This window comes from Bidens hawaiensis, unplaced genomic scaffold, assembly GCF_021521415.1.
Source record: "Bidens hawaiensis isolate Kalapana, Puna unplaced genomic scaffold, B.hawaiensis_p1.1 tig00028552_1, whole genome shotgun sequence".
NCBI lineage: Eukaryota > Viridiplantae > Streptophyta > Magnoliopsida > Asterales > Asteraceae > Bidens > Bidens hawaiensis.
In genome coordinates, this window is record NW_027494679.1 from 1 (window position 1) to 72089 (window position 72089).

A 72089-nucleotide genomic window follows, 5' to 3' on the forward strand; every position below is an offset into this window, starting at 1 on the left:
AACGTAAAAGCCAACAAAAAATGAAACCAACAAAACAACCCATCTAAGATATACTTTTACAATATTCAGATCAAGTTGAGAGGTTTTAACCAGCATTCTACACGAATGAAGCAATAACAATTGTAAAGTTAAACACCACTAGTTGTAATAATTGAGACTTGTACAACTCGTACTTTGCTTAGGATATCTATGATCCTCGTCTACTACTTGATCATGTACTATAATTCAACATATAATTACACAAATATACGAGTTTAATTCATTAACTTATATTTATTTAAAAGACATTATCACTTTTACGGGATGGTCATGCAAGTTTTTCCAAAAAGTTTCTTTTACATATAAATATGGGTTTGAAACCTAACAGGACAATTTTGTTTGTTAGTACTAGGATGAAGAGTGATTGTTGTTAAAATTATAAAAATATATTTATTAAAATAATTATAAACAATTGTTTCTAAAAAGTCAAAACAGCTTTACTTAACAGAAAGATCGGAGTCGTCCATGTGCGTAAGCACATATTATGTTTAATCACTTGGGTTTAGAAAGTCGAGAGGAGGTTGAGAAACCCAACCGAATCGAATCAAACTAAACTAAACCGAATCGAACTGAACCGTTTGCTTGCTTATTCACCAATAATAATATTCAAAATAAAAAAAGAAAGAGAAGAAGAGGTGGAAGCATCGTCACTTGTTTCTACAATCCCAAGTCAGATTCCTCTTCTCCTCTATTATTATTATTCAAACCCTATCTATCATCTTCATCATTATTATTCATCAACATCTTCAGCCTCATGCTTCTTCTTCAATTATAATAATAAGGTAATCAATTAATCAATCAATTATCTCTTGCTTTTGCTTTTGATTGATATTATCATTCTTACTTACTAATTGCTTCTTCGTTCCATTCCCATGCCCCCAATGACTTTATCATGCTTGCTTATTTTCTTGTTTGACTTTTTTTTTCATTCTTATTAAATTAAATTAATTCGATTGAGGATTAAATTAATATTTGCTGTTCATTAATCTCATCTGTTACTGTTACTGTTACTGTTGCTAGTCTGTTAGGCCAATTGATTAATTGACTGATTCTGATTATCAATCTGTATCTGTATGCATCAGATCAGATCTAACAATGGACGCTAGAAACAATAACCATTTGACTTCTAGCACCTCTAATGAAATGAACCCTCGCCTTTATGACTCCCGCCAACCCTCGGTTTTCGATTACGATTCCGTCATCAGAAAACAAGTGCAGCAAACGCTCCCACCCTCGTTGACCCAAGTCAATTTCATCCCGCAACCAGCGAAATCTCAGTTATGGGATCCCAAAACCATGCTCGGTAACCTCTCCGTCATGGAAGATAAGATTCATCAGCTTCGGGAACTCGTGCACTTGATACTAGCCAAATCGTCAGTCGATCAACGTCAACCGGATCAGCTTCTGATTCAGCAGCAGCAGCTCGTGACCGCGGATCTCACTTCCATTATTATTCAGCTCATATCGACCGCAGGTAGTCTTCTTCCTTCGGTCAACCATTTTCCGAATGCAAATCCGTCTGTCGGTAATGGAGTCAAAGTGTCCGATAATAACTGTAATGGTAATGCTAATGATAATCATAATTATCATAGTGATAGTAATACGCTTAGGAATATGGTAAGCAAAGTTGAAGAGCATCCAACGGAAACCGATCATGTGGATCATATGGATGTTCACGAAGACCATGATGATGACGTGGAAGAAGGCGAGCATCTTCCTCCGGGATCTTATGAAATTCTGCAGCTTGAAAAGGAAGAGATTCTGGCCCCGCACACGCATTTTTGCGTAATATGCGGAAAGGGTTTCAAGCGTGACGCCAATCTAAGAATGCATATGAGAGGTCATGGTGATGAGTATAAAACGCCTGCAGCGTTAGCAAAACCGCATAAGGAAACGGGGTCGGAAGCAAAGCTTGTTAAAAGATACTCGTGCCCGTTTGTTGGTTGTAAGAGGAATAAGGATCATAAGAAGTTTCAGCCTTTGAAGACGATATTGTGTGTGAAGAATCATTATAAACGAAGTCATTGCGATAAAAGCTTCACGTGTAGTCGTTGCAACACGAAGAAGTTCTCGGTTATTGCGGATCTTAAAACGCACGAGAAGCATTGTGGACGAGACAGGTGGCTTTGTTCGTGTGGTACAACTTTTTCAAGAAAAGATAAGCTTTTTGGACATATTTCTCTTTTCCAAGGACACACACCTGCAATTCCTTTGGATGAACCTAAAGTTGGTTTATTACATGATCAAGATGATAATAATAATAATAGTAATAATACTAATACTAATAATAATACTATTAATAATATTGAAGGGTCTAAAGAGGTTGGATTCTTTGATTTCAATTTCAACTCCAATGGTTCAAGTGGATCCGGGGTTGTTGGAGAGCCAAGTGGATCCGGGCTTGTTGGGGAGCCGAGTGCTTGTTTTTCACCGTTCCAAGACTTTTCTAGAAATATGTTTGACGAGTCGGACAGTTTGTCATTTCTGTTATCAGGGTCGTGTAATTACATGTGGAAGAACGGAGGGGAGTCGAGTTCCAAAGATCAATAACGACGAAAATTTCTATTTTTTATGTTTCTACATTGCATTTTAGGTAGTCAGTAATAGCTTTGTATTTCAATAAATTGATGTTTTTATTTTTATTTATATTATAGCTACTTTGATTTTATGGTATTTTCGTATCAGTTTGTGTTTTGGTATTTTCAGTAATCGTACACTGTCAGTTTATACGCTGTAATCGGGTCGGGCTTTGTGGGTCACAAGTCTAAACGGGCAATTTTGGTACACCTCGAAACAGATCTGGTTATCTAATCGATTATCGTTTCCTTTGCAGCACTACCTGTGAGGGTAACAAGCAACCAGGGTTATGTGTTCTCTTCTGTTTATTTTGATGTACATATGTTGGTTTTAAAGATCTTTTACATAGAAATTTGTCTTAAAACAATCTTCTATATGTTATAGCTGATTTTTATGTAGTACATTTAGATGCCTACTATTGTTTCTTTGGTTTTATCACTTTATGTGCTGCTGAAAATTAATTTTTGAAATTAATTTTTCCCAAATCAACAAAATGAAAAGCTTTTTGAATTGATTTCCAAGAAGGCTATTATTATTATTATTATTATATTGTGGGGAATGTTAACGTACAAATGAAATTAACGTGCTAAACGTAAGAATCAAGTAGAGTAATTATATATACAAGTAGAGTAATTATGTGATTACATCATAGAGTTTTTACATAATTACTCTACTTGTATATATAATTACTATACTTGATTCTTACGTTTAACACGTTAATTTTATTTGTATTTGATCCAAACCTATTATATTATTATGCAACTTCTTAGGGTCTCCTCCAAATTGTTTTGTCTACTCTAGATGCGTCTATCATGGCATCACATGTTACTATGTTAGTTGACTTTTCCTTCTTTTAAAGATTCCTTAATATTATATTAAGGGTATGTACGGTTTAATTTGGGTTGGTTTTGGACTAAAATCAAACTAAAAAAATGATTTTAAATATTTGAAAACCCCTTCGGTTTTTGGTTATTAGGTTTTCAATTTGGTTTCTATTTTGCTATTTGAGCTTGAAAATTGTTAATTAATAAGTAAATGATTGTTATACATTTAAGCTAAAATATTTGAGTTACATATTTATTAAATGTTTTATATTATTTGAAATAAAGAAGGACAAAATGTAAATCTTTAAATTTGGTTTTGTTTGTTTTTATTGCATGAAAAACAAAAACCAAACCGTAAGTTCGATTTTTGCAAAACCATAACACAATAATTGTCGTTTTCAAAGTTCTAGTAATTTTTTAATATTCTAATTTATTATATTTAAAAGATCTTAAAGTAACCGAAAGATTATCCTTCCGTCAATAAGAAGTTAAAGGTTGTATAAAAGTCCGTTGGAAATTTCCGTCTACATGGGCATTATACCGACAGAGTTCTGTTGGTGTTGATTTTCACCGGCGAGATTGCTAAGGAATAATACGTCGGTGAAAGTCCAGCTTTCTTACAGTAATAAGTATGAAAAATGATTTTATTTATTATTTCACTTAATAACAATACGACAATCTTGAGTGTTGTATCACGTCTAAAATGTATTTAAACACGTAGTGGCTGACTAAGAGATGTGTCGAGCCTTGGCCGCCTCTTAGGGTCCAATGTCGTAGAAGGCCTTGAATTTTGAATTTATACATGCATGCTCAAACACATACATACATATAAAATCTTTTAAAACAATGACATATATATATATATTCTAAACTCACTACTTAAAAAAACAACTTATAAACATGCATATCCCAATTGTCCAAAATACAAATGTAATCCTATGTAGCCCATTAAACATTTAAACATAAACACACATGTTAATGGAATATGGGGTAATTGAGTATTTCAATTGGGTTTAGCCTACAATTTAATTGTGTTTTGTTTGTTGTTATCATAGTTATCATCGATCTTTGAAATTTCTTTTTTACATAATCGGGCTTTTTTTAGTACCCGAACTTTCGTAGACAGGCCTGCGTAGTTGACTATGTTGTCTAATGTTTGATCTTAAAGGATCATATGTCTTTGTCATAAGTTTATTCTTAAGCATATAGATCCAACAATCTTTTGGTTATATATAATTCAACATATGAATGCAGATAGTGATGAACGTCTAGCAACATATCACTGCCCCAATAACAAAAGACTTGTAAGTCATCTATTATTCCGATACGCTACATGCACTTTCATTAAAGCGATAGACGCTTATCTATAAGTTATCTTTTATGTAATATATATCTCGATAAACATGAGACATGATTTGACCCAATGATCCTATTTGGAAAAGGATTTCAAACCCATATTAACATTTAACAATTACTAAAAACAAGATTGGTACTACTAAATACCCAAGTAGATTTTAAACTTGGACTGTTCAATACAATCATACAAAGTAACATAATAATCTATAGCTATAAAACACATTTATAGAAATAACAACACCAACTAATAATATCTCTGTCCATTGACATTTTGATGTCAATTCAATGAAAATGACATTTAACACCAACAACCTAGTACTTGATCATAAACTTATTTTATTACGTAGCTTATATATTCCCAAGATTATAAATCAGAAATGTATCCAAAAAGGTGGCTGATCTGATCACAAGAATCGAGTTGGTTGTTTTGCACTATCAATGGCGTGACGGGTTTGTCTAAGTCAGGGTCGATTAGTTTTGCAATGCTATTCCAATCATCGTCGTTCTGGTTAAAATCATATTCATGATCTTCAACACGTGTTGAGCCTCTTGAAGCGATATTTGATTGTTCGAGTAACAAGTGGTTTGCGGGATCGACAAAGGGATCATGTTGATGTGAATCCGTCGATGGATTCGAATGGAATGATTGTGAAGGGGCAAATCGCCTAAAATTATTGGTTTGTAGGATATTGTTGTTCCATGCTTCATACCTTTGCTTTTGAATTGTATTTGGTTTCTTGAATGCCTTACAAACCACCCAGCCTTCTTCCTGCAACAACACAACACAAAACAAAATTAATTTCGTATTTTGAATATGAATTGGAGAAATTATTCACATTAAACGTACACGTACATATATCATTCATGCATACACTCTAAAGTCTAAACAACACATTCATGCATACACTCTAAAGTCTATTCAACACGTGACATTTATAATATGTATTTCATTTGTTTATATTGTATTTTTTGGCTTCATGGGACCCAATATAAAACCTTAAATCAAGCACACGTATAGTCTCACACTCTCATGCTTTATATTACAACAAATAAGGTGAGAGTTGTAGTGTTAACTAAATTCATTTTTAATAATGTGAGTCAGATTTTTTTAAAACGACAACTTGACACTAACTTATTCTACTTTTAAATTGAAACATTGTGTCTACAACCGGACTTGAACTCTCATCACTCATTTAGAGAAAAATAAATACTTATCTAACACTTTGATACCATTAAGGGAAAAAAGCATTTGGTATGTATTAATTAGAGCTTTATTTATACTAGATGGACAAATATCCATATTTTTCTTAATATATTGTAAAAAGATGTCTACTTCTAAAAGTGATTATTACCTAGCTAGTAATTACTAAATTGTGTTAATTGCATACTTTTTAATCTATGAAGACATGTGTACTGTTTCACAAGTATGCTAAATAACGAACTTTCAAGGTTAACCTCTATTAGTGGAAAAGTAGTGGGACTTGACGACTTTAAAGTAAGTGCATGCTATGCTATCAATTAAGAATATTGACACTTAAGGAAGCTTTCACATTTAAAGCATAAGCTAACGTGATCGACTCAACAGCCATCCACATCCACTAAACATAATGGAATACTTTGAAAAATGGCATCATGTTTATATAAGCATTTACAAATTGGTTATAAACATGCATGCACTTATCATGATCAAGAAAATAATCATGTACTTATAATAATTTATTTAAATTTGATCAGGATAGGAATTAACGTGCCTGAGGAGGGGAATGTTGAGACGATTGGAGGCGATATTCATGCATGATCCAATCACTTTTCCGACCATTTGGTGCACGCCCAATGTAGAAAACAAGTGTTTTCCTCATGCCGATGATCCTGTCTTTCGATACAACAGCTTTGTCTCTTCCTGTCGCCTTCCAAAAGCCTGCGGATGTTGCCCTATTTGTCCTTGTCCCTGTCGGGTACTTTCTATCTTTGTGACTGAAGAAAAACCACTCGTTTTCTTCCTCGTATCCCAGTTTGCACCTTCCTGCTCCCATGATATAAACAGATTAAATGAATATGTAGCATTCATTTGGTAACACTTCTATGCTTCTATATACATATGTTTTATTTTTGTTCATATCATTTTAATTTAATAAATTGTGTATTTTTTTGTATGTTTTATTAAATCATTACGGCAAAACTGTTTTCTTAAAACATCAAGTTCACAACTGAATAACTGATCACAACAAATAGAAATTAATCATGTTTATAATGTCTAAAATCATTTAAAGGAAGTCACTTTATGCGCATTACATAGGTGCACGGCCGATCCGAAAAGACGAACAAAATTTTGGGCTAAAGGCGAACTTTTTTTGGGACCTTAAGTAAAAGAAATATTTTGTTGGGTTTAAACAATTTAATTATAAATGAGCTTATTTGATTATGATTTAAGTTATGTAAAAAACTTTTGTATAAAAATAAGCTTAAAATTGTCTCAAATAAGACTAGAACCGACAACCTTATGATAGATATTATACCCCTTTACCATTAGACCAAGCTAGTGGTTATGTAATTAAGTTGAAACATTAATTATACACATGTTTTTGATAAAAATACATATAATTTTTTTTTTTGAAAACAAAAAATTTCGAGCCTAGCGGGTGGTCGGGTCTGTGGCCGTCGACTACCCTGCCATGCCTCAAAGACGGCCCTGCATAGGTGATAAGTTCCTTTGGCAAGTTGAAATTATTGAATCCGTACATATTCAATTACTTGTTTAATTATTTATTCATGTTAAAAACATCAACTTAATTATGCACATGTTTAAAACCATTAAACCGTGGTGTAACGTATTTATTTAAATGAGACAAGTATATGACCGGTCAAATCAGGTCGCGGTGTATTGTAATTAGGTTAAATAAGTTTGTTTAGGTGTTTTATGATTTAAAATGTAATTTTGTCCCAATTCAAACATGACCGATCAGTTAGACTACACGTAGTGATTTAATTAAAATGTTAAAAACATTTATTTCTAAAAAAACACTAAATATAAAGCCAAAACAGTTAAAAATAATGTTTTTTCTAAAGTGTGAATGAAGAATGCTAGGTACCTTGAATATCCCATGGCTCCATTCGGTAAAGATCAAGATCAACAATAACATGAAGATCGATATGCAGGGATTCAACTTTCCGTTTTAGATAATACCCAACAAGTTCTTCGTCAGTCGGATGAAATCTGAATCCAGGAGGAACACATGATGACTCCAACTCCATCTCTTTATTATGTATATATCCTCTTTAATTCTGTACAAATTACAAAATACAAAAAAGTTAACCAACTCATCTTCCCTACATGAAGAATATATGACTAAAATCGTCAACTACAAATAACTTAGTAGCCACCTCCACCTTGGTTGTTGCTCATTACATAGGTCACACCCCACACACACATATATATTTGTATATATGTTATTCAAACGTAAGTTTATTTATATATGTATTTTCTGATAAAATGAACTAAGACATTATAAGGTTTACTTGGGACAAAAGTAATGATTATTTAAGTAATATACTTCTTTTCTTTTAATACATCATTGATTATGTAATGCAAAACACAAGTAGAAAACTTGTTAGTTGTTACTAAGAAATCATCTAAAAGAAAACATATGTCATCAATCGAAACCAACTCTGGACCCGGAAAATATGTCACAATAGTTTTTTTAGTTGACTATCACTATACATTCACAAGGGTCCGTTTTGAGAGTTTTACATTGCAATTGCACTAAAAGGAAAAATTTATAGGGAAAGACCGACCGCATTCCATAAGAGTAGGTCCATCCCTGGTTGAAACATTCAATATGATCGACTACTACATAATAGTAATTTAGTGACACAGATGTTATAAGTCCTAACTTTACGTCTTTGAGAAAAATGATTAAAATATGAAACAAATAAAGAAAAAGATATAAGTGTAGTACTTGAGAAGGAGAAAAGGCGGTGTTAACTTATAAAAAAACATAAGACAAAGGTAATATTAGATAAGCCGAAAACATTGACTTTATGTTTGTTTATATATACAAGGTAAAGCATGTTGTGTGTTGTTTTCTTCGAGTGCATGTCACTCCATGTTTCCTCATCATAAGGTCATGGATGGTCTCACTTCACCCACTACCCCCCCCCCCCCCCCAATTATATATGCTCTATTTATCAAACACCTTCATTATATCAACATATATAAATATAGGCTTTTCTATATATATTATTCAGTTCCAACTTAACTAATCATGTCTCTAATTAGTTGTTTATTTAAGACCAAGGAAGTAATATAAGGCTGCGAGACACCTACAAAAGTACAATGTTTTAGTTACTTGACATTAGTAAAACATTATCATTTATTTAAAAACCTACCCGTAACGTTTTTTGATTTGCCATATTTCTTTTATAAACGACTTCGAGTCATAATTTGATGGTTCCCGAGGATGCACAACGCCGTTGAATTCTTTTGGTGATTCTGCCATCTAAGATAGCATATCCCACCCAAGCATGCCGCGTATCCACAAACAAGCATGTGGCATGCAAGGTGGCTACTAAGAAAAGGCATGTTCCGCTATCTGAGTATATAGCGGATTCCACCCACGCTTGCCACGCGTCCAACTCCAATCATCAAGTCCCTATTTCGCCATCTAAGATAGCAGAATCACCATTACTTCCCATGCACCACACGTACAAACCCGCAAACAATGAAATTCTTCCTATCTCCACTACACCATCAAAAAAGCTCCAAAAGTCTAGATTATCTAAAGGTAGCTTGTAGACACTTAATTAAAATAATCATAAACTTATTATACGAACGTAGATTTTCTTGTCATATGCTTATATATGTGTCATCCTCAAGCGGTACAAAATGCTTGTTTCTAATGAGAGTACTCGAGGATAAATACATGACACACGGGCAGACACTTGCACATGATACATAAATCGACATGATATTGTGATAAATTATCAAAGAGAAGATGAATTGAATAATCTTTTGTAATATATAATGGCATTTTCTAGTTCATGTAATTTCTATCTATGAATAATTAGCAACCACTATTTCAATAACTATGCAAGTTTGATGCAGAAGATATTAGGAATATAGGAACCGGAAAAGAACAAAAACCCGAAGGCATTTTATATAATCATAACAAGTAAAAAGCAAGTAGAAACTTACGAATAAAATCTTAGAATTGTCTTGTTGTTGCTGGCTGTACCCAAAATGGAGATCGTTAGCTAAATGGTTTTAAAGGTGAAAGAATGAAGAATAAGAGTATTTATACATAAGAAAGTAAGAAGAGATTGCGCGTGGGTGCGTGGGTGGCTATATGTTTTGTTTTGTGGATTTGGAATGAAAGGTTTGTTTTGGACGGCGCCACACCAAATATCACGCCACCTTCCACCGTTATTTTTTGCTTTAAGAATTCATTCAGTCAATCCATCCTACATATAAATATTTCACCCAATATATCTACATATATATAGATAGCTCGGATAAAAATTCTTATAAGAAGCAAACGTATAGGGAGTAATATGCAACCATATTAATCAGATCTCAATTCACTAATGAAACTATAGCTAGCTAGCATGGTAAAAATTATGTATATAGTTAAAAGATGGTATACTTGCAACAATTTTTAAACTCAAAACCTCTTCTTGAGAATAACTAAATTATAAAAAAACCCCTTTTATATCCACATGTGAATACTTGTTCCCTAAGCCAGTGTAGGCCTCGACAGCTGCTTAGGGGCTGCTATCACGGAGCCGGAACTTTAACTTATATATGTGTGTGTATAAAAAATTTATAACAATAACAAATAAATAAACACACTTGTATATAGTTTTTGTGCCTAGTTCTTTTTATAAATACAATGATAACAAAGTAACAGGGTAAGAATGCCCAATAGTGATAGTCCTATAGTCATTTTGTTTAGCCACTTGCCCACTATATATATCGTTTTTTTAACCCGTATATGTTTCGTTCAATACCAATTTTTTATTGTTTTAAACCGTAGTAGTTTGAGAGCGAACTTGGAAATTTGAACGTCAAGTTGACTCTCCTCTTTTAAAATATTGGGTTTTGCGGTTCAAAAAGGGCTTGCAGCGCAGCATGTTACTCGTTTGTCTTTTGTCTTAATTTAAATGTTATACCAAAATAAGTAAAAATAACATATTTGTGGAAAAATAATAAGAGCCTATTTTTCGGTATTTGCTTGGGACACCGATATTTCATAGACGAGTCTAGCTAAGTGTAAGGCAGACTCTATTCTATAATATTAGAGGGGATTGGGGATATATACACCACCAAAAAGGATTTGTACACCGCTAACACCTTTTGATTTTATAAACTTTGTTTTAAGAAAAAGGATAATTTTGTTTATTCTTTTGTACTTTACATAATACTTAAAAGAGGGTAGTCTTTTGTTGGAAATGAGTTCATATGTTAATACATTTTGGGATTTGTACATCCGATTTGAGTTATCCCAATATCAATGGAGTGTTCTTGCTTACATGCTTATTTGTGCTCTAAAGTTTCCAACTAATAGTTTACACAAGTATTATGACAACTTGACAAGTATGTATACCTAACTTTTTAAGTACCTTATCATTGCTCTGTCTTTGTTAGGGTGGTGGGAGTGGTCTCAAACTCACCCAACGTTCCAAACCACTTTTCATTCACTATTTTTTCATTCACGTCAGCGTCATATCATTTCATCCCACAATCATCGTAATCCATCTCAAAACACTTGTAACCAACCAAATCTATTTTCTAAATTAACAAAACTAAAATAAAAGGAAAGAAGACAGAATGGGATGGATATCGGCAAGTACTAAGCCCATTGGGAGGTTTTTGTTCGGTACCAAAGGGGACAAGCCGGTGTTCTCAAACCTTACTGATTCGGTCCCGAGAATTTAATGCTTTTGTAGAAGACGATTTGTTATTTTTGAACCATATGTAGTGTTATGAACACTACTTAAGTTTATTTTACTATCCCTACTTCGGATAACATGTTTTCGATCCGGAGCGGGGTTATGCTCATGTTGGTTAACCCTTCACGATCATTTCAAAGATATTTTGAGGCTGATTATTATATATTAATTTAGATGATAGAATCTAGCCGGTTAGTGGTTAGTGATGAAAGTTATTGTTCATAGATAAGAAAAAAAATAACCTGTAGTCTAGTGCGAATTAAGGAAACAGGTTTTCATCTTTGGGGCGGTTTGTGGGGTCGGTGGTGAAGGTTGTTGTGCCTTCTCAAGCCCACACAATCTATTCTTATTTCAATTCTCATCATTTTGCTTTCATTAACAAAATACATATAGATATGCATATCATTACATGATTTTATATAATAAAGCTAGATAATATTATAAGTGACACTAGGTTAGAAACCCCTATATTACACAATTGAATTCATTAAAAGAATATAATTGATAATTCACTTATATTTTTTTGTGTTGCTAGATTACATATTAAATTACATCTGAAAATGAAAAATAAGTTATAATTCACAAATATCCAATTGGTGTTGACTTTAATACTGACCTTTTGCAAGTTTAGATGATAGACTTGCTTCACATGTAAAAAGAACATAAATAGTTGGAGTGATCGATCGCTATTACTTTGAGGTTGTATTTATACAAGAAAAGAAACGCACTCACACTGATATAAATCTCGAAATCACGGTCGTGGATTTCAGTTTGTTTGCTCATCTTCGGTCGAAATGAAGGAGAAATGTTTCAGTGTTTTATTATATTTCATCTTTTAATAAAAAAGATAAGTACAAATCTTCTAAAATCACTCTTGATTCTTGTTCTAAAATTTCTTATCAATTAATTACTATACTAGTATACAATAGGCATATCAAGTGGAAGAAAAGGAAACAATATTAGACACAATTTTTTTAGGATTTAAGGGTTTACCAAATTATTGATTTCAGGTGTAAAACATGAATCTAGGTAAGGATGACACGTGACGCAAATTATGTCATAATAACTAATAAGTATTGTCCCTGGCGTTTGCTCAGATGCCCGTTTCAACGCAAAAGAAATTTTTCTCCTTTTTCACATCCCACAACTTAGGTGTTGTTTGTTTTTTTAGAGGTAAAATGTCTGCAGTCTGCGAACCACATTTGAAAACATCTGTAGCAGAAGAGGTTGGGTTTGAGAGAAGAGATTAGGGTTTGAGAGAGAAGTGTGATGAATATGTGTTAGAAGAGGTTAGAAGTGGTTGGACCGTGTCTGCACCAGGAAGTTGGCGCGCAGACGTTTTTTAATGAAATGTCTTCGGAAAAACAAATACTCTGCAGAGGACAATGTCTGCGCGGCGCAGACTGAAGAGGCCAGGAAGCTCTTTTGGAAAAAAACAAATACCACCTTAACCATGTAACTAATTTCGTTAATATTCACCCATTTCCCAACTCACATGAGGGTATTTTTGTAAATTTGTAATTATATTTTTATGGTTTTTTATTAATGTTAGTCTCATGTTTAAGGGAAAAAAACCCTAATCACATATCTATCACGCTAGTTCATGTCTATAGTGTAGTCCTAATTAATGCTGCCAATCAGGTCTAAATTGCAACAAAATGCTGCCATAGTGCATTATAGAACATGAAAGACAATGGAATGGATGTTGGCATTCCAGAAACTTAGGTCTCTAAAGTGTACTAATTATTAGATACATGGAAGAAAGTGTATGTCAATACAATTGGTCCCGTAAACGAAAGGGATCGATACGTGGACACCTTCAAACAGCCCAACTAAACTTACACCTCTCAAACATCACAAGCAGATTAGAAGAGGAAAACTGTTGAAGAACTAAGTCAACCAAATGTGAACGGCAAATTATCTAGGACTGGAAGCACGATCACATGTAACAAAGTAACAATTGCAAGGAAAACGGTCACAACAAGCTGTCTTGCAAGAGATAACCACCTTCAACAAGCTAAAATTGATGCTTCATGAACTAGTCTCGTCCTTCCGTTTTATATGTTTCATGTTTCATGTTTTTTGGATAAAGCTCCATGTTTTGGCTATAATATGCTTGTTGTTATTTACTGCATTCTGGATGCATGCATATCTGCAGCAATTTGGAGTGTGTATTATTAGTTTCAACCTGGACAACAACTAACAAGCAATATAAACATCAATTTGCTGCAGTTTAGATTATATTTGGCAGCATAAGGGGCTGCACTATGGCATTAGACATTAGTAATATGCTAAATTATTTGTTTAGTTTAATGAATCCCTATTTTGGAAATAGTATGGTATACTTGATTAAAATAGTGCTGAATGCCATAATAAAATATTATAAATGCAGCAATAAACTTAAGGGATACACATTCTGTAAGTAGCTTGTAGACAACTGGAAACCTCATGTTTGATGATGACCCCTTTCCGCACACCATCCTTTCCTTTCATGAGGAAAAAACCATGATGAAACCATGTTTAAAAGAATCTCACGTTAGATTAAATATTTTATTTTTGTTTATATTTTATCAAACTTATATAAACTATTTTTAAAGTAAAAACTCACTTAAACTTTCAAGACTACTTTATTAATAAAAACCTTTTGTTTTAACGACTAAATATTACACTCTATTAATCACTTTATCACCCCACCAAAGTGGAAATGATTATTAATATGAACTTAGTTTTAAAATTACGTGTCTTAAATAAAACAATTATTAAAACCTAACTATTTAGTAATTGTTATTTTACATATAAAGTTCCATATAGCATCAACGCCCCCACCGCAACGTATGACTTTATACATCGGTTTGGTTTTTTATATAAAAACCTAAATATTGTAAGCGCCCCTAACAAGAAGTGTATGTTTGCATTACATGAATCATTACACAACTTTAAAACATTCTTTCGCTCTCCTGTTTTTTTAATCATATTTAATCTCAGCCATAAATTCTTTACTCATTTAATTGACTGTGTGGTTCATATTGGTATTTAAAGTTCTTACAACTTACTAACTTCTCAAAATAACCTTCACTTATACTATAATATCATAAACATATATTTATAAGAAAATAAAAAGTTCTTATATATAGGGGAGGTTAGGGAAGGATGTCGATTTCAAAGGTGCATCTAATGGTTGAATGTTGTCATGTTGGTGCATTACCAATGCTTAGTTTCTTTATGCCTATTTTAATGCATGTAAGAATGTGTTAATCACAAGCGGACATTGCGTGAATATCATTGGCGGCTTGGCACAACCGCATAAGGTACCAGGAGTGACTAAAAGCTCCGATGGCAAGGAAACACGTAGGCAGAGCACAAAAGAGAGTAGATGTGGAGGGGTTTTTTGTTCGGAGGCCGAAAGAAATTAATCAAAAGAGATATATAAAAACATGTTGTTCTTAGTTTATAATAAAAAAATTCTTCGCTTACATTTTGTAATCAAAGTTGACAAAAGAAACCCCTCTCATTTTAACACACTATAATTTTTTTAAAAACTCAGAGTTTTAAAAGAGATACTAATAAAATTTCATTTTAAGACTCGAACATCTGACTTTCTCATTAAAAATATTTTTTAGAAAAACCTTCATGACTACCCTATCAAATTGATGATAGTAAGTTGACAACATACTTTAATTCATTGATGGTTTTAATTTAACTACATTCAATTTCTTTTAGGACAATTGAATGAGATACATAAATATATGTATATCCTTTTACTTGATCGTGATTCCTACGTTAATTGATTAATATATTTGCAACTAACAAATTGAAAGCCAACAAATGTTAATCTAAATATCTTAATTCTTAATTTGCAATAGTGTAGCCGTATAGGAGTAACTAAACAATTTAGTAAATCTAAATTAAATTCTAAATATAAACGTAATAAGAGACTTGACTCTTAATTCAAAATATAAAGGTTCATATAACTTTTGTTCTCTCTTAATATTCTATATATTATTAGCAATAAAGCTAACGAGTTAAGGTCCGGTTTTAAGCGTGACATTAGTTGGGAATGATGATAAAGATTTCGTTGATTTTTTTTAATGGTAACTTTCATTAACACAACAAAAGAGCCGCTAATAAACAACTAACAAGTGAATATTTCGTTAGTTAGAAATGCTCCCAAACAACAAGTGAAAGATGGGGTTATTTAAATTTAATAACCATTAATTAAAATAGTAGTAAACGAGAGTGCATACTCTACATCTTTTAACTTATATCAACTATATGCTTGTTTTTCTTAAGGAAGTTCCAACTAACCAAAATAACATATATAATAACCTTAAAATCAATTTAGTGCTCTATTATTTTAGTAATATCCATGCTACTCAAAAGTTTTATCTATTATACGCTAAGACCATCTTCTATGGTGGGGGCCTTCGAAGCCCCTCCACAATGTCATGTCAGCGCCACGTAAACACCGAGGGCTTAGAAACCCTTTCCAATAATGCCCCGTTATGGTAAAGGCGCCCATTATATACATATATACATATTATGTATGTGTGTTTGAGAGACGGAGAGAGAGGGCCCCACCATCCAAGCCCCATACGCGCCCAGCTTTACAACCACCTTGATCACCGGCACCCCACTACCAAGGGCGCCCCTTGGGGGTGTTGAGTGCCCATGGACGCCCGCCACATCATCCGTTGGAGTCCCATAGTGGATGGTCTAAGTTATAAATCAGTGTAGTACATTGGGTTGTGTATAAAAAAATACAGAAGTTAAGAAAATTTAATAATAAGTAAATACATATCATATTTAAATATATTACAATTGCAATTCACATTAATTTTAGATTTACAATTTACAAAAGCATAACTACAATATACAACATATACATATTACATTTACAAATTTTTTACAAAAGAACATATTGTGACCAATAACTTAACAGGCCCAACCCGGCTACATTGCCACAGCTGCAACTAATTTGTATAAGTCCGTAAATTCACCACATGAACCAACATTTGATGAATTACTTCTATAAATATTACTAAGCTAGGATTCTTCAAAAAACTTAGGGCTCGAAGTTCACTTGAAGCTCTCTCGAATTGGCTCGGTCTATAACTGAGCCGAGCCCGAGTCATTGGCTCTTAGTTAGACTCGATTTGACTATAATTATTTTACTTTTACACTATGGTGTGTGTATATATAAATGTTTCTTTCAACTATTAAATATTAACTTAAAATGTATTTCTAAAATTTCCTAAAAAAAGCTGAGCCAAACCAACCAGCTCGGTTTAAAACCTAACAAAACTCGAGCTCAAATTTTCAGCTCGATTTCAAAACCGAGCCAAACCCAAGCTTGACTATATATTGCACTTGCCGACACGTACATCCATGTTGGTGAAATACCCCTAGAATAAAGAAAGTCACATAATTAAAATTAACACAAAGGAACTAATAATGTATATATGTGTGAACCCTTCGGTGGGCAAAAGTAAAATTGCACTAATTTTGACGTTATTTTACTAATCACGTGAAAATAACGTTAAAAGTGGCGGAAGGTTAATCAGGCATCATGTGGTGGCGTTGATAGCCGAAAGACAAGGGCACATGCACCAATCAGCCGGTGTCCCGATGATTGAGTCTTATGTGTCTTATGTCCAAGGCTTGATTCAAAACTACTATCAAGCCGGGGGTCTCACCGGAAGCAGCCTCTCTATCCCTCTATGGGATAGAGGTAAGGCTGTCTACATCTTACCCTCCTCAAACCCTACCATAGTATTGCTATTGGTGAGATATACTGATGATGATGATGACGACGACGACGACAAAGGAACTAAGAACACCCAAAGTGACTCTCAAAAGATCTTTTGTACTTTCCCATTTCGATTGAAGATCACAAGTCACTAAACATGTGCAGCTTCTGAAGCTCAATCTCCACCTCTTCTTATTATTAATTTTATTATTTCCTCCTGCTAATTAACACTTAACATTGATTCTTTTTGTATTATCTCATCTGGGTTTCGGGTTTTAAGTTACAATTTTGCAAACCCATCGTCAAACTGCTTGTTACTGGTAAGTAAATTGCTACTTTGTGTATAATTTGTATGTAATATGTGTGTAATTGAGCTATAGGTACGGGGTATATATTAAGATTTTAAAAACTTGTTGTAGGACTTGTAGAAATTAATCTAGTACAAGATCCCACAAATGCACGGTTACAGTCGGTTAGGTCGGGGGAGCGGGAGCGTCTCACCGTCTCCGTCGCCGCCTTCCTCGCCTAGATACCGCAGGCATAAAGGGGGCAGTTTTCGGGGCGGTAGCGGAGGTGGTGGTGGGGTGGAGGTGAAGCTGCAAAGCTTTGTGGAGCGGTGGGTTTATGTTGTGATATCGGCGGTGTATCGGCGGAGAGGGGTTTTGTTATTTGCGCCGCTTCTTTATGTGTCGGCGATGCTGTTGTATATGGGTACGGTGGGGTTTGATGTCGGTTTGAGAAGTAAAAGTACTGGTAAAGCGGCGCCTTTAGGGTCGACGTATCGAAGTCTGCAGGTTTTCAACATTTGTGGCCGTATATAGAGGCGGAAAATAATCGAAGCAATGACTTGGTAATGTGCTATCTATGTAATGCTTTTTTTGTTTTTAACATGTTTAGGCTTCTTTAATTACCATGGATACGTTTTATCTCGTTCACTTTGTTCTGTTAGGAAGATCCTGGTGTTAGATTTTAGGTTGTTAAATTAGGGCACTTTGAAAACGTATTATATTTACTCGTGAGGAACCAGCTAGGTGCAATGTGTATGAGTTTCCTTTCATGTTATTCATTTAATTGCCTTATGTTTTTCACATGGAAAGTGTGACCCACATGCCTGATTATTCATTAAGCACGTGTGAGTGTTAGATTCGAGGTGTTTTTAAGTTGAACACGATAATGTGGTTTGAAAGCTTATGATATAGATTAATCCAACTATGGGCTGTTAATCGAAGCAACATCTTTTATGATAATTTAAAAAATTGTCATCAACTTCATTTTTAGTTGAATCTTGTTTAGTGGTTATTACTTATTAAGATGCCATTAAATTATGCTTTTATAGTTTTATGGCCTAAAGTTGTAATTTTTTTCACAGATGATGAATGTATGGAACATGAAATCACGTCAATCTTGGAAACCTTGTATTAATCTTCAGAATTCTCAAGCAGGTTTGTAGTTTTCAGTTAACTTGATCTAGGCAAATGTATTTTCAAGCCATTTGATTCTAATCCTTTCTAAAAATGTGTCCGTCTGTTACGATTGCAGAACTACCAAAATCAAATGGTTTCCTCATAATTGAAGCAAACGGCGGGCTGAACCAACAAAGATTATCGGTACTTGTTTTTATAAATCCTTAAAGTTTAAATTTAAATAGGCAGTATATTGTTTGTATTACATCTAAATGACACATTTATGGATGCATTGTCCGTAAAAGAGTAATTATATTCATGTCGTGACTAGAAAGTAGATTTAAATTGAGTTTTATTTAGCAGCTTTGTAATGATATATAAGATTATCGAACTTATGTAGTTAGTATAACAGATATGTGATGCAGTGGCAGTGGCTGGCTTACTGAATGCCACGCTCGTGATTCCAATCTTTCATTTGAACAGTGTGTGGCGCGATTCAAGGTACCTTTTTATTTTACATTTTTTGTCCATCTTTCTTGTTTTTCTTTTGGTACTCCCTCAAAATTGATAGTAAAAGTTACGGGCTGTTTAAATGTTCTTGCAAGTTGCATTAATCAGTTTAAAGTGCATGGTAACGATTTTCTAGGGTCAATATAGTCATATCTAGAGAAGTAGGCAAGCATTAAATGCATATATCTGTCCTTACGCATGTGACGCCTCATATTTTATAAGAATTGGAATAATATGCATCCAAAAGGACTATGGAAAATGATATAAGTACCCCCTCTGTTAAAAAAAGAATACCTTAAGAGCTGAACAAATTATTAAATCCTCCTATTATTACAAATTAATACAAGTTTTCTCTTACGACCAATTCTTATTCACCTGCAAGTGGTCACTCGTGACATTTCTACACGTACAAGCTCATTTCATGAAGTTTAGATATGTTTGTGTTAGAAGGTTAAATACGTATTTTACATTATAAGTTCCAAACTGGAATAGTGTGTCGGTTATAAGTACCAAATTGGAATTTTAAAAACCAAGGACTAAACAAAAGGAAAATACAATGTAGTTCCCATATGATTATTTGACCAAAAGAAAACAACTCCTTATTAATTTTAATAATTACCCGAAGCTCCTTTGACTATTCGGTTGACTCTTATCAGACGGATCTATGTGATAAATTATCCGTTTAAAGTTAAATTAGTATCTAGCTTTTATTATAGCACCAGTGTCACTTTCTTTTGTGTGTGCTGTAAACAATACATTACTCACAAAATTAGAACTTAGAAGCACAACAAAAGGTGGCCATTCGACTCTTTATTCATGACTTTAGGTTACGTTTTAACCAAACGGGTCAAAGCATCAAATTTTGCCATCTTGATATGTATGTAAGTTTGTAAACATCGGTTGTATATTGCACAGCAAGTTTGGGGATATATTTGATGAGGGGTTCTTCATATACGCATTGAGACATCATGTAAACGTGGTTAGAGAATTACCCGAAGATATATTGGAACGTTTTGACCACAACATAAGCAATATTGTCAATTTGAGAGTCAAAGGTTGGTCAAGTCCAACTTACTACCTTCAGAAGGTCCTGCCAAAGCTTCAGGAGTTGGGGTATGTAAATTTGGCACATTGGTATTAGAGGCAACGTATTATTATGATAATATATTTTCTCTAATAGCTAGAGATTAATACGCAAAGAAAAAATGTAATATTAAGTAAGTCCCTTTGGTTATTGATTATGCAGGGCAGTACGTATTGCTCCATTCTCTAATAGATTGGCTCATGCTGTTCCTTCAGAAATCCAAGGCCTTAGATGTTTATCAAATTTCGGGGCGCTTCGGTTTTCAGAACCTATACGCACACTAGCCGCCAAAATGGTTGATAAGATGATCCGGAATGCTTCTAGCAGCGGTGGCAAATATATTTCCGTCCATCTCCGTTTTGAAGAGGTACACCTCTTTACTTGTAGCCGGATATGTTTTATTTGTAACTGATAATTTTGTTTTAGCACATTACTGAAAGTTGAAATGTTTGTTTTGAAGGACATGGTTGCATTTTCATGTTGTATATATGATGGGGGTGAGGAAGAACAACGGGAAATGGATATTGCTCGTGAAAGAAGTTGGAGAGGAAAGTTCCGGAAGAAGAACCGAGTAATAAGACCAGGTGCAATTAGGATGGATGGAAAATGCCCCTTAACTCCCCTAGAGGTAGTCAAACAAGTTCTATATATATTTGACAAATTCTTATTATTTAAAAAATTAAATCCACCAAAAACGACATGTTTTTTTTTCTTTATTTAAACTTTATGTTAGGTTTATTGGATTTTAATAATCCAAACTTTGGCCTATTGGCCGATATTAATCTCAATTTAAGAAATCCCCTAGAATAATCCCAGCTTTCACTCTGTTGGCCTCCACTGAGCCTTTTCTTAACAGGAACTAACCCAGTTAGTTTTAGCGCAAAATGTCATTTCTACAAATTTAGGGGGATAAACGAAAAATATAAATTAACTTAAAAACTCAACGAAATGGGCGCAACTACCACCGCGGTCGCCGCCACCGACACCGTGACCCTCGACACTGCCACCACCACCACCACGACCGCCGTCGTCGACATCGTCACCACCACCATTGCGGCCTCCGCCACCGGTGGTGGCGGTGGAGGCAATGGCGGAGGTCGCGGTGGTAATGGCGGTGTCGACGGCGGCGGCGGCGGCGGCGGTGGTGGTGGTGGCGGTGGCGGTGTCGAGGGTCGTGGTGTCGGTGGCGGCGACCGTGGTGTGGTGGCGCCTGTGTCATTGAGTTATTAAGTTAATTTACATTTTTTGTTTGTCCCCCTCAATTTGTAGAAATGACATATTTTGCCCTAAAACTAACTGGGTTAGTTCCTGTTAAGAAAAGGCTCAGTGGAGGCCAATAGAGTGAAAGTTGGGATTATTCTAGGAAATTTCTTAAGTTGGGATTAATTTCGGCCAATAGACCAAAGTTTGGATTATTGAAATCCAATAAATCTTTATGTTATCGTTATTCTGAATGTAGGTTGGAATGATGCTTAGGGGCATGAGTTTTGATAACAACACGTTGGTATACGTGGCAGCGGGGAAAATATACAAGGCTGAAAAGTTCATGGCACCGCTAAAACAGATGTTTCCACGCTTAGAAACCAAGGATACATTAGCTTCGCCTGAGGAGCTTGCTCCATTTATGGTATCATTATTATTTCTCTATTAACTTAATTTCCGTTATTAATATTTTCGGTTTTGATCGAGTGCAGGGGTACTCATCACAACTGGCTGCTCTTGATTACACAATATGTCTGTACAGCGAGGTTTTTGTTACTACACAGGGCGGAAACTTCCCTCACTTTTTAATCGGTCATAGGCGCTTCTCCTATGAAGGACATGCCAAAACAATAATACCCGACAAGAGAAAGTTAGCTCAATTGTTTGACAGTCCTAAAATCAAGTAACCATTTTTCTTATGTTTTATGAAAACATGCCAACTGTATATTTAATTATGTTACATAAGATATTTAACGAGGATGCTGTTTCAGATGGGAGAGCTTTCAGAGGCAGTTGCGAGAAATGCTTCATCATAGCGATGTAAAGGGAAGTGAAGTGAGGAAGCCGAGTGCGTCCCTTTTTACGTATCCGATGCCAGATTGCATGTGTAAACAAGCACCTGCTAAAAACTCAACAAGATAGTATGTATACATTACATATATATGCATATGATGGCCTAGAGGCTTTCACTAGAGTGAAAATTCTTTTTACACGTGTAGTTAGTCATTTTATGATTATTGATTTGTATTTAGATGAGGTTTATATGCTTACTGAAGTGTATATACTTGGAGGCACTTAAATTCAAATTATTTAACTTGTTCTTTTCTTGATTTTATGCTGTCAGTTGGAAAAAAAAAAGAAAATAAGAATTGTAATGGTAAATCTTGTCATCTTATAAATGTTTGTGAGGTCCAAAAGGAATAGTTATATGGCCACATCCACAAACTTAAGTCATGTCATGGCCTTGTTATAACTTATTTGTATTTGATCATAACACTATATACGTGTTCGAATTATTTATTGTATTTATACGACAATCACACTCTAAGCTCTTTTATAAGAGCGCAATTATCGATAACATTTATTAATTATTATTCATGCATCATTAGCACCGGATATTATAAAAGGTGGATTCTATATAGAAAACAAAAGTTGTGTACTTGTTATATACTCTAGAAAAAAAGTTGCTTTACATGTGAAACAAATAAGTTAAAATATTCTCACGACCCGACCCAAAATGATCCAATCCCGTATAGAGTAAACCCGAACGTTAAATTTGTCAAAAGTTCACATCAATCCGTCATGTAATGACATTAGTTGGATACGTGTTTAAATAATAAACAAAGTGTTCGGTTATGGTTTTGGTTATTGCCATTAACCAAACTGAACTAAATCGTGCACACCTCTAGTTTAACTAGATCGGACCGGTCGAAATTTGGTGGTGTATGTAAACGAGCCGAACTTGAGCTCGACTAGGCTTGAGCTTGGCTTGTTTGGATTTATTAGAGCTTGAGCTTGGTTTGTTTCAAGCTTGAGCTTAGCTCGTGAGCTGTTACTTCAAATTCGAGCTCGGCTTGTTTGTTATTTATCTATTAAATCATATACTTTCTAAAATCTTTTCATCATTTTGAGAAAAACTTTAAACGAGCATAAGCTCGGCTCAAGTTCTTGTAGTACCTAATATGAGCTAAAGCGTGGCTTGAGCTCGACTGTCCCATGGGAAATCAATACTTAAAAATCTAAAAGAGATACAACTTAAAAATACACAAAACTCGTTAAGGCTCGACAAAGCCAAACGAACTTTTTATGCAAGGCTCGAACTCGGACTCACATTGAGGCACTGGCAGGACAAGCCTACCTACCTAACTAACGCCATTCAACCCACCCCGCCTCCATTGAGATAATCAATTAACAGTTGCTTGCTTCATTACCAGAGTTATTATTTTTTTTCAATCAGTTTGAGTGATTTGGATCTTCCATCATGCCTACCGTGAGTGTGGGAAGAGACCTTCTGTTCCAAGCCCTAGGCCGCACCTACAGTCAGTATTCCAATCTCAACAACTTGCTATAATATGTTCATTTTAATTCATTTCCAGCGCTTTCATCATCTTAATGTTCTTATGTAATTTTTGTCTGTCTGTCTGTCAGCACAAGATGAGTTCGATGAACTGTGCTTCGAATTCGGAATCGAGCTAGACGATGTGGTAAGTATTCTATCTGCATACATATACTAACCCTAACCTACTGCTTGCTTGCTTGCTAGTAACATGTGCATGATTTATTATTAATATTTAATTTCATGTACCAGACAACTGAGAAAGCTATTATTAGAAAGGAGAAGCATCTGAAAGAAGAAGACGATGAAATCGGTGGTGATGAAGACATTATCTACAAGATTGATGTCCCTGCCAATCGGTAACCCTATTTTATTATTATAAGTTACAGATTTACCATGCTTATTTGAGCATTTTTAGTGAGCAACAACCGAAATTAACCGATAATCGAATTAACCAAACCCAACCGAACCATTCATGCTTTCATTTATTTCTTGGTTATATACTCCCGTTTCATGTATTTATATCTAAATTTCATGTATTTATACCTTCATTTCATGTATTTATGATTCCATTTCATGTATTGATAAGTAAAAGTTTTCCAAGTTTGATTTGGTTATTAACCAAACCGAAAACAAAAAAATAACCTAATAAACCGAATTGGTTAACAGAAAACCAATTGGTTATTTTTGATAAGGCTAAAAACGGAACCGAACAGTGCACACTACTCACCCCTAGCTTGCCAAATGCCGGTTCCGACTGGAAAAAAGTACCGGTACTCTCTTTTTCTATGTTTTCGGTATCGGTACCCTATTTTTAGGTATTTTCAATGGTACCGGTATCGAACTGAAAAAATTGGTATGATATTTGGTATATGGTTTCAGTACCAATTTCATCCCTATTTAAAATGCAGATATGATTTGCTTTGTCTTGAGGGACTTGTTCAGTCACTGCGCATATTTTGTGGTGTTGATTCTGTACCTAATTACAAACTTGCTGGTATTGCTAAGGAATCTATGCTTAAAATGCATGTAAAGCCTGAGGTATGCATCTCATAAACAGACACCGGTGTGTTATGTTTTCAGTTTCATGTATTTGGTTGTAGTTTTTATCTTTATTTAATATGTTACAGACAGCTGTGATACGTCCGTTTGTTGTTTGTGCTGTTTTGAGAGGGATAACTTTTGATGAGGCGAGATATAACAGCTTTATTGACCTCCAAGATAAGCTTCATCAGAATATATGCAGGTAATATATAAATCTTACTTCTGTTGCCCTCTGCAAGATACATACATATGTGTGTATATATGGATTTTTCTGATACTTTGTTGTGTTGCAACCCTATCTTTTTCAGGCGAAGAACTCTGGTTGCTATTGGAACACATGATTTGGACACAATAGAGGGGCCATTTACATATGAGGTTTGTAATTTTGTTGAATGGAATTGGATTGTTGGTGTTGTGATTGTTACAAGTTTAAAAATGGCATACCAGTAACATTATTAATTTTTTGTTTTATTTTTTCTCAATATGTGCAGGCTTTGCCACCATCAGAGATAGAGTTTAAGCCACTAAAACAGGTAAAAAGGAACATTATTTAACTTGATTTGTGTATATATGCATACATAATATAAAGTTACTCATATCTACATTCGTTTGCCAGTATGTCTAGACAAAACTCTTATTTAACATTGGGAAGTTACAACTTTTATTATCAGATGCCATTATTGGTTACTTTGCTTATTTCCAGTTGGTTTTGTAGTAAGAAATTTGCTTATGCAGTGGCCATGACTTCTTTTACAGGTGGAAACTTTCAGAGCTGATAAGCTGATGGAGTTTTACAAGGTATATATATATGTATATGTATATGTATATGTATTTTAAAGTGTATGTGTATACGTATAAATCTGTGGAATTCTTCTTGGCTGTTGACAGATGATATTTTTCTTTCTTTCATTTTAATGCCTTTTTTTTCTTACAAAATGGCAGTCCGATTTGAAATTGAAGAAATACTTGCACATAATTGAAGATTCGCCTGTTTTCCCTGTTATTTATGACCGAAACAGGTATTCACCTTTATTTATTTAGTAGTTATGGTTATTTACATTAAAGTTTTATGTTTTTAGTATCTATAAATTTGTTGTCACTACAAGAATTGTAAATGATCAAGCATTTGTAACAAAATAAGTCACTTTGATTTGCAACATATATTATAAGGTTTAACATGACAATATAACCTAATTTTTTTTGGGTATTTTTACAGAACCGTATTGTCTCTTCCTCCAATAATTAATGGAGCACACTCAGCTATTTCTTTGAAGACTAAGAATGTATTCATTGAATGCACAGCCACTGATTTGACCAAGGCCAAGATTGTCTTGAACACAATGGTAAAGTTTTGAAGAATTCGTTTGCGTATTTTGCTCAATAAAGGCAGTTAAACCACAAGAAAGATAAGAATTTAATTTTTATACTGCAGGTTACAATGTTTTCCATGTACTGCGAACGGAAGTTTGAGGTTGAACCAGTTGAAGTAACATATTCTGATGGGAAATCCTATATTTGCCCTGAATTATCGCCCTATGACATGAAGGTGTCTTTATCATACATAAACCGTATAGCTGGAGTTTCATTAGAGGCAAACAAGGTTGCCGGGCTGTTGAACAAAATGCAGTTACATGTGAAACAATCAGTGTTAGAGGATAAGGAATGTACTTTCACTGTGTCTGTTCCACCAACCAGAAGTGATGTTCTTCATGCATGTGATGTTGCAGAGGTATCTATTATTATTATTTTCATATCCATTTGTAGCAGTGACTTGGTTTTAATTTACTGACATGAAATTTCTGCTTAATTGTAAAAAATCATGAAGGACGTGGCGATTGCTTATGGTTTCAATAAAATAGAGAAGCATATACCTGCATCTTTGAAGCCTTTGCCTCTGAATCAGTTCAGTGATCTTATTAGAACAGAGGTGCATATTTTGTTAGATCAATGTTGGTATATGTATCATTTTATGTGAGTTATCTGTATGTGTTTTTTCTGTTTAGATCGCGTTGTGTGGTTATACAGAAGTGCTGACATGGATTCTATGCTCTTACAAAGAGAATTTCCCTATGCTGAACGGTATAGATGACAAATCAACTGCAGTTATCATTGGAAATCCTCGCTCTGCAGATTTTGAGGTTTTACTTCCACTTCTATTCTATCTGTTTAGCAATATATAACTATCATTTTGTGATTCATCAGATATCTTGTAATATTGACATTACATAACCCCTCCCATACATACAGATATATTTTTCATTTTTAGTTATGACTAGGTAAAAAAGGTTGGGTAAAATATGCCATAAAATTAATTGGACATGTCTTTAAAAAACACATGATTATTGAGCAAAGTATAAATTATGTAGACATAAGGGCAAATTAAATACAATTTGGGTTACTTAAATTGTTCAAGGGATATTTAAAGGGAAGATCTTATAGTTTTGCTAACTTTAATGGTAACAGTTAATATTAAATCCTTAGCTATTTACTTGATAATCATAAGTTATGTGAAGTTCTATTTTGTTTTGATATTAAGAGTTTTCAAAGTTTTATGATGAATTTGATGCCTTTTAAGATGAGAATGAACTTTCGAAGGTTTTTAATTTTTGCAACTTTTTAATTATGTGTTATACACTTATACTAGTTAAAACATGAATGCTAAATCTGAGCTTTCACAAATGTTAAGTAGTGACATATTTGAAAAAAATTTAAAAATAATTTTAATTTAAATCAACCAACGTGAGCTTTTACAACTGCTAAATTTATAACAAAGTTTCAGTGAAGCATTATGAACACTTCACTAGCATTGAAATCAAGAAGCATCAAATAATGGAACTTTCTCATGCTTAAAAAACACATTTGATACAATTTAATAAAGAAAACCCGCTTTTTGTTAGAATTTTGACATGATGCATTATTTTTAGGATCCGCCTTTACCATCAGTTTCATAGCTGTTTGATCATAATTAACCTAATCAGATATTGTTCATGACCGGACATATTCTATTCGAATAATTTATCTTAATAGTTTGTAGTTTCATGACTGGATTTTGAATCAGGAAATTACTATTAAGATTAAGTGAGATATAAAAGTGCTATACAATCTTTGAATAACATGAGAAGTAAGATATCATTTGACCAAGTTGGTGAATCATGGACAGATAGCCTTAAAGTTCTTCAAATTTTATAAAAAAAACTAAGTCTACTCATGAAGGATTTTATCAAACACGTGATTACCAAAATTAAGCATCCATTAGTTTAACTACTCAAATTTAAACATTCAAATTCTCTACAGACAGAATGGACACCTTATAACCATTAATTTACACTGCGTTATATAATGCAACATGTGCAATTTTTGAATGATGCAGGTGGTAAGGAGCAGTCTGATGGCTGGGATACTAAAAACCGCAGCACATAATAAAGATCATCCCAAACCTATCAAGATATTTGAAGTTGGAGATGTAACAGTATTGGATGAATCTAAAGATGTTGGGGCCACAAATCACCGCCAACTGGCAGCTCTTTATTGTGGCGCGACTTCTGGTTTTGAGGTATAAACTTATGCTTTCAGATATTTGTTAATGTTTCCTCTTTGTTTTATCTGCATGTTTGAATACTTAATTTAGGTAGTGAAATTTAAAGTTTCTATCTTTTGTGTGCAGTTGATACATGGGCTGGTAGACAGAATCATGGAAGTAACAGGCACACCATTTGTATTGGCTGGGGACAATACTGGTTACTACATTGAGCGCTCAGATGTACGTGCTACTTGCATGATTAAAATCTTATTATTCAGTGTTTAATGAAATAATACAATTTTGTAGGAGGCCGAGTTTCTTTCAGGAAGACAAGCTGGCATCATTTACAAAGGAAAACGGATAGGAACTTTTGGCATTGTTCATCCGCAGGTACTTGAACTTACTAAGTGTCGCTAACTTATCGGTTGCATATTTGTGTTTTAGAAGCTGGGTGGCAACAAAATGACTTTAGGTTGTACACACATAACATAATATAAACTATAAATTTGTTGGTTACAGGTGCTGGCAAACTTTGACATACCCGATCCATGCTCCTTCGTGGAGCTCAACATCGAGAGCCTGCTATAATCATACTCTTTCTTTTATGTAACAGGCATTTTCCTTTTTATGCTTATTTAGTTTTGTTTATTTGTTGTTGAAATGACTAAGCATCCTCCCTGTTAGGGGCTGAATGTTATGAGGCATTAACTACCAAAGTTATATTTTTAAGTATTACATTTCATGTTCTCGTTTTTTGTCTTGTTTATTTTGATTATCAAGTTATTCTTGTCTCGGAGATTGCCCTTCACGAACTGGGCCAACCATCCAACTTTTTCAATAATATCAATCTTTCGTTTTCTGGTATCGATAACTAACATTTATGTATTTATTAAACTCTTCTGCTTCGACAACTTATTAAAAATTTCATAAAACTGTTAGACCGATAATTTACCATTATTAGCTCAAACATCTCACATAAATTGAACAGCAAGACGAGGGGTTTCCTGTGGGGAACATAACATGGTCAGTTACAGGATCAGTATATAATATGATATACATATTATTGTATAAATAAACGAATTCTGTATATACATTTTTTATATGTCAAAGAGATGCATAAATATTGAATTTCAATCATTATCATATTTATATTTATACTTCTTGAGAAAGTCCTTACTGTTAATCTACCAATGTAGACACATGCATACAATACAAGATAAGAAACCTGACTTATCAAATTATTAATTCTCTAAACTTAAAAGACAATTTAGTGTAGAGTAATACTAAGAGTATACTTAAGAGTTAAAACTGCGTGCGGTGGATTTAACACAAGGACATGTTAAAAGGGATCGGTCATTGCCACATAGACAGCAAGACTTTAACGTAACCACTCTTTCACAAGGGTGTAATGATTTTAATTAGTACAATAAATAAAGAAAAAATAATAATAATTGAAATTAATGTGTGGGCATATTATTGGTTGGAACTTGGAAGTGATGGACACCGTTTTATTTCCATCTTCACCCGTTAAAGCTTTGGGGAATTCCCCACTGGCACCCCGCTTTGGCTGTCACGTAGTAGCGTTGGCGGCCAATAATGATGATGTGGTTGTTGGACTTGGTTAGCACCCCTTTAAGACTCTACTACACACAACCTTAAGTTGAGAAAAATCTATACTCACCTTGCCAAATATCAACAATACTTGCCTAAACTAAACAGTAAAAATACATTAACACAGTTTTAGTTAGAATAGTAATTTTGGAAATAAATACAATCAAATGGCTTTATGACTAATTTTGTGACCAGTGATTAGTTCAACTCTAGTTAATATAAACTAATTACTGATATTCATTTGGCCATTAGAGACGCCCATTCATTTCAAATTGTGTTGCATCAGTTTGGTTCAAAATTATTGTTTTTACCGAAATTTACGTTTATTTCAAATAGACCATCTTGATAAACAATTATAATAACGATAGTTCATAACACAATTTATCGAAGATGGTCAACGTTCTTCAAAAACTCACAAACCCATGGTTATAGATTTGGCCTATAATCAAAATAAACCTAACTTGATCTAATCATCGCATCAATGAAATGTTATTGCCCGGACAATAATTTGAAGTCATATACATTTCAACCTAATGTCAAATTTACTCGATGATTCATAGTCGTTATGTGTTCTTGGGAAAAGTATACATGCACGAATATTTTCATTGCTAATGACATACATCACATGAACCAAAAATGTCTTGTAACAATACCGAAAAAGCATGACAAATGTACACAACATTTGAGAAGAATCAAAGAATATGGTATAGAGGGTTCTTTGCAACAAGTAGTCTTCTGAGATGGAAAACCTCCCCTTCATTTCTGTTGAGTGCCCGTTTCTCAAAACAACACGCACTTAGCTGCCTCAAAAGCCTCTCAAGATACGAATGCAGGCACCTCCAACGCTCTTCCACCTCCGGATTTGTAGACAGTATTATCGCGTTTACTGCATCCGCCACATTCTCTCTCTGCCATTCCTCTAGTAGATACCCAACCCATGATTTCTTCGGGTCCTCATACGCCAGCAAAGCACCACAGTCCTACAAACATACAATCCCACTTATATTATTTATACCCTTACAAACATGAAAAATATCATATATATAACCAACCATCCAACCAAAACCAAAAATATATCATGTATACCCAACTTTAACGAATTTCACTTAATGACCATTCTACCCCTTTCCATTATATTTGTTTAGACCCTAATTTTTATTTGGATTTCGATCGCCATCAACACAAGCGAACCGAATCGTCATCTCTCCTCTTTTGCTCTCTCATGGCAGATAATCGAACAATCGAATTTGTATGTTTGAATAACATAATCAAACTAGGTATAATTGCATGATAATCGAGCAATAAGCAATCTAATATTTTGGGAAACTATTTGTTTATGGGTAAAAAAACTAAGTTTAAAATGGGTAAAAAAAAAGGTTTTAGCTAAAAATGGGTAGATAAAGGCATATATGAATTTTTAAAGTTTTAAAACAATAAGGGTAAAATGGGCATTTATTAAACTGTTTTTAATGAATTGAGTATATTTGATATTTTAACTACCTTATAAGGGCATATATGATATTTTCCAAGCTCGTATGGGCATATATGTATATTCCTTTTGTTTGAGAGTAAATAGCATATTTATTACCTTAACAAGATCTTGACAATGTTCCAAGCTATGAAACTTTTTAAGCTGAGTCCTTCCATAATCCACTGCTTCCTCCAGACGTTCACCCTGGAAAAGGAGTTAGATGTTTCAAACACTCAACCGAAAATGAGAATAGAGAAATGACTTACCCGAACTAGCTCAATGAACTTTTGACAATGTAGCATAAAGCAAATAGCCGATGTGTCATCCTGCAGGCAACTTGTCATGAGAATCAATCACCAGTATTCAAAATTCATATAACTTTTACGACACCAGTATCTAACCTCAACGGTCTGAGGATACCACTCTTGTAGTTTAGCAAACGCAGCATCAATCTTCCCATCCTTGATTAACTTCAAAATAGAAAATATATTAATTTACACCATCCGTTCAACAGTTGCCTAACATCAATGAAATAAAAGTATGTAATATGATGATAGTACCTTTCGAAGAATTTTTCTATGGTTTAGAGCATAGGTGTCGAAGGAACCATGATTATGAAAAGAAACAGGAGGAACTGAAGTTTGACTAGCCGCATCAAAAGCATTCAAGGTTTCCTCATAACCATAATGCTGCAGGTATGAGCGAACAATTCTGATACAACCAAAACACCATTTTAGCAGCAAAAACTCACTTTCTAACAAAAGAAATGTAACAGGCATGTAAAATGGTCCTCAAATAGAATCAACATATAACTGGACAATGACTGATGAACATGAAAAGGTAGTTTCAGAACATATTATGCAAAAGTCAAAAACTTTAATAATCATATTTGTAAAGAAGAAGATGGTTGTAGTGAAAGTAATGTTTATTACTTGAATGTGTGTATAATACAAAGACAACTACATCTATTTATACACAAACAAACCCTAGCTTTCAACCCATAAAAGGCCCATGGGCTTTAACCAACTACATGGGCTAAAACCCTAATTATAACTAAATACAACTAACACTCCTCCTCAAGTTGGAGCATAGATGTTAATCATGCCCAACTTGTTACAAATAAAATCTATCTGAGCTTTCCGGAGCGGTTTAGTTAGAATGTCTGCTAGCTGAAAATTTGTCTTCACATGAACTGGTTGAATGGATGGAGGATCAGTTTGTGTGCCTACTACTCGATCTCTGATAAGGTGGCAGTCGACCTCAATATGTTTTGTCCTCTCATGAAATACTTGATTCTTGGCTATGTGAATGGCTGATTGACTATCACAGTATAACCGCATCAAGTCATTAGAAACAACCCCGAGTTTTATGAGAAGACGACGTACCCATGTCATCTCTGATGTTACATCTGCCATGGCTCTATACTCTGATTCGGCACTCGACCGGGAAACCGTGTGTTGCTTCTTACTCTTCCATGATACAAGATTTCCTCCAACAAACACACAATATCCGGTGGTAGATCGTCGAGAAATCGGACAACCTGCCCAATCTGCATCTGAGAACCCTGATATCCGACCATCTCCTTCTTCCGTGAAGGCACCCACACGACAATGACCCTGATCAGAGTATAACATACCCAAACCAGGTGAGGTCTTAAGATATCTTAAGACACGAATGGCAGCATCCCAGTGACCGGTGTATGGCGCAGCCATAAATTGGCTCAGAACACTAACAGTAAAGGAGATATCCGGTCGTGTGACGGTTAAATAATTAAGTTTACCAACCAACCGTCTGTATCGCTCAGGATCTTTCATTGGATCTCCTTCCTTTGGGAGGAGTTTCTTTGTAGGAAGCATTGGGGTATCAACAAGTTTACAACCCAGTAAGCCAAATTCAGTCAACATATCAAGGACATACTTTCGTTGGGAGAGAAGTATTCCTTGTGGAGAGCGAAAAACTTCTATGCCAAGGAAATACCTCAATCGACCTAAGTCGCTGACCTGAAACTGAGACTGAAGAAACTGCTTGAGTTCGGTGATCCCGACCTCGTCATCACCTGTGATTATAATGTCATCCACATAAACAACTACGATAATCCTCTTTCCTTTCTGGTGTCTAAAGAAGACAGAGTGATCGTAGGCACTCCGAGTCATCCCAAACTGTCCCATAACACTAGAGAATCGACCAAACCATGCCCTGGGAGACTGTTTAAGACCATATAGAGAACGACGTAGTCTGCAAACTTTCGAGGCCTCCTCCTCAAGAACACCATTAAGAAAGGCGTTCTTGACATCAAGCTGGTGGAGCGGCCAATGATTAATGGCAGCAAGAGCAATACAAATACGGACAGATGGCATTTTAGCAACTGGCGAGAAGGTTTCATCATAATCAATGCCATATGCCTGAGAATACCCTTTTGCGACCAACCGAGCCTTTAAGCGGTGTAAGGAGCCGTCCGGGTGTAGTTTAACCGTAAACACCCAACGACAACCAACAATACGCTTCCCTTTAGGAAGTGTTTCAAGATCCCATGTATGATTGGACTTTAGAGCCCCAATTTTGTCTTCCATAGCCTTTCGCCATCCTGGGTGAGCGAGAGCGCTCGTCACATTTTTGGGAATCGGGTAGGAATCAAGAGTAGTGGTGTACGCATGAGATTCAGGAGATAGGTGGGTGTAGGCAACATAGTCCTGAATTGGGTAACGAGTGCATTTCCGGGGTTCTTTGCGAAAAGAAATAGGTATATCGGGTAGTGGTGCACCAGGAGGATCATAAACGGGTGTATCAGGGATAGCTTCTGGTAAAGGTGTCGGATCGGGTAAGGATGTATCAGTGAGAGGTGTAGATTTTTCGGATGCAGACGGAGGATCTGAGGGTATTTCAGGGTTGTGGCCTGAATGTGAATCAAGTGTGTCTGATATTTGACCCTTACCTCGCCTAGCATATGTGAAAAGCAGTGGCGGAGGTTCTGTCGGTGGGTCAGAATCAGCAGAGATTGGATCGGTAGAGGGAATCGACACAGGAATGGTGGGGAGGAAGGGAGACGTGGGTATATCGAGGTCGGGAAACGGGTCAGAAACAGGAGTGGAACACTCGGGAAAGTAAGAAGACTCGTGAAAAGTGACATCGGCACTATTAAAGTATCGGTGAAGTGATGGGCTATAGCATCGATACCCTTTTTGAACCCGTGAGTAACCAAGAAAGACACAACGAATGGCTCGGGGATCAAGTTTGATGGTTTTCGGACGATGGTCATGAACATAGGCGACGCAACCAAATACTTTAGGTGCGAGAGAAAATGGATCATTGTTGTGAGATAGTACAGAAAACGGTGTTTTACCATGAAGAACGGTTGAGGGCATGCGGTTAATCAAATATGTGGCAGTGAGAACAACATCTCCCCAAAAACGATGAGGAACACGTGATTGGATCATGATTGTGCGAGCAACATCCAATATGTGACGATTTTTGCGTTCGGACACACCATTTTGTTGAGATGTATAAGCACACGAGGATTCATGAATAATGCCGTTGGTTTTTAAGTATGAAGAAAAGTCGTTGGAAAAATATTCTTTAGCATTATCAGATCGTAAAGTTTTAATGGTGGTGTTAAATTGGTTTTGAACATAAGCATTAAATTCTCGAAATATGGAAAATACCTCACTACGAGATTTCAACAAATAAACCCAAGTAGTGCGAGAATAGTCATCAATAAAGGTAATAAAATATTCAAAACCCAACGTAGATTTGATAGAGCAAGGACCCCATACATCAGAATTCAACAGTTCAAAACAAGAACTGACTCGATTGGGCACCCTAGGGGGATAGGGACGCCTGGTATGTTTAGCAAGTTGACACGACTCACAATGAAAATTAAAAGACGAAAGTGGTAAATCTGGTCGCATTTGCCTCAGAACCGCTGTAGAGGGATGACCTAACCGACAGTGAGCCTCCCTGACAGCGGAATCACATAAGTTTGCTACAGGATGCGAAAACGGGGATATACGATAGAGACCTCCTGATTCAAAACCAGTACCAATTACCTGGTTTGTTCCTAGTTCATGAAAAACGCAGTGAGTTGGGTAAAAGGTCACAGAACAGTTGTTTTGTTTGGTAATCTGACTCACTGAACAAAGACTGGTAGGAAATTTAGGAACAAATAGGATAGAAGACAATTTTAGGTTTTCCGAGTTACTGATGGATCCTATGCCGAGAACGGGACATGAAGATCCATCGGCAAGACGTACCGGTGCATGGGAAACATTTTGAAGACTAGAAAAAATACCCCGATTCCTAGTCATGTGATGTGTGGCTCAAGAATCAATCACCCATGATAAGTCAAGGCTAGAAGGTTTACCTGAATGTGCCGAGCTGGTTTGAGGATGAGGCAACTGGGAGGTAAGAAACCGTTGAATAAGATCATGCTCCTCTTTAGTAAATGTATACATGTATTTATTTTCGCCCATAGTGATACACGAAACTGAAAATTGATTGTGAACAGTAACAAGTGCGGGTGGAGGGCGGGAACAGATTCCGGCGTAAACAGTTACTCGTCGTGAACAGTAAATCCCGGCAGTGAACAGTAATTCCGGCAGTGAACAGAAATTCCGGCAAACGAACAGTAACTTCCGGCAGTGAACAGTGACTCCCCGGTGTGAACAGTAATTTCAGGTATGAACAGTAGCTTCCGGCGGGAACAATGATTTCCGGCGTGAACAGTGATTCCCGCGATGAACAGCACTCCGGTGAACAGTGATTCCGCGCGTGAACAGTATTCTGATGAACAGTGATTCCGGCGTGAACAGTGATTCCAACGTGAACAGCGCTCGTCGGTGAACAGTACTTTCACAGTCGAAAAAAAGGATTTCGTGACAGGACAGAACAAGGAGGCAAGAGCTTGTTTCAGATCTGAAGGCTGCTGGTGACGGCTGGTCAGACTCGGGTTCAGGTCAGATCACGGCTAGGGTTTGGATCGAGAGCCGTAGCTCTGATACCATGTAAAGAAGAAGATGGTTGTAGTGAAAGTAATGTTTATTACTTGAATGTGTGTATAATACAAAGACAACTACATCTATTTATACACAAACAAACCCTAGCTTTCAACCCATAAAAGGCCCATGGGCTTTAACCAACTACATGGGCTAAAACCCTAATTATAACTAAATACAACTAACAATATTGCAGTACATAAACCAAATTCTGGACATCAAAGGATATCAAAATTAAGCCATTCGAAAATTCAAATTTTCACACATAATAAAAAATATATTGAGAACATTGACCCTCCTATAACAAGTCAACAAATATGTATATAATGAGTTAAAATCATTTCTTGCAGTGAGATTGATACAAAATGAAAGTAGTAAGATACGGACCCGTAGCTTAATGTATGTTGCATACTTATACTTTCGATTAACGAATGCTGCTTCGCCCTTTCTGTTGCTTCATATGCCTACACAAAGACAAAAAGGATAACATGTTACAGCACCATAAACATACTACAACTACTTCCATATTTATCAGTTTCACAACAAATAAGGTTGTCAAGGAAGAAGACATGAAAAATTGAAATGCCTTAAAGACAGCTGGCGTAACACTTAAGAAAAATGAAAATGACAATTATGAGAAAATAACTAGGAGCGAAGGATAAAATCTTTGAACAAGAACAAATTAACAAAATGCCACTGGCGTATGATGTTTTCTTGTACGATTTCATGAGCTGATTAAGAGAATTTTTTTGGGATGACAAAGAACCTGTGTGAACTTTTTGTAATTATAAATAACCTACTCGTGTTGTTCAGTTAGATTATTCTTTCTTCTCATATTTCGGATATCTTAAATCTCACGTTTTGTGCGTCATATTGTGTATGTTCTTATAATTAAAGAAAGAAAGAATCTTGGAGTATATGGGAAAGTAACAAATAGTGATGGATAACCACTTAAACACAAATTTAACCTTTTTCTTGTTCTCTTTGTTTGTAATTACTCCAAGTAACATTTTAGCAGTCTAATTGATGATGGGCCCATACATAACTTAACAGTCCTAAAATTCTAAAAATCAACTATGTAAATCTACCAGCCACAAAAACTAACATGAATGTTAAATGATAATAAGTTACTACTTGAAAATATTAATACTTGCAAGGATAGTGAATATCATACGTTACCTTGATGTCAAAAACAAATGGATCTTTCCCAAAGTTCACACTCACTCTGCAACACAACATGATGCAACAAACTATTTTAGAAAAATCGCAAACACACCTATACATTTAACTTTACTCAGCAATTTGACTAGCAGATTAAACTTACGCTTCATTCTGACTGTGCAGAGCGACTGTGGGATATAAACGATCTTTTAGATCTTTCTCTGTGGTTCCAACAACTTCACCATTCTTCCTGCAAACGCTTCAATTTCATTTCTCGAACAAAGAATATGAAGAATAAAACAAACAAAAGAAACTTACGTGAAAAACAAGGTGCTTGAAGCATAGTTAATACCAGCACCAACTGTATCACCAGTCGAATAAGTTGGCCCAAACGTATCCCCTGTACCTTGTCCATGATAAAGCAGCCCATCATCCCCATGATACCCAAAACTGTTATCTTCCCACCTGTCAAATTCATTCATCCTTATCACTACAAACTGTCTGAAGTTGAAGAATTATCAAGAATACCGAATACGGATATAAACGAACCGAATCGAACCAAACAAGGTCTTGTTCATGTTCATCTGTAGAACTTTTATCAGAGAGCAAATAGTTCACAAACACCTAACCAAACGAAGTTTCTTACTCATGTTTGTCCATAAAACTTTTATCAGGCACGTGAACAGTTTATAAACACCTAACCGAATGAAGCTTCTTGCTCATGTCCATTCATTAAGAAAATGAACTTGTTCATGAACAGTGAAAACAAACACAATAAATATTTTATTTGACTGGCTAACCGAGAATTGGCAAACGTCAAACAGTTCGGTCCGGTTATGAAGTTTGTGTTGGTGTTAATTTACATATAAATTAATCACATTATACACATATATATATATATATATATATATATATATATAAACTTTTGTTTTATTGTTAATAATTTTTGCTTATATCTATACGATAAGACTAGAACAGCCATTGAGAAAATATCAAAAACCTCTAATGAACAAACATAAACAAACATTCACGATCATAAACAAAAGCATTATCAAACGCTCACGAACACAATTAAACGAACATCACCTCTGTTCGTGTCCATTCATTTACTAAACTAACGAACATAAACGAACTTCCTACCAAATGTTCGGTTCATTTACAACCCTACTTAAACGTATACGATAATACAAGAATAGTCATTAAAAATTCAAAAACCTATAACAAACAAACAAACAAACATTCACGAACATAACCGAACACAATTAAACGAGCATACCCGGGCTGTCTGCGCAAATTGAAACCGTGGGGAGTGAAGCCAATGGCAATGAAACCTTTAACCCCAGCATTCTTGACAAAAACCTCAAAGTAATAGACCATACGGTTCACCGGAGCCGGGCAATTGGCCTGAACAGCACCCACATCGTAATTATGAAGACTTACACCCGGGTAATGAACCGATAGTTTATCCGGCAACACAATTGAAAACCCGCCGGAGCTATTCACAGTATCCAGTTCCGTCGGTACTGGTTCTTCTTGTTCTTGTTGTTGGTTGTCTGAATTGGTTTGTTTTTGAATGGTTGCAAATTTGGACTTGGATCTCCATAAGTCCAAGAAATACGAACCCACAAAGTCTTGTTCTTGTTTAGGATCAAGATCAAGATCAAGATCGTTTGTCATTTCTCTCATCAATCAAATCAAGATTTACGAAACCCTAAAACTGGAAGATGTGAAATGGATCTGTTTGTTTGATTGATACTTTGATTTCTTCTTCGGTTAAGCACTCTTTTGTGTGTTCTTGTTACAGAAAATGTGAAATGAAATGAAACTTTACAAATTTATTTTTTTTATTATTATTGTTTTATAAGACTGGAATTATTATTTATTATTTCTTTAGCAAAAAGTTGAAAATATATTATTATATTGGAAAACTAGTTTCAAACCCGTGTACTACACGGGTAATTCTTGAAGTTACAATATTTAATAGCTAATCGGTATAACAATAAATCCGTTAAACACTATTAATATAGTCGTTGTACAATAGTCTTTAAAACAATTTTAAAGTAAAAGATAATTATAAATATCAAATGTTTGAAAAAAAAAATTTGGAAGTAAATATTAAATTAACAAATTTTGAATACTAAATTTTAAGAATGGTAACTATTATTTTACTGTTATAAACTTGTTTAAAATGATGAGGTTTAATGTAAGAGTGACAAGCGACAAAACTTGTAGCTTTTTATTAGAGAGTATAGATTGGATGTTAATAATCCAAGCTATTAACCATTAGCCAATAATAATCTCAACTAATAATCTGATTGGTGACAATTCCAACTTTCAGTTTTGTTACCAATAACAATCTTAGTCTAACAAATTATTAACTTCGTTAATTATTATCATTAAGTTAGTTTTAAATGACCAAATTACCCCCCACCCCCCACCATCCCGTTAACTATTTCCGGCCACTATCACCTACACCATCTCCGGCAACACCAGTTCGCCGGCTCCCATTTCCGGCCAAACCACCATTATCCACATCTACCATTTGTGTAGGTAAACAAACTAATTACTATTTGTCTTGGATCAACCTCTCAACCAGTTGGCGGAAACAACTAGCTAGGACCAAGATCTCGGATCTTGTGGTGTGGTTATGTTCGACCGAAGGTAGAGGGAGGGAGAGAGAGTTTGTAGGTTAGAACAATAGTATTTGCAAAGGTTACATTGTGTATGTGATACACACACTTTATATAGTGTGTGCATTCTCATACACTATTTCATTAATAATAGCCCATTGGGCTCCAAATACATAAGGCCTTGGGCCCAAACATTACAAACATAAATTTTATAAACAAACTAACATCATAAGCTAGACGGGTTACAAATACGAAAGACTAAACTAGAAATGGGCCTTAAAATCTCTCTTTAGTCTTTGGTATTTGCTTTATTATCTTCCATCACCACTCGCACTCGGACTCGTACTCGAAGACATCGTCTGGATCTTCAAATGGTTGCTTTTCAACAAGTAATTGAACTTTCTGCCGATAGCTTCCTTGTTGTCACGGCGGACGTCTTCAACAATACAAAGGGGCGACCCCACAAGTTTCTTGAGATCGCTAAGTCCAAAACTTACAAATTCGTGTTCGTCAAAGAACCTTAGGTCGTGAGTGCGTTTGCAGTGAACGATGGCCTCACCATGCTCATTGTTGAACTACCAAGCAATAAAGTCGTAGAGAAAATCGTCCTTGAAGGGCATCCCATGGCAGATAGGTTCACCATGATCTTCAGGCATCCTGTATAGTCTCTCCTTGGACGGCTTGTTGGAGAAGGGGTTGATCTTCTTTATCTTGAATGACCTACCCGGATTGACTTCAAATGCTAGGTAGTCAGCTCTCCATTCTATCCACAAGAACTTGTTCTTGAACCATGATTCAATGGTGTCTTTGCTATCGTCTCGAGCTATCGTCTTTCGAAAGTAGTTCATGTCGAGCTTAGATAACGTGTGCATATCTCCGTAAGTGAGATATGTAAGATCCCCATTTGCACGTTAGATAGCCCAACTTTTGCTATCCTTATGGTATTTTGCATAAAGAATGGGATCCGAATCATGGTAAGGCTTCGACCTCCATCGCAAGCTTCCCATCCTGCTCACGCTATAGTATTTGATTCCCTTTCTTGACTTTCTTCGAGCAGGAGCAGCAACAGGAGTGACAACAGGTTCGTCAACGGCTGGCTTCACATTCTCTCTAACCGGTGTGTCGGGGTTAGGAGAATAGTTGATGCCGTCATCATTAGCATTATTTTCTTCCACGGTTTTCTCAACTGTTGGTACCTGCAAAATTATAAACGTTTAGTAAAGAGGCCAGTTCCTCCTCACCGCAACATCCGTCTATTTAGTTTTCTCAGCCTCCTTTGGCGGCTCATCATCGTCCGCCTTATTTTTGGTAGCATCATCGCTACCATTTCCACTACTACTACCACTACCATCACCACTTCCATCTCCATCACCATTTCCACCACCACACGGATCATCGAAGCTATCATACTCATCATTGTCCTCGTCATCATCATTTTCATCATCACTATTATCATCACCCTCATCATCATCACCGTCATCACCACTGCCTTGTGCTAATTGTGGTGCATTAGGATGAACAATCATATCATTATATCATTGGTGAACACAACACTTACTTGCGCACTAGTGGTGGGTGCAACAAGTGGTGAACTTGTAGCACTGACCTGCCTAGATGTAATAACAGTAGTAGCTACAGGCACAGTGCTGGCAACGGTTCCCACAACAACTTCAGGCTCATCATGAGCAGCCCTCGAACCAGAACCTCATTCTCCTCCATCCTTACTAGGTTCTCCCATATAAAGGAAACCATGTACACTTCCTAGAGCTCTGACCCTCTCGGCATCAGTGGCTAAACGAGCAAGCATATTTTGTCGTCGATTGACTTGCTCACCCATTGGCTCGGCTACACGAAGAAACCTTCGAAAGGTCCCCATCAAGTGAACCCGTAGGTTCTCAATCCTCATTAGTTAACCGCATAACCTCCATCACAGCGAGGTATCAGTTGACCAACAATTCATTAACGCGCCCCTGTTCGGCGCGTTCCTCCTCAATATGTTCTTGTAATTTCTCAACCAATTCCCGCAGTCTCTCATTTTCACCCATTAACCTACTAACCTCCTGATTCTCAAAACCTTCCAACCCACCGACTCTTGACTCAAGAAACTCAAAATCCATCCAAACACTGATAAGAGTAGAGTCAAGTTCCTTCCTAAAATCACTTGCAAATTTAGAAGAAGAGGGAAGATTAGTTTCAAGCCTTGTGACTCTTGATGCAATATTTTCCATATCAACATGTTGCTTAGCATTCTGCAATGTGTTTATATTAACCAACTCTTGCTGATTGTTGATTCTTCTGAATATCTGGGCAGCCCAAGAACAAATATTCAAACAAAAATTGGGTTTACCAAACCCGATACAGCCGAAACCCTAGAAAAATTTGAAAAACTATACAAATAACCATAAAACTCAATTAACTTGACACAAATACTCTAAATCATATCGACAACCATAAACAAGTATCAATTTCATTAAAGAACAACAACATAGCCAATCGGCCATGAACAGTTCCGCGTGAACTGTTCATTAGTTCTTAACAAGAAAAATCATGAAAAACTGGTAAGCGTGATTATGAGAGTAGATCTGTGTGTTTTGTTTGAGATTATGAAGATCCGATGAGGGTTTGGAGGGTCGGCCGACTAGAGAGTAAAGTTAGAGAGAGAAAGATAGTGGATAAGAATGAAAGATATTTCGAGAAGACCTATTTATATGGTCAGCCTATCTCGCGATAGGGTCAAAACATCTCGAGTTTTAAACGATTTTACACTCTCGACCCCCGAACTCTGAAAACATTTTCATTTTTAAACCCACAAAATGTTTACCCACCGAATCCAAGCACTTTAAATATATACAAGATATATTTTTGTCGGGTTAACACTTAATAAACGTTGCATCGAGGACCTTGTTGTAAACACTAACCCAGTTTAACTAGACACTTAAAAATTTAAAACAAAAACAAAAATAAAATTAAATAAGATAATAGTAAAATTAAAAATAAGATTTTAACAAAAATAAGATTTGTACATAAAAGTAAAGGAAGTTAAACATAAATACAAGATTAAAACAAAAAAAATAATATTTCAAATAAATCTAAATAAAATAAAGTAAAATAAAAGATAAAGATAAAATAAAAATAAAAATAAAAATAAAAATAAAATAAAATAGAAATAAAAAATTAAATAAGATAAAAATAAAATTAAAGAAAATAAAAGTTAAGCTAATTTTAACATGTAGATAAAAATAAAAGAAAAACTTAAGATTTAAAAATAGTTAAAGAAGAAAATATGAAGTAAATATGAAATAAATATTATATTAATTAATTAATTTACATGATTTGATACATACTTGTTTTCGATGAAAAAGATCACAACATGGAATCACATTGTCTATGGCGTCCTAGATCACACTTCTATTTGGATATTATTATGCCAAGAACCTAAGGTCGATTGTAGATATGTTGGTCTACTTTAAACTTAACAAGTATTTTTATTTAACTGTGATATGTTAAGGTATGAATTAAGCACAATACTTGAGTGGTCCCCTGTTAATCCAACATGTTACAAACTCCATCATGCCTTGGGCATAATTTGTGTTAATCAGTATCACCCCGAATTGACTCCGACCCCCTAATGATTGATCAAAACATTTTGAGCTTTCATAAACTTTTTGCAAACTTTTCTTTCAAACAATATATAAAGGTTGAACCATGGACTTACTAGCCATACGAACTTACACGCCTTCATATAAAGTGTTTAGGACTTACTTGTTTGCCCCACGTTACGTGGTTCTAATATACCCCTTTTTGTTTGATAAATTATCAACATTTTGTTGTTGATTTTTGAATAGAATATTTGAATATTTTTTGAGCAATTTGCAGATTTCTACTTTTTCAATAATATTTGACATTTTTCAATATCTAAAGCCAGAAATAAGTTTTCATTGTGACCAATCACTAACGGGCTCGTGTATGACTGACTATTAACATTTTTGCCTTAATTGATATGACTTATATTGGAGTCGGCAAACGCTTCATAAGAGTGTAACCACTAGCATATGCGAGTATTTAAGTTTATATCACTATGATACTTACTCATTTGTCAAGCCTATCTACACATCAAACAATGATCTTGTTGGCTTTTAATCTACTCTTTTCATGTGCTAGGATGATGTGCTAAAAGTAGTCAAACAATTTAGTAACTAAAATATGCTAATCTAGACACTAAGTAATACTCTAGACTCTTAAACTTAACTTAAACTACTAACCGACAAGTGTACCGGTCGACTCTAGTACAACTAAGTAAGTCCGAATATCGAACCCACGAGACTCTATAAATTACGAAACTAGCAAATTAGAATCAACTACAAGACACGACTATTTAATAATAATGTTTGAGGGGGGTTTTTTAAACTAATTATTAATAAACTAAAAGTAACCCTAATTAATTAAAATAATAATAAAATCTAATCATTACTTAAAACCTAATTAAATAAAATATAATAAACTATTAAAACTGCACTGATGGCATGGGCGCGACCATGCAGTCGGCGATGACTGCTCTGACTTATAATAAGCGTTACAGCTTTAGTCAGATTGTGTTCTACGAGATAGATCGACAGAGAAGAGCGGTGGCGCGTGAGAGATTTATTATGTATCCAAGATTCATTCAGATGATCTTGAATCATGTGGCTCCAACGCTACCTCAGCGCCGCCCAATTAGATACGTGGAAAGTGTGAGCAAACGGATCTTCGCCCAATGCAGATCTTCCAGTGCGAGGAGCAAACCTGAGCTCCGTCCTCGACATACTCCACTTTTTGGGTACTTGATCAACCTGGAGTATGTGCCAGCTCGTGGGGACGAGTTTCGGGACCCGGCACCACAACAGGCAGGAGCACCTCAAGCTATACCTGCTGCTCCTGTTGTGTCACCGGAGGAGAACGTAGACCTTGATGCTGCATTTGGTGGTCAAGGCTTCTTTGATATGGATCGGGTGGATCCAGAGAAAAATGTACAAGTTTCAAGTGTGAATGTGACTAGGACAGCTACAACGGTGGCTGATTCTGATTCTGATGATGAGTTGGCTGAAGCGAGACGAATTCTTGTTAACCAAGAACGGGTTCAAGGGAAAAGAAAGAGAACTGATGATGACAGCGAGTCAGATTATGAAGAAGAAGTTCATCAGTTGATTCGGAGATCAAGAAGGGAACGGGCAGGTGCAGGTTCGGGAGCCGGTGAGAGCTCAAGGGTGGTACGTTTCACCCCACCCGCACTGTCCGGTATGACTATCGTTCCCTCATCATTACAAGTTACAAGGCCAAGCGCCACGGACGTTCCCGTGGTGGCTACCTCATCTGCCTTTGGCCTCCCACCCACTACATTCCAACTATCGGCTCCGGAGATTGTATCGTTGCCACCTCCAACTCTTACTCCAACGGAGGTCGTGGCACGATTTATTGAGTCGACGGTTGTGGCCACTGCAGGGTTATCGGTGACGATACCACCTGCGGTTACGTCTATGCCTACTTCTGAGGTCCCGGTTACATCGGAAATCCCTCCTCAGTACACTCAAGATATATCACATCTGAGGTTTGATTTCGATGCAACCTTATCAGACTCTGAACGAATAGCAGCACTTGAACGGGTCGTGGCAGAACAATCAAGGGTGAATCTTATCCAGACCCATGCTATTCAACGCCTCGTTGCAGAGAATCAGATACAGTCGTCTTTGTTGGTAGAACATGGCAAAATCATTGATGCTTTGAAGGAGTTCTTGGCATCTCAGGGGGAGACGAGCTGTAAAGGCGATGAGCTGAGGACTAAGAAGCGAAATGATAGAGACGATGATCCCAATGCATCGAAAGGTGCAGGTGGAGAGTTGCCAAGAACTGATCAAGCTCTTGGGACTTCCATAACTCAGGGGGAGTCGACAAGTGCAGCTGGTGGTGATGATGAATTTGTAGGTGATGATGATGTATTACCGGTGGATGAGATAGAGAATATTGGTGCAGAGATTGTTATTGAAAATGATATAAAAGAGGGAGAGATAGTAGAGGAGAATGTGGAGCATGAGATTCCAGAAGTCGATAAGGCAGATATGAGTCAAGAGATTGGAAATGATGAGACGGAATGGGAAGAGCAGCCAAGATGGAAAGAAGGCTATGCTCAATGGTTTGTAAAAACGAAGAAACCGGCGGTCCCTAATATGTTTAAGAAGAGTTACAATATTAGAGGCTATGCTGAATCGAAAAAAGGGAATTGTATGCTGGATAAATGTTGGTACATAATGTCAGTAGTTCAGTGTCAAGTGTCTGTAATCGAGTTTGTTAGATTTGTATTTGGATTTAAATTTTAGGGTTTAGGCGAAGATATAAGGTTAAGCGAAGTTATTCACAACTTCGCCTACCTCACAAGTTCGCTTATCTCAGGCGAAGTTATCTGTCAGGCGAAGTTTTGGACAGGCGAAGTTATGGACAGGCGAAGTTAAGGAGGAGCGAAGTTGACTTTAGGCGAAGTTAAAAAAAAAAAAAACCTGTTGGTGCATTTTGTGACCGTCGCTATGCAATTCTGTTCAGCGGAAACGAAGTACGAAGTTAGAACAACTTCGCCATAGGCGAAGTTAGAACAACTTCGCCATAGGCGAAGTTGTAACAACTTCTGCCATAGGAGAAGTTAGAACAACTTCGCCTTAGGCGAAGTTGTAACAACTTCGCCTACAGGCCCAAGCCCGTGAAGTTGTTTATATATATATATGTGTCTTGGTTAGGTTTGAGTATCCAAAAAGTTAGAGTTTTGAGTGTTAAGTTCAATTGTCTAGAGAGAAACCGAGAGGGAGATTCGTGTGGGACGGCCCGAGGTAGAGCTCACCTCGGGTCGGCCGTGTTTTTGTTTATGTTCGGTATGTAACGTGGTTTTGATTATTATAAAAGATCTGCAGATGTGTTTATCCCATTCGTGTGTTTGTTCGTGTATGTGTTTGTGTGTAATCGTGTTCTTCGTCTTCTACACCATTAACGAGTCTAGGAGGATTCCGCACTCCTAGACCTCGTGCGGATCTCGTATCGATCAGCGACGCCCCGGGGGGACTTACAAGTGGTATCAGAGCCTTAGGCTCTTATGCTATGGTCCGAGATCTGCGTTTTGGTGTTTCTGGCACGTTTCTGATGCGTTTCTGGCCGATCAGCGCCGCAGGCGAAGTTATTGGGTTCAGGCGAAGTTGTCGCTTAAATTTTAAGGTTTAGGCGAAGATATAAGGTTAAGCGAAGTTATTCACAACTTCGCCTACCTCACAAGTTCGCTTATCTCAGGCGAAGTTATCTGTCAGGCGAAGTTTTGGACAGGCGAAGTTATGGACATGCGAAGTTAAGGAGGAGCGAAGTTGACTTTAGGCGAAGTTAAAAAAAAAAAAAAAAAAAGAGTTTTCGTCTGTATGGCCAGGTGTACACGATTATTGTGAGACCGAAGACGTTGTTCCGTCAACGAGTGAAACTTGTTATCTCTTGGTCTTACGTGTGAACAAATACGTGTCAACTCTGGATATGGAGTTGAGGTTGTGAATGGGATATTGATTGAAACTGGATATTGACACATATTTGGGTGTTTGTGGGCAATGAAATTGTTGTTGTTCGAGGTTGACCAACTGAAGAAAGTCAAATTGAACTGAAGGTTTTCGTCATTACTGGATTGCGGTCAGAGCATATTATTTATGTTATTTTCAAGGCGTTCGAGAATTGGATCCTGAAACGTGATGCTTATTTATTAAAGTGAAAATTCTGGAACAAGTTGGATTTAATCGGGAATTAAAGTGTTTATGTTCTTGATCGTTATCCCTGGTGATTGAAGATGCTTCGGATTAATTAATGGTCATGTGTGTTAGATTCTGTCAAGGTGGTTTTGTGATGAAATTGATCACTTGATGTTGAGTAGTTGAAGATTAAACTTTATCGTATGCCGACGTGTTGGTGAAGTTGTGGAGGGAGCCCAACTTCACGTGTTGGTGAAGTCAGAAGGACTCACGTGATTGGTTGAGATGATCAATTAGGCACGGAGATGCATGCATTTCAAAGACCTCAATCTATTTAGTCGGAGAAGCTTACACTGAAGGGGAGATCTGATATGGAAGACGCTGGGTGATTGGTAGATTTGTGAAGCTACACGACAGTTTCAGACACGGCTGGTTGAAGAGCAAACAGAAGATCATCAGTTAAGAGGGAGTCTGTTGGTGCATGTTTTGTAACAGATGATCTTTTATGTTTGTTAGAATTGAGAGCAACGGTCAAAGGGGAGTCTGTTGGTGCATTTTGTGACCGTCGCTATGCAATTCTGTTCAGCGGAAACGAAGTACGAAGTTAGAACAACTTCGCCATAGGCGAAGTTGTAACAACTTCTGCCATAGGCGAAGTTAGAACAACTTCGCCTTAGGCGAAGTTGTAACAACTTCGCCTACAGGCCCAAGCCCGTGAAGTTGTTTATATATATATATATGTGTCTTGGTTAGGTTTGAGTATCCAAAAAGTTAGAGTTTTGAGTGTTAAGTTCAATTGTCTAGAGAGAAACCGAGAGGGAGAGTCGTGTGGGACGGCCCGAGGTAGAGCTCACCTCGGGTCGGCCGTGTTTTTGTTTATGTTCGGTATGTAACGTGGTTTTGATTATTATAAAAGATCTGCAGATGTGTTTATCCCATTCGTGTGTTTGTTCGTGTATGTGTTTGTGTGTAATCGTGTTCTTCGTCTTCTACACCATTAACGAGTCTAGGAGGATTCCGCACTCCTAGACCTCGTGCGGATCTCGTATCGATCAGCGACGCCCCGGGGGGACTTACAAGTGGTTTCAGAGCCTTAGGCTCTTATGCTATGGTCTGAGATCTGCGTTTTGGTGTTTCTGGCACGTTTCTGATGCGTTTCTGGCCGATCAGCGCCGCAGGCGAAGTTATTGGGTTCAGGCGAAGTTGTCGCTTAAATTTTAGGGTTTAGGCGAAGATATAAAGTTAAGCGAAGTTATTCACAACTTCGCCTACCTCACAAGTTCGCTTATCTCAGCCGAAGTTATCTGTCAGGCGAAGTTTTGGACAGGCGAAGTTATGGACATGCGAAGTTAAGGAGGAGCGAAGTTGACTTTAGGCGAAGTTAAAAAAAAAAAAAAAAAAAAAAAAAGAGTTTTCGTCTGTATGGCCAGGTGTACACGATTATTGTGAGACCGAAGACGTTGTTCCGTCAACGAGTGAAACTTGTTATCTCTTGGTCTTACGTGTGAACAAATACGTGTCAACTCTGGATATGGAGTTGAGGTTGTGAATGGGATATTGATTGAAACTGGATATTGACACATATTTGGGTGTTTGTGGGCAATGAAATTGTTGTTGTTCGAGGTTGACCAACTGAAGAAAGTCAAATTGAACTGAAGGTTTTCGTCATTACTGGATTGCGGTCAGAGCATATTATTTATGTTATTTTCAAGGCGTTCGAGAATTGGATCCTGAAACGTGATGCTTATTTATTAAAGTGAAAATTCTGGAACAAGTTGGATTTAATCGGGAATTAAAGTGTTTATGTTCTTGATCGTTATCCCTGGTGATTGAAGATGCTTCGGATTAATTAATGGTCATGTGTGTTAGATTCTGTCAAGGTGGTTTTGTGATGAAATTGATCACTTGATGTTGAGTAGTTGAAGATTAAACTTTATCGTATGCCGACGTGTTGGTGAAGTTGTGGAGGGAGCCCAACTTCACGTGTTGGTGAAGTCAGAAGGACTCACGTGATTGGTTGAGATGATCAATTAGGCACGGGGATGCATGCATTTCAAAGACCTCAATCTATTTAGTCGGAGAAGCTTACACTGAAGGGGAGATCTGATATGGAAGACGCTGGGTGATTGGTAGATTTGTGAAGCTACACGACAGTTTCAGACACGGCTGGTTGAAGAGCAAACAGAAGATCATCAGTTAAGAGGGAGTCTGTTGGTGCATGTTTTGTAACAGATGATCTTTTATGTTTGTTAGAATTGAGAGCAACGGTCAAAGGGGAGTCTGTTGGTGCATTTTGTGACCGTCGCTATGCAATTCTGTTCAGCGGAAACGAAGTACGAAGTTAGAACAACTTCGCCATAGGCGAAGTTGTAACAACTTCTGCCATAGGCGAAGTTAGAACAACTTCGCCTTAGGCGAAGTTGTAACAACTTCGCCTACAGGCCCAAGCCCGTGAAGTTGTTTATATATATATATATGTGTCTTGGTTAGGTTTGAGTATCCAAAAAGTTAGAGTTTTGAGTGTTAAGTTCAATTGTCTAGAGAGAAACCGAGAGGGAGAGTCGTGTGGGACGGCCCGAGGTAGAGCTCACCTCGGGTCGGCCGTGTTTTTGTTTATGTTCGGTATGTAACGTGGTTTTGATTATTATAAAAGATCTGCAGATGTGTTTATCCCATTCGTGTGTTTGTTCGTGTATGTGTTTGTGTGTAATCGTGTTCTTCGTCTTCTACACGATTAACGAGTCTAGGAGGATTCCGCACTCCTAGACCTCGTGCGGATCTCGTATCGATCAGCGACGCCCCGGGGGGACTTACAAAAACACTTAGATTAACTCAGATGATGAAAATAACTACCTAGGTTAGAATCCCCAAAGTTACGGTTATTAATTAACTGGAAAACTTAGGTTATGGATCTGGGATCGTAAAATATACCCTTGACAGAAAACCCGAACATGACCATTGAACTCCAAGAAGACGCCTATGGATTTGTAACAAGTTTTAAGACTCACCAGTTTTATGAATTAAACTTCCTTACGGTTATTTAGTAATTTATGTCTATGTATCTTTATGACGAAATCCTGCCTTACAGCGCGGGAATCAAAGATAGCAAAGCAGACTCAATTAACTTAATAGACTAAGTTGACAATCAAACCTAAACGGACTCCTTATGAAAAACTAAATCTAGCAATCCTGACCAACAAAGATCTATCACCTTACAACTTTCTAGGCTAGCAGCTCACTTTTATCTGTTTAATTAGTTTTATTGTTTCTATGATTTTAATCGATATCAATCACAAACTAGTCAAGAACACACAGTAAATGACCTAACAAAACCCTTTCCTATGAAACAATCAACAAGGGTAATGTGAAACAATAAATCCAAGTAAACAAACCAAACAATCATATGCATCAATTAATTCAAACTCAACAATTTACTTAGAACATAAAATCCATAACGAAAGAAATCCTAAACAAAATCAAACCAAACAAAGGTTCATCACAACCTAGGTAGTTTATGAGGTTTAGCCTAGCATCATATAGTCTAAATCAAACAAAACAAATAAAACTGAAAACATGGTGAAATAATGAGAAACGAAAGATTAAAGGCGATAAAACCCGTAGTCTTCGATCTTGAACGTAAAGCTCTTCACCGGATGTTCTCGTGCCTTCCAAACCTCCACGAAACTCGAATGATAGCTCTCAAAAACTCCAAATTCGTCTAGTGGCAGCAGGGTATATTTGTCACACCCCAACCTACGGCGGAAATGGCGGGGCGCGAACTGATTGTCACAGCTCTCAAGGTTACTATCATGCACAATATTTAAATGACAATATCTATTAATTGAATTCAATTATCAAATAAATCAAATACAAACAATAATTCATTCAACAATTTCTTGATTTAAAATATTCTTCTAGCTAAATTCTTCACTAAGTCTTCACCAACCTGCATATGCGTATAAAATAAAGTTTTGTCAACAACACATGTTGAGTGAGCAACACACCAGTTTAGTTGTACATATAGTATATATAACAAAATATGTAGCTGCAACAAGTCATATGAGAATAACAAATTAACCAAATGAGCAAGTATAACTGAGATGTACAGAAGCACAAAGGCTAACGACTGGCGTATGATCATACTAGAATGAGATTATGTTGGACCTCTCCGAAATGCGAAAGCATACAAAGCAAATAAGCACATAAACAAGTAAGGTATAAGTTGTTAACACATAAAACAAAGTTGCAGTTTTGAGTATAAGTATATATGAGAAATATAATTTATGCATATGTCCCTAAAATGTGGAAAACAAGTAAAATAGGGGAATGTGGTACTCACCTCGAAACAAGCAAGAGATTAACGAACGCGGTAAGAACGGTAGTAAACAATAGTTACGCTCTTCGGAAGTTATCAACGAGAAATCCTAAGTAACAATAGTTGAGGAAATAAATATGGATAGAACAACGAAGCTACACTAGATAAGGGTTCGGGATTCGAAGATCGGGTACATTCTAACGAAAGTTTAATATTACTTAGATTTATAATTACTTTTATTTAACAACGGTTTCTCATAAATAATATTATTTTAGTTACAAAATTACCTGAAAATACTTAAGTAAATATTTATAAGACTTTGGATAAATTATATAAAGATATTTGTTTTAGATAATTATTTTAAGCTAAAAATACATTTAAGGTATTTATATAATTTATATTTGTCAAAATCTTTATTAAAGCTTATATACATATATTTACATATAATTATAAATACATATATAATTTTATGAAAATACCGAAAACGCCAAGTAAACGATGTCGGTCTAATAAAATAAAGTTTTATTTACCATTTATAACAATAATAATTAATAGTTTATTAAACAAAACCAAACCCTTTTTTTTATAAAAACCTTTATCAATTTTAATAACATATATGGTTTTATCCAAGATTTGGAAAAATAATCGGTTTATATATCGGTTTTATTAGAATAACGTTTATTTAATATTTAAATTTAATATATTAAGTTGCTAAAACTTTTTAGATCCATAAACTAATTAAAACAAAAATAAAAATCAAAACTGCCATGGCCGGGACTCGAACCCGCGCCATTGGCCGTCTCCAAGAGTTATCATACAAGCACCCAGCCAACTGAGCTAGGTGCATCAGTTGGTTAGAGACCAGATAGAAACATTATAATTAGCAGGCCAGGTCCCCTTTCAAGAACATAAACCCTAGATTCAAAAAGCCGTTAATTCGATAACGTCAATTTAATTAACCTTAGGGTTAATATTCAGTAGAACAAGACGATCGAAAGCATGCATAGAATACCTGTAATGATGATGATTTGAGTGTCAAAACGCGACGAACAGATGACAGCCAGAAAACAGAAGTGAATGGTCCATTAAACGACGATGATAAACCAATTATACAGAGGGTTAATGTTGGATAGGGTTTAGTGATTGTGTCTGCGTGATGAATTGAGTTTATATAACTGTTTGCTTGTAGAATACGTCCAGCTTGGAGTCGGCTTACGTATATTAAGAAAACGGATCGTGATTGATTGATTATTCCCTATTATGATTGTCGGTAGGCCGTAAATAGGAGGTATAATATATTGTTTGATTTGATTACCCAACTTAGATGCATGAATTAAGGCTCAAGGTTTCCAAATTGCATCCGGGTTTGCGATTAGGGTCTGAATTGGGGTTGGATCAGGGTGTGGGTCTTGGTAACCCAGTTTGATAAACGGGTTAAAACACAAGTTACAAAAGGGACCCTGAAGTTGAAGGTGGGTATAGTATAAGCTAAAAGTTTAAGTTTGGGTTGAATTTGTAAACTTAAGAAAGATATAATCATAATAAATAGATAATAATATATTAATCAATTTAAACTCGATAAACGCGGTAAAATTCCCCAAATATCCAAATGGGTCAGGTATTTATATAAATTCGAAAACTCAAGTTGTTACAATATTCAGGTTTAAGTTAAAGATGTTTAAATACCCAAAACAAGGCTCAACATGTAACACAAACGAATTTAAAAAATCCATCAGCTTCCTCTAGGCGCCTCGCGACGGGAATGGTCTGCATGGTCGCGCGACACAGCGTGTCATAATAAGGGGGCCGGTCTGACCGGTTCTCTGTCCGGTTCCTTCCTGACGCGTTCCGAATTTCCGTTTTGGCTCTTTTTGACTCGTTTTTTTGCCCTTTTCGATTACAATCAACTTCCATTGCCTACGAAACATAAAAGTGTTAGTAGTATACAAATCTCGACTAAAAACAAACATAAACTATTAAAATATTAAATAAATTATACACGGGAAACATAAATATTTAGCATTATATCATAGGATCACTAAAGACAACTTCTTATCGTTTTCCAAAGGTCAGATCAATTTCTCAAAATTTTATAATTTTTATATTATCCGACTTCCTCTAACAGGAGCTCCCTCTAAACGTGAGAATATATTTTGAATCTTTTTCTGATTTTCTAAATTAGATATAATGAAATAATGAAATATTGAATATTTTTGGTGAATCAAGTGATTCAAATTCTGTTTTTCTTCAAATAAAGTGAAATATTTTTTGAGTTAAACTTAACTCATTTCTCTCTCTAAAATTGTGACATATTTTAAAAATATTTACAATTTTATATATAAAAAGATAGAAAGATAAAATAAATAGTAAAAATCAAAAATAAAATTAGAATAAAAGAAAGAGAAAATTCCAATTTACTTCCCTGGAATATATCGTCGCGAGATGGAATAACCACTGAAAAAGAATTTGCGCATGTTGCACGTCTGTGAAATTTGGGCGTTCCGTTAGATATTTCCGTTAATGAACGTTGATATGGAGGGTGTTTTAGACTTTTTACAAATACAAAATTAGGTGATATATCTGAGCCATTTTGTTTAGTAATTGTTTCAAGACCTTGGAAAAACCAGCTTGCCGGGAAAAATGGCAGTTCGATCACTGAGTATTATCTTAACCTCCCTCTCCTTCCTCCACACTCTTTCTCCCTTTATCCACCACTCCTTCCTCCTCTCCTTCCTTCTTTCCTTACTCTTCTCAACTTTCTCTCCTTCCTCCACACTCTATTATATATACCTCATTCATCCAACATCGACGCCACTTCCCACCATCGCCACTGACGCCACTTTCTGTCCGAACACCATTGCCATCGCCACCGCCGAAAACCATCATATTCCGGCTCCCGATGCACCTCTTCCCGGCTCTTTCTTCTTCCTCCACACTCTTTCTTCCTTTCTCCACCACTCCTTCCTTCTTTCTTTACTCTTCTCAACTTTCTCTCCTTCATCCACACTTCTAGCGAAAAACATTTCTAATTGTTGATGCTCGTTTCTGACTAGTATTAAACCCATTTATGGGCATTTTTTACTAGCATTAAACGATTTGTGGGATCGTCTTTATTGAACATACAGTCTTTATACATTGTCTTGTTTTGACTAAGTTTTTGATTAGAAATCATTTAGTTTTGATAGAGACTAAGTGAGTCTTGTTTGAGAAATCAAATATTTGTAAAAATGCTTAAGGCGAGATTATAATAAATATTTTTGAAGTAATTTAACAATCCTGAAATAAACCATACCTTTTCTTCTTATCCAGCTAAGTAAATCTTTTAAGTTGAATTTTTTAAGTGACCAACCCAACCAATTTGTTCCCTACGACCTCCTGCCTTAATGGTACTCTTATGGCTCCAGGGCTCCAGGTTTTGCAAAATTCTTAAAGATGAACATGATGGATAATAGGAACTGATATATTTATTTCATAACTGTTCTTCCCTTGGGAAAAACTTCTTGGTAATTACATAATACTCTCCTTTAGCAAGGAGATTACTCACTAACACACATGCTTGATATTACAAGTAGAGAGAAAAAAAAACTAGTTGAGGATACCTAAACTATAAATCATTCCCCTTTATATAGGAAGAGAAGATTAGTACAACGGACATAAATGCCTTTATAATTTCGTCATGCATGACGTTTCTAGTCGACATACCCATGTGTTGGGTCCAGTTCTCTGTAGGGCTGCCACTTTTACCCGAAACCCGACCCAAAAAAACACGTACCTGAACCCGAACTAACCTAACCCGAAGAACCCCGAACCCGAGAAAAGACTAACCTGAACCCGAACCGAAGTAATTCGGGTTGGTTCTTGGGTTTGATTTATAAGTTTTGGGTCAACCCGAATAAACTTTTAGTTTTGAAATTAAATATAATTTTAGGTGTAATATGTCAAGTCTTAGCCAATAAACTTATCAAATCTAGTTCTAAATCGATTGTTATTCTAACTACTATGGATCGATTGTTAATTATTAATTTATGTTTTCCGTTAATACTAATAGAAACCGAAATTGAACAACCAAATCATGTCCGATTTAATACAATTATGGTTCAAGTTAGTTTTACTCTTCTTTTGAATTGTTTTATCAAGTTATGTTGTTTTGTTATTTGATTATTTGTGTTATAAGCAAAAAAGAATATGTTTTTTTTAATTTTAGCATTTTAATTTTTATTATTTTTTTGTTTTTGTGTTTTGTTTTTTGTTTTCTAGGATACTCGAAACCCGATTAACCCGACCCGAAAAAACCCGAACCCGAACCCGAAAAACCCGTGAGAGATTTGGGTTGGGTTTCGGGTCAAGATTTAAAACTTTGAAACCCGAAGAACCCGGCCCGAAAAACCCGAAACCCGAAGAAAACCCCTAGTTCTCTGGTGTCTTCGTCAGAGTAATAGGTGTAAAGATGAGAGTTATTATTTTCTTTTGTACCGCTTGAACAGTATTGGCAATTATGATTTTCATAAATGCGCTGAAGCTTCTGACATAACCTTTCTTTTGTGATTGGTCCTACATCTACTTTATTAAAGATGATTCTCTGCTCCATCTTTTCTAAAGCTTCTTTCTCGTGCTTTGGTGGTGGAGTACTACTGAAGCTGGTGATTATAAAGTGGTGACTGTAATAGTTTGTTGGTGCAAGATGTCAGTAGTTCAGTGTCAAGTGTCTGTAATCGTGTTAGTTAGATTTATGTTTTGTATGTAAGCGAAGTTGCTAACAAGTTCGCTGATATGGGCGAACTTGTTAGACAAGCGAAGTTAGGGACAACTTCGCCTGAACATGCCAGGCGAAGTTGTCGTGTCTATATAAGCTGTTTAGGTTACGGATTATTAACGATTCCAACGAATTCAGTTTATTATTCAGAGAACGAGTTAGAGAGAATCTGTATTTGGTGATCTTTGTATCACGTGTTTACGGTTGCAATATAACGTGTTTGTGTTTATTGTAACGTGTTTAATCGTATCGTCTTCTACGCTCGTAACGTCTTACGTGGGGATTCCGCACCTACGTAGAACGCGATATCTCGTGTAGATCCGGCTGGGAACCTACAATTGGTATCAGAGCTTTTTGCTCGTGATTGTGGTTCGGGATTATCACGCGGGTGTAGAAATCGTTCCGTTCGACTATTCGCGGGACGAGTTTACTGTGTTTTTGTGTCCTACTCACCTCCTGCAATCATAAACAACCCTTTACACCGTCACAAACCTCGCAAAATCCAGAAATCAAACCTGCAAAAACCATCGTGTTCATCAGGCGAAGTTGCCGTCACTGTTAGTAGGGTTTCAGCGAAGATATAAGGTTAAGCGAAGTTATCCACAACTTCGCCTACCTTCTCAAGTTCGCTTATCTCAAGCGAAGTTACCCACAACTTCGCCTACCTCACAAGTTCGCTTACCTCAAGCGAAGTTATTCACAACTTCGCCAAATCAGGCGAATTTAAGAAAGTGAGCGAAGTTCAGAATCAGCGAAGTTCAGACTTAAGCGAAGTTATCCACAACTTCGCCTACAGTACTGTTAAGAAGAAAATTTTTATTTTTCGGGTTTCTTTGTGTTTCGTAAAAGATGACTTCAATAAACATTACGGAACTGGTGAAGATGGAAGTGGAAGCGGGTTCAGCTACTAAGGCCCCAAAGATGCTGAAAGGAACCGACTTCGTGGCATGGAAGGATCGGTTTGAACAATATGTCAAGTACCAAGATGCTAAAATGTGGGTGTGTATCCAAGATGGCTACATTCCACCAACTGCTGAATATGAGGGTCGTGATCAGATTAAGAAATACAGCAAGATGGAAGAAGAAGAGAAGAAAATGTATGAGGCCGAAAGCAAAGCTCATGCAGCAATTACAATGGCTCTTCCACAAGAGATTCTGCACACCTTCAGAAAGTACAAAACTGCCAGAGAGCTTTGGGAAGCGCTTGAAAACCGTTTAGAGGGTAATGTGGGAATCTGTGCTTCAAAGATTAAACTACTTAAAACCCAGTTCTCGGTCTTCAAGTATCTGAAGAATGAATCACTTGATGATATCATCACTAGATATTATCATCTGATGACAGAACTCAGCAATTATTCTATTACTTACAAAGAAGATGAGATTGTTGAAAAGCTTCTTGATGCTCTCCCACCGAAATGGGAGATGTACACCGTGTTGATGAGAGAAGACAAAGACTTTGCCGACTATGATTTGGAAACGGCAGTAAACAAGCTACGAACTTTTGAACTAAACATGGTTCGAAAAGAGACATCTACTGATCAGGTTCAAGATCCAGGAATGTATGGTGCAAAGGTCAACTCAAGTTCAAGTTCGAAGTCTGATTCGTCTGCTTACTACTCAAAGGGAGAGTCGGGCGCTAACTCAACACATGACGGTCATGTATCTCTCAACATGAATGGTGATGTGTGCTTTGTAGCTGGTGGATCTAATGCTTCTAGCCCTCAAGCAACCAAGAGTAGTTTTTCCCCAGGTGTTTCAAACAACAACTACTCGAAGATGCCCATGAGTGTTAAATCTGCTGAACAGCAGTTTGCTCTCTAAGCATCTTTCATTGCTTCGTATGAAAATTACATCGAGGGTAAAATTGTTGATCCAGCAACTTTGGATGAAGATTATGATCAGATCGATGCTGATGATCTGGAAGAGATGGATCTGCAGTGGCAGATGGCGATGATTGTGAGAAGGGTTAAGCGGTTTATGAAGAAGACTGGTAGGAAGTTTGTTGGTGAGAGACCAGGGTTTGACAAGTCGAAGGTTAGGTGTTACAACTGCCAACAGAATGACTATTTTGCAAAGGAGTGCACAAATGAACGTGTAGAGCGCAGTCAAAACAGGTCTACACAACAGAGTGGGGGTGTCAATGATAATAGAGCCATGATATCCAGACAAAATGGAGAGTACAACTGGAATCTGCATGCTGAAGAAGTGTTCGAACAGGCCAATTTGGCAAACATCGAGACTGCAGATAGTGAGAAAGTGACTGGCGAAAATGAAGCTTACATGGCAGAAGCTCAAAATGAAGCTAACATGGCAGATGTAAAAGACCAGCTCTCCGAGGTAAGTACCAAAATTCATTGTACTAAATGTGAAAATCTGTCTGAACAACTGAAAACTATAACTGATCAGTTTGTTAGTTTGGATGCTGAATTTAAAACGTTAAAAGAATATCATCATTTCACTAAAGCTAGAGAAAACAGTTATAAAGTAAAAATAAAAGCTAGTGAAAAAGATATTAGAAGTCTGAAAGCAAATTTAGCTGAAAAAATACAAGTTATTGATCTTAGCTATGAAGTCTTAGAAGAGAAAACCAAACTAATAGCTGAAAGGGATAAACAGATAGCTGATCACCAGGTGAAAGTGGTGGAACTGAACAGGAAACTTGAGAAATTTAGAAATTCTTCCGCTATACTTGATCACCTCGTTAGTGATCAAGGTTCCCCAGTTAAAAGGGGAGGAATTGGTTATCATGAAGTTCCACCACCTTACAATCATAATTACACTTATGATCCTAGTAATCAGAAATCTGTCGATGTTGATTTTGGTCAGACAGTTCCGGTTAAGGTTACTATTAAAGAACCAGAAGTTAGTAAAGGCGAAACAAGTAAGCCTGTTTCGAGTGTGAAAATTTCTGTGCCTAGTCCTGTCTCATCTAACTCGGACAAGTCTTCCGAGTCGAGTGAGACGAAACAAGAGGCAGTGTTACCAAAAAGTGGGGAGAAACATAAAACAACTGAAAAGAAATCTCCGCTACACCCGTATGTCCCACCTTATGTGAGACAAACGGGCAGTAATACAGCCTCAACATCTAAAACAACTATGGAAAAGAAAGTTGAACACAGGAGTTGTTTCAGATGTAATCAGTTAGGACACCTAATTGCTGATTGCCCTCTGAAGCAGAAATTCAGAGGTGTGAGGCCTTCAAAATCTGAGAAAAGAAACAGTAATCAATATAATGGAAAAAATGAAAACCCATCAAAATTCAAAAATTGGTCTAATTCAGGTTTTCAAAGAAATAGATCTCAGTTTTTCACTGCTAACAACCAAACCATAAGTAATAATTCATTTAATTCACGACGGTTTGGATGGCCTCATAGTCAATCTCCAAGAAGGTATCCGCTCAGGACTTACAGAAATTATTCTGATGCTAACTTTGGACAGCCAAGGTACGGGATGTATCGACCCAAGACCAAGAGGTCTTGGGTCCCCAGATTTTAACCCTCTGCTTTAATCGTGCAGGAACAGTTGAACTGGGCTGCAAACAATCTATGGGTTGTGAATAGCGGCTGTTCCCGGCACATGACGGGTAACAAGAATTTGTTACACGAATGGAAACCTGTTCAAGGAGGAAGAGTGAGTTTCGCTAGAGAGAGCGGTGGAAGGATCACAGGAATTGGGACTGTGACGAATGGAAAGATGACTTTAGAGAAAGTGAACTTTGTTGAAGAATTGAAGCACAATCTGCTGAGTGTTTCGCAGATCTGTGACAAGGATTACACCGTGCATTTTACCAAGAATGAGACGATTGTGTTGCATCCTGGTTTTAAGATACCCGAGGATTGGATTGTTATGAAGGCTCCAAGAGAGAAGAATACGTATATCATGGACATGAGGTCGACTGAAATGGCCACAGAAGAATCGTGTCTTTTGTCGAAAGCGACTGAATCGGAGTCCGAATTATGGCATAGGAGAATGGGGCATATTCATCTTCGGAAGATGAACTACATTGTCAAGAATGGGTTGGTGTTGGGTGTTCCCTTGAAGAATTTCAACTTCGAAGACCAATGCTTATCATGCAAGAAGGGAAAGCAACACAAGAAATCCCATCACACCAAGAAGATTAATTCTATAGTCAGTACCCTAGAACTACTTCACATGGATCTCTTCGGTCCAGTGAATGTAAAAAGTCTAGGAGGAACGTCTTACTGCTTGGTGATCACTGATGATTTCTCTCGATATTCCTGGGTATATTTCCTGAAGTCAAAGGATGAAACTGTTCAGATGGTAAAGAATTTGATTACCAAGGTTGAGAATATCATGGGAAAAAGGGTTAAGTACATCAGAAGTGACAATGGGACTGAGTTCAAGAACTATGAGATGGAGATCTTCTGCTTACAGAAGGGGATTGAACACCAGTACAGCGCTTCGTATACACCGCAACAAAATGGAGTGGCTGAGAGGAAGAACAGAACTTTAATTGAAGGAGCCAGAACCATGCTGGCTGATTCGAAACTTCCCGTGGTGTTCTGGGCTGAAGCAGTTGCTACAGCCTGTTATATCCTTAATAGAGTGTTAACTGTTAAAAGATTAAATAAAACCTGTTATGAACTTATGCATGGGAGAAAGCCCAACTTGAGTGGTCTTGAACCATTCGGGTCCCCGTGTTCGATATTAAAGACCAATTCTAAATTTGGTGAAGTAGCCGACGAAGGAATCTTAGTCGGATACGTTGTTGGGACTCCCAACAGACGGGTCTTTAATACATCGACCAGCAAGGTTGAGGTGGTGTGTAACACTGATATCACAAGTTACAAATCACCAAAATCAAGCACGGGACCCGCCGCGGTTTTCGACTATGATAGACTTTTTAAATCTTTTAACATGCCTTATTTGGATTTTGCAGAAGTTGAGGAAAGAATTGCTATGAAGATGATATGCGATGAGGAAGACACTTTGGTGCAATGACCACAGTATGATGAATGTCAGCCTTCCTCGTCAAATGCTGTCAATACCCCTGCTGCCTCTACTGAAGAGGAATTCATCAATCCGTTTCACTCTCAACATCAATCACCCATTGATGAGCTATCTTCGAACTTGGAAGATAATCTGAATGTTAGTTCGGTTCCGACTACGAGAATTCACAAAAATCACCCTCTGGAAAATGTGATAGGTGATCTGTCCGATGGTGTACAAACAAGACAAAGCTTGAATGAGCACACCTGTGTTTACACAAGCATTAAAGAATCAGGCATAATCAACGAATGCTTGTACACCTGCTTTATCAGCCAGATTGAACCAAAGAACTATCAAATGGCTCTCAAGGACAACTCGTGGGTCGAAGCCATGCAAGAAGAATTAGCCCAGTTTAAGAAGATGGAGGTATGGAACTTGGTTGCAAAACCAAAGAATGTGCATGCGATTGGCACAAAATGGGTCTTCAAATGCAAGAGAGATGAGAAAGGGATTGTTATCAGGAACAAGGCGAGGCTGGTTGTTAAGGGCTTTAATCAGCAAGAGGGGATTGATTACAATGAGGTGTTAGCTCCTGTGGCAAGATTGGAAACCATTCGGCTATTTTTGGCATTTGCTGCTCATAAGAAGATGAAGGTTTTTCAGTTAGATGTGAAGAGTGCGTTCCTAAATGGTAAAGTCGATGAGGTTGTGTACGTTGAGCAACCTCCGGGTTCTCCTGACCCTGACTTTCCCGATCACGTGTACAAGCTAAGTAAAGCGCTGTATGGACTACATCAGGCACCTCGTGCCTGGTACTCAACGTTATCCGATTACTTGCTTGAGAATGAGTTTGAAAGAGGTAAGATTGATAGCACATTGTTCTTCAAGAGAAAAGGGAGCGACTGCCAAGGGGGAGTCTGTTGGTGCAAGATGTCAGTAGTTCAGTGTCAAGTGTCTGTAATCGTGTTAGTTAGATTTATGTTTTGTATGTAAGCGAAGTTGCTAACAAGTTCGCTGATATGGGCGAACTTGTTAGACAAGCGAAGTTAGGGACAACTTCGCCTGAACATGCCAGGCGAAGTTGTCGTGTCTATATAAGCTGTTTAGGTTACGGATTATTAACGATTCCAACGAATTCAGTTTATTATTCAGATAACGAGTTAGAGAGAGTCTGTATTTGGTGATCTTTGTATCACGTGTTTACGGTTGCAATATAACGTGTTTGTGTTTATTGTAACGTGTTTAATCGTATCGTCTTCTACGCTCGTAACGTCTTACGTGGGGATTCCGCACCTACGTAGAACGCGATATCTCGTGTAGATCCGGCTGGGAACCTACATAGTTCACTTTATTAAAGCTTCCGGCTTTTATCTTCTGCAAATTTTTGAGAATTTTTAGAAGACTCTTGACTCTGATTTCAACCCAGTTGCTCGGGTCTTCATATTTTTCTTCCATGACTTTGGATGGATTTACGGTTCTTGTTTTAGCAAGACCGATTTCTAGATGATGGTAGCTTTGAAAGGTCTTTCCTTGATACCAATCTGGGAGTGTAGAAGTACACTTGATGAAGATGTTAGCGTCTTTTTCCGCTGCAATCTTTTTGCGAAAGTTCTTGATAGCTTTCTTTATTCCTTCAGCCATTAAACTAATTTCTTGTAAATTAGAGGCAGGGTAAATATACTTAACTAACCCAACAGAGAATGCTAAGGAGATAAGTTCTGGGCTTGCGCTTGGACAAAAGACAATTAAACTTTTAGTAGCTTTATCTTCTGTATAAATGTGTTCGGATTCGAAGTCATTTTGACTTAAAGACCACACTTTAGACCATAATGATCTAAATTCATCAAGAGATATAATATCTTGGGATTCTTCTTCTTCTTTCTCTTCAGAAATTTTTAATTTTGAGAGAAATGGGAAAGCTTTTCTGAACTCAACGGCTCTTTCTTGTTTTCCTAGTTTTAAGGGTTCAGGAAAGATTGTTACCTTCAAAGGTATTTCTCTTTTTCCAAGGTTTGTTGAATAGCGAGTGGCCTCTTGTTGGGCTTGTGCTAACGTCCCAAACTTTTTGAATGGATAGTTACTCCCATCCGCGTAGCTTTTGACTATTGACGAGTCTTCATATATCCCCCTATGCTCACCGTCAAAGATAACATAGAACCTTGTCTTGGGATTTTCTGGTCTCTGGGTAATTTGAGAGTAGCTTGGTCTTAGTGAGACCTCTTCAGTTTTTGGCAAACTGTCAGCTATCAACGGATTTGATTTGTCTTTACCAGAGTCATTTGCTTCTGGACTAGATGATGACTTTAGTTCTTCATTTACTTTTCTTTTGCTTATTTCCAAAGAAACAGGAGTAAACGGACTTGTTTTTTCTTTACCCTTTGCCATTTGAAAGAGAATAGATTCAGATTGTCTCCTTTCAGATTCTTGCTCCGAATTGGCAGTTGTTTCTAGACTTTCGTCATAGAGTGATATTTTAGCTTGAATGGATTTTAATTTTATAAGAAGAATTTTTTCTTTGAGGCATAGTGCCTTTAATTCTTATATGGGTTTTTTCCTATTGTGGAATAGAATTGTTTGTTGCCTCTTTGAGGGGGGGATTTTTGGCTCCTTAAATAGGTGCAAAAAGGTGTGAATAGTTTTTTCACGTTTTTTGAAAGTCTCGTGCTAGGCAGTCTGCCAGCTCGTTCTTGGTTCCCTCGAGATGCTCAATGTCGAAAGAATATTCAGAGAACCACATTTGCCATATGACTAGACGGCCTTGCTTATTATCTCCAGAAATTTTTATTTTAAGGAAATAAGTAAATTTTTTATTATCTGTCCTTACCAGGAATTTTACCGGGGTTAGGTAGATAGAAAATTTTAAAATAGTGTTTTTTACCGCTAGTAATTCTTTTTCATTACTATGGTAAATTCGTTCTACTTGTTTAAAGCTTCCCGAAGTGTATTTACATATTTCTTCTTTTTCGGCTGTTTTAGCCTTCAAAACCTCTCCCCAATAATCTTGAGAAAAGTCTGTTTCAATGATTAAAAAATCATTTTCTTTTGGCAGATAAAGTTTTGAAAAACTGGTTTTGTTTTTCTTTATCTTTTTAATATAATATGTATCAGATTGTTTCCATTCCCATACATAATCCTTTTTTAATTTTACCTGCAGTGGTTTTCTAAGCTCTGCAAGTTTAGGAATATAACTTTCCGCATAAGTTAAAATACCTAAAAACCGTTGTTTTTGTGTCTTCTAAAACATCTGGAAACTTATGTAAATTTTCCAAGATATGTTTTTGTGGACAATGAGTTCCTTGGTCTATTTCAAGACCTAAAATATTTATCTTTGTTTTGGAAAGATTAGCTTTCTTTTTTGAAAAGATAATTCCATATTTTTATTGTCTTTAAGACTAATAAAACATGAAAATAGTGCTTATCTTCGGAGTTTGAGAAAACTATGATATCATCAACATAGACGGTACAATGATTTTATAAACCTCTTAAAGCATTTTGCATATGTCTTTGATATATGCTTGGTGCTTGTTTTAACCCAAAAGGAACTACCTTCCATTGGTAATGACCATCTGGACATGTAAATGCTGTCAGCAACTGAGACTCTTCGTCTAACAGTACCTGCCAGATACCACTTTTGCAATCGAAAGTAGAAAAATAAGTTTCCCCCCTAAGAGTGTTATTAGTTCCTGCATGCAACGCAGATTATGGCTATTGCCTTTGGTAGCTGCATTAATTGCTTTATAGTTAACTACCATTCTCTTTTTTCCTCTTCTTTTCTCTGCTTCATTTTCCACTAAGAATGCTGGAGACATGTGAGGTGATTTACTTGGGGTAATAAGTTTTAAGTCAAGTAATTCCCTGATCTGTCTGCTAAATTCTTCTTTGTCTCGTGGGCAGTACTTCATTGGTTTTACCCTGATTACAGTTTTAGGATCAATAAGTTCTATTGATGCTTTCATCCATTTCTTGGATTTTTCAGGATCAATAGGATTTTCTGAGCATACTCTTTCAAGTAGTTCTTCTATTTTTTTGGTATTTTTGTATTTTAAGAAAATATTTTTTGAGAAAATATTTTGCATCTGGTTTTATAAGCTCTTGAGTTATATTAGTACTTGGGATTTGTTTTGTTTTTGAATATTTTTACATTGATTCTAGAAAACCTGGTTTTCCAACTTGAAAAGCTTTTGTTATCTTTATTTTATCAAAATCATTTCTTGATTAAGGTGAAAAGATATTCTATCTAACCATTGGGTGAAACACCCATATAGTTGACAGAAATTATTTCCAAGGAGTAAATCTATTCCTGTTTCCTGTTGATAAATTGTAGGAATGGGGAATGGTTCTCCTAAGAAATACACTATAAGGTTTCTACAAACCTTGTTTAATTTAATTGTATCTTGATTTGCAATTGTCACTTTGATGTCTTTGGGAGTATTTTCCCATAGATCTTCAGGTATAACATGTTTGCTTGCTAGGCAGAGACTTGCCCTTGTATCTACATAGCAATGTAGAGTTATTACCTTATATCCTTTTAGGAAAATCTTTCCTTTGTTATAAATGGAATTCAGATTAGTTATATTTAAATAAACTAATTCATTTTTCTTTTTAAGATTTTTACAAAAATGTATATTGTCTGGGTCTTCATCCCCCCATTTAAAAGATTTAGTTTTATTCATCTTGGACTATTAGAGCTAATGCTACTATCTGAAGATGAATCATACTTTATTTCAAATGAAAACACCTGCATATAGTCAGCGAAAATATCTTCTGAAGGATAATATCCCTCTATTTCTGCTTCAGAAATGAGTTTTACCTTTTCTGGGAACTTCTGTCTATTAGGACATTCGTTGGCATAATGTCCCTCTTCAGAGCATATCCAACAATGACATTTCTTCTTTCCTTGAGGACAGACCTTAGGTTTTTCTTTTGAAAAGTATTTTCCAGGGATGAATTTTCTTTTCTTAGGTTTCCAAAACCTTCTTTTGGTTTAGTATTTTCTTTTATATTTCTTTTTGAAATATTTTTTGTTTTTCTCCTGATCACAACCAAAATATAATTGAGGTGTTTCAGTGAGTTTATTGCAACAATTTTTGTTAAATTTCTTTAACTGTTTTTGCTTGTTGGAAAAGTCGCAGTAAATAACAATTTCTTCCTTAACAATTCTTGTAGCAAATCCTAGTGAGTGCATTGTTAAGTTGTTCTTTTCCTTATTCCATCGTTCTTTGGTTTTTTCACCAACAATAGGAATTTTCATTAGGTTAATTTCTATCCAGGAATGATATTCACCTGTACTTATCTTATATAAGTTTTGCTCAAAAAGGCAAGTAAAATCATCTAAAAGACATATATCACACAGTTGTGATTGGGTTAATGTTTGTCTTGCTTTTTCAAGTAATTTTTGGTTCTCATGATCTTTATTTGTAAGGAAATCAAGACCTAAGAACATCATATACATGGCATTAATAATTTGATCAAAGAGATCTTCACCATGTAAATCTTCATTCCAAGTTGTCCATTTAATAAGATATTGGACTATTCCTGCAGACTTGGGTTCTATTAATAACAATAAGGCCTTAGCATTGGAAAATTTCCTCTGGATTAGACTAGATAATTAAACTAATTTCAGTATTCCATTTGTCAATTGTTTCTTTTCTAAAAGTCAAAGATACAATCAATTTTTATGCTATCTATTACTGTTGAACTACCATCATTTTTATTGGAATTAGGTATCCCCTTATGATAGGGTATAGAGAATTCATAGTTTGTGTTCCTTTTATTGTAGGATGACTTGTGGTTACTACTACTAGTGCTAGATTAATTCATCCTATGTTTTGGAATTTCTTCTTCTAAAGAGTTCTCTTCTTCAGTTTTGGGTTCTTTTATAGCAAAAACCTTTTCTTTATTTTCTTTTAAATCTTTATTTTCCAAAAATTTCTGTTCGCACTCTTGATTCGCTTAAGGTCATGAGTTGAACGAGTTCATGTATTTGTTCGGCTGAATAGTTTTCCAGCTGTTCGTCAAAAATATGTTCTAATTTTTGTGTGATAGAACTCATTTATCCACAGACAAAATAATTTTCTTATTTTGAAAATCTTGTATTTCTTTTTCAAAAAGTCGTCAGTCACTTTGAAGCTCATTTATTCTTTGAATGATATTTTGAAGTTAAAAATAATTCATTCTAATTCTTGAATTTATCTTCTGAAAAAGAGTTCTTATTTGACTTTTATTAGTCATTTGAGGTAGATCAGAAAGGCTATTCTAAAGCATTTGGACGTTTAGAACTTCCTAATGATGGATTTTTAACATTAAAGTTGGGAAAAGAGTATTTTTGAAATCTCTTTTTCTCTTCAGATGTTTTTTTTTATGTTTTTCGAGTTTTAGTATTTTCTCTTCTTTATTATTATCAATTTTGTCTAAGACATCTTTGATAATTTTTGCTTCTATAGCCTTTAAACTTTCATTGGTAGTTAATTCTTCTACCTTTTTGATTAATTCTTTAATCAATTCTTGGATTTTTATCAGACTCATGTCGTAGAAATCATTATTTTTCTAGCATTGAGATTATCAATTCTTTTTCTAGCAGTTAAAATGTTTTCTTTTAAAGCTTTTGCTTTTAGAGTTTTTGTTTAATGACTTATCATAATATCTACTCTAACTTGTTCTATTTTATGAGAAAAATTTGTATTGATGCTTCTTCTTGAACAATCGCTTCTTTTAGAAGCTCTAAATTTTTAAGGATTGGCTGTGATGATGTCATTTCCCAGCTATTTCCTTAAGAATTTCGCCATATGTTTCAACCTTTTCAGACATAGATCTTATTAGTTGTGATTCAGTAAAACTGGCTTCTCATATTCGTAAAGGGTTTCCAGTAAAACTGAGGTCGGGATCCTAGAGGTTGTTTATTTCGAGCAATATTAATTGCCCAATCTTCTTGTAACTGTGAAGGTTCAGAAAACTTACTTCCTTCGACAGTTCCAATTTCTGAGAATATATCTTCGATTGTTATATTCTCTTTTTCTTTACACTCAATTGAATGAGTGCTATTTGTAAAAGCATACGAGATCAAATAATTAATCGTACATAGTTTATTACCTGGTTCCATAAGGTCGGTTCTTTCACATTGATGTATGAAACTTAATGTTTTATCGAAATCTTTTGAATCACGATGCGAGGCAAATTTAGGATAGATAGCAAACATAAATATTCCGTATCCTAAATTTCCTTATACTGCTCCCAAAAAAGCATCTTGTCTGTTAAGAATTCTATTGTCAACTAGAGCCATTTTTATAGAAAAGTTAATTCCATCTCTAAATTGTGCTTTTAGAAAAATTTTTACTGCTCCTATATGCACCATATTCATAGATCTTCTTAACTTAGGCTTAATAGTCAAAATTCTTTTTATTATTTCTTTTTTAGTTAGAAGAGATAAATACACTTCTCCTGAAGTATTCTTTATATTTACTGAAAGTTCTTCGGTATTGAAGCAGTAGAAAATCTTATTTTTTCTAGAGAAAGCCCTTAAGAGTTGAGACTAAACTCTCTAGGTTATTAGGTTGATTAAAAACCCTTTTCGTGTTAAGCTTAAATTTGAGCTTGTTAATTTTTTCTAGTTAATCAAAATTAATCATATAATCTGCAGCAAACCAATTTTCATTTTATTTAAAGTTTATTACTTCAGTTATTTCTTGATTGTCTGATTCTTCACAATCGATTTCTTTTAGATCCATTTTAAAACTCATTTAATTTTTGAACTTATGTTCCCAATTTATTTTTTAAAAAAGAGCACATGACTCTGATACCATTTGAGTATTATCTTAACCTCCATCTCCTTCCTTCACACTCTTTCTCCCTTTCTCCATCTCTCCTTCCTTCTTTCCTTACTCTTCTCAACTTTCTCTCCTTCCTCCACACTCTATTATATATATATATATATACATACCTCCTTAATCCAACACCATAGCCACCGACGCCACTTCCCGTCCGAACACCACTGCCACTACCGCTGCCATACACCATAATATCACGGCTCCCGACGCACCTCTACCTGGATCCCCGTTGCACCTTCCCGGCTCCCGTCGCACCTTCCCGGCTCCCCCATCGCACCATCCCGGCCCCCATCGCAAAACTAATTTGAGCTTATTAAATTTTCTAGTTGATCAAAATTAATCATATAATCTGAACCAAAAACCATTTTCATTTTCTTGAAAGTTTATTACTTCGGTTATTTATTGATTGTTTGATTCTTCACAATCGGTTTCTTTTAGATCCATTTTAAAACTCATTTAATTTTTGAACTTATGTTCCCAATTAATTTTTTTAAAAAAAGAGCACATGGCTCTGATACCATTTGGGTATTATCTTAACATCTCTCTCCTTACACCACACTCTTTCTCCCTTTCTCCACCACTCTTTCCTCCTCTCCTTCATTCTTTTCTTACTCTTCTCAAATTTCTCTCCTTCCTCCCCACTCTATTATATATATATATATATATACTAGTTTTTAGCCCGCGTGTTACGCGGGTTTATTTAGATTTTTTTATATAACTGTAAGCATATAATTTTTATATTAATTTAACGAATTGTGCGTTATAATGTTATTGATTTTGTTTTATTCTTTTAAGGATTTTGTTATTATTATAATGGTTTCAACATGCATGGACTATCGATGTCGCTTTTAATGTCATTTCAGCTATAGTTTTGTTTTTGATCGAGATGGATTATATTTTGTTGGGTTGATCTGACTAAAATTTGACTATGAAGAGAGAACTTTTTCTACCTTTGATCTGTTTAAATCAAGTTTCGTATTGAGGGAAAGATTGATTATCCTCTCGTCTTTCATATTCATAGCAAGGTCTACAAATTGGGAAAGCACATTCATTGCAAGCAACAAATGGCTCACCGTCAACTATTATTTCGAGTTTATCACTGCAAATCTGACATATCTACCCACTTAATTCTTTTACGGATGTCATGTGTTTAAAGAAATTATAACCAATTTCAGATCAAGATATATATTAAACACCCATTAATAAGTTTTTGACTAAAGTCAACCAAGCTATATACATCACATTTGTACATAAAAATAAATAATAAATGAGTATTCTAAACAACATGCTCTGAACCTATCTTATCAAATTTAAAATTTTAGAGATTTAAGTCTGAATCTGAATACCACATCTGAATGTTAAGAGGTGGTTCAAATGTCTGAAATCTGAATCATTAAGAGGTGGAGGCTAGAGACGAACCTCTAGTCGTCGGAGATGGAGCCTAGTCTCCGGGTTAGAAGTTAATGGAGGCCGGAGACAAACGTATGTTTTTTTTGGGTTAAGAGGTTTTCAGACCCACTAAAAGCTCTTACTGGTTCAGATGCTATTAAGACGCTGAATGCCAGAAAAAAAACAAACAACCCCACGTCTGATTACGTCTGACCGAATCAGACGTTTTCCTCTATTCAGAGAAAAGAGGCAAAAACAAACAGGGCCTCACTCAGTTTATAAATTGTATCTTCAATTCTCTAATAGTCCTACTCCTTTATCTTCTTCATCTTCTTCACAATCGCCCGCAAGAGATCTCAACTCTCAGTTTCCTACAACCACAAACAATAAAAGCATATACTAAATTAATAAGTTCGTAACGTCGAGATAAGGTACTAATCATTTAGAAGCATAAAGGCTTAACCTTTCTAGTGTCTTCCACTTGCACATGAGATCCCTTTTATCATTCATGACTTTGAAGCTCTTTATTTTTTCTTGAATACTCGGTTGGTGAGGTATCTGGTTGCCTTTATTCAGTACAAAAAATTAGAATCAGATAGGTGATAGCATCATATTAAAATACAAACTCAAAACTGGAAGTTTAAACATATGTGAGACTTGGTAATTGAGCGAA

The 72089-nt window shown here is 36.0% G+C and overlaps 3 protein-coding genes and 2 pseudogenes across 4 annotated transcripts; 3 read left to right on the plus strand and 2 right to left on the minus strand.

Moving 5' to 3' along the window:
* The first annotated feature begins 1110 nt into the window (after positions 1–1110).
* On the plus strand, positions 1111–2705 carry LOC143577392 (protein SENSITIVE TO PROTON RHIZOTOXICITY 1 pseudogene; annotated as a pseudogene).
* A 2436-nt stretch (positions 2706–5141) lies between these two features.
* On the minus strand, positions 5142–8169 carry LOC143577404 (NAC domain-containing protein 30-like). Its single transcript, XM_077061242.1, has 3 exons — positions 7886–8169; positions 6544–6819; positions 5142–5561 (listed from the first exon to the last, which is right to left on the minus strand). Exons 1-3 carry the CDS (start codon positions 8046–8048, stop codon positions 5161–5163), a joined length of 840 nt encoding a protein of 279 aa, XP_076917357.1. The 5' UTR covers positions 8049–8169; the 3' UTR covers positions 5142–5160.
* Positions 8170–17580: 9411 nt separating this feature from the next.
* LOC143577394 (O-fucosyltransferase 9-like) lies at positions 17581–22894 on the plus strand (annotated as a pseudogene). The gene is made up of 11 exons (XR_013143104.1): positions 17581–17807; positions 17907–18337; positions 18857–18929; positions 19027–19094; positions 19303–19391; positions 20316–20513; positions 20647–20851; positions 20945–21112; positions 21944–22111; positions 22179–22369; positions 22458–22894. The product of XR_013143104.1 is annotated as an O-fucosyltransferase 9-like (transcript).
* Positions 22895–23844: 950 nt separating this feature from the next.
* LOC143577393 (phenylalanine--tRNA ligase beta subunit, cytoplasmic-like) lies at positions 23845–29339 on the plus strand. Its single transcript, XM_077061236.1, has 17 exons — positions 23845–24005; positions 24115–24170; positions 24275–24381; positions 24934–25063; positions 25153–25268; positions 25375–25441; positions 25558–25599; positions 25823–25864; positions 26009–26085; positions 26283–26409; positions 26499–26795; positions 26892–26993; positions 27070–27204; positions 28437–28619; positions 28731–28826; positions 28893–28976; positions 29106–29339. Exons 1-17 carry the CDS (start codon positions 23948–23950, stop codon positions 29172–29174), a joined length of 1788 nt encoding a protein of 595 aa, XP_076917351.1. The 5' UTR covers positions 23845–23947; the 3' UTR covers positions 29175–29339.
* A 1445-nt stretch (positions 29340–30784) lies between these two features.
* On the minus strand, positions 30785–39615 carry LOC143577395 (ran-binding protein M homolog). Its single transcript, XM_077061237.1, has 10 exons — positions 39094–39615; positions 38136–38282; positions 37981–38067; positions 37836–37881; positions 37044–37120; positions 32229–32379; positions 32070–32138; positions 31935–31994; positions 31786–31872; positions 30785–31177 (listed from the first exon to the last, which is right to left on the minus strand). The coding sequence occupies exons 1-10, from the start codon at positions 39501–39503 to the stop codon at positions 30890–30892; spliced, it is 1422 nt and encodes a 473-aa protein (XP_076917352.1). The 5' UTR covers positions 39504–39615; the 3' UTR covers positions 30785–30889.
* Between the last annotated feature and the right edge of the window lie 32474 nt (positions 39616–72089).

Bases quoted from the DNA above. Each gene is read 5' to 3' on its own strand.
- LOC143577404 (XM_077061242.1), bottom strand. From the start codon at position 8,048: ATGGAGTTGGAGTCATCATGTGTTCCTCCTGGATTCAGATTTCATCCG. The intron at 6,820-7,885 runs GTACCTAGCATT...TCATGGGAGCAG, and splicing joins GGAGCCATGGGATATTCAAG to GAAGGTGCAAACTGGGATAC. The intron at 5,562-6,543 runs GTTAATTCCTAT...TGTTGCAGGAAG, and splicing joins ACATTCCCCTCCTCAGGCAC to AAGGCTGGGTGGTTTGTAAG.
- LOC143577395 (XM_077061237.1), bottom strand. From the start codon at position 39,503: ATGAGAGAAATGACAAACGATCTTGATCTTGATCTTGATCCTAAACAA. The intron at 32,380-37,043 runs GTCCGTATCTTA...TGGTTGTATCAG, and splicing joins CAACATACATTAAGCTACGG to AATTGTTCGCTCATACCTGC. The intron at 31,873-31,934 runs GTAAGTCATTTC...CTCCTTTTCCAG, and splicing joins AGTTCATTGAGCTAGTTCGG to GGTGAACGTCTGGAGGAAGC.
- LOC143577393 (XM_077061236.1), top strand. From the start codon at position 23,948: ATGCCTACCGTGAGTGTGGGAAGAGACCTTCTGTTCCAAGCCCTAGGC. The intron at 24,382-24,933 runs GTAACCCTATTT...TTTAAAATGCAG, and splicing joins ATTGATGTCCCTGCCAATCG to ATATGATTTGCTTTGTCTTG. The intron at 27,205-28,436 runs GTTTTACTTCCA...TGAATGATGCAG, and splicing joins CTCGCTCTGCAGATTTTGAG to GTGGTAAGGAGCAGTCTGAT.